Source organism: Caloenas nicobarica, chromosome 3 (genome assembly GCF_036013445.1).
Source record: "Caloenas nicobarica isolate bCalNic1 chromosome 3, bCalNic1.hap1, whole genome shotgun sequence".
Taxonomy (NCBI): domain Eukaryota; kingdom Metazoa; phylum Chordata; class Aves; order Columbiformes; family Columbidae; genus Caloenas; species Caloenas nicobarica.
The window spans coordinates 87,965,003-88,035,436 of NC_088247.1; the positions used below are offsets into that span (position 1 = coordinate 87,965,003).

Here is a 70,434-nt window from a genome sequence, read left to right on the forward strand (position 1 = left end):
AGAGTGTATTTTGCAGCTTTTGAAACTTTTGGGGAAGATGGAAAAAAATGGCATGTTGTTATTTCTAAAAGGTGAGGGAAGCTTTATTCCAACTCAGCCTGCTTCTCTTTTATTTGCAAACTGGTTGGCTCTGGACATGGGCTATCTAGATATGCATGCATTGCTGTAAGAGTTGTTTTATGGCACACTTTCGGGGAAAACAAACTGCCAGGTGCTCATAGCAAGTTTTTTTGGAGCAAGGACTGTGTGTTTTCCTTTGTTAGGAAAGCGGCTTGTCCTTTCTGAGTGCTACTGCCTCACATCGTAATTCCTTTGTTAGGAAAGCGGCTTGCCCTTTTTGAGTGCTGCTGCCTCACATCATAATGGTAAGAGTGCACTGTCCTGTGCAGGTTTGGAGCTCTGCCCTGATGGTCCTGTGGTGCCCCGCAACATAATGCAGATGGATAAGATGTGAGTGGATAAGATGCTAGTTCACCCACAATGTAACTCTCGTGAAATGTCCAAGAAAGGGATGGAGCAAACCTGAACTATATTTTTTGCTACCAGGGTAGAGATAATATATTAGATTCATTGATGATCCACAAACTCACATCCCTTCCTCTGTCATCCTTTGGAGGAGTTAATATTGCCCCTTGGGGAGAAAAATAACATATATGGGAATACAGACAATATTGAAAAGCAACTTCTCTACCAAACTATCGATGTCAGAAGCTAAGCTCTTTGACCTATAGCTTAGTTCCAGAAAAAACCCCTTCTTTTTAGATGAGCAGAAAATAAGCTGGAAATGATGAAACTGATCATATGTTTGAACTTTAATTTTGTTGACAGATGGCGGTTGTGTGAGTAGCTGCCCCTACGGTTTTTGTTTTAAATCATCTGGGCTTTTAACACTGACCCTTCTGTGAACTGGTGACATCAGAAAACCTATTCCCCAATTCAGATTTTGCCAATTTTATTCAAAAGTAGGTTTATTTATGAATGTCGTATTTGTAAGAAAGGGGGCATTTCTGGAATCTCAAGTGTCTTAAGCCTTGGCTATGTTTTGTTCTGCTGGTGTAAATGAAGTTTTCCCAGAACTGACACTAGTGAAGTGTTGTCTCAAGCTGAAGCTGTTTGGACCAAAGTTCCTTCCTCTAAGATTTGCCCTAAGAACTTGGTTGCGAAATGCTGAAAGGAAACAGGAATTTGGGAAATTATAGTTAGCAATGAGGACGCTGATGAGCTTGGCCAAAGACGAGGAAGGTGCTCTCTCAAATTCTGTTCTTGAGAAATGTTGTTTGGGCTGCACTTCAGTTCCAGAGCTGAGAAGTACTCCCCCAGGAGTCTGAGAGGTGGAGAATATAGGAACCTCCTAACAGGCTACTTGCCCTTGTTTTGATCTTTTATTAGCTGGAGTATTGCCCAGCCTTTTTTTGGGTGTGAAGGTGTGGCTCTGGGCAGACAGCCACCAAGGTGTGTGGGCACTTGTAGTGTCCAGAGACAGAAGGAATTCAAGAAAACTCCCCTGCTTTGAGCAACCCAGTGTGCTCTCATGAAATTGCTCACTGAACTGTATACAATATGCTCTACTTAAGGTCCTGATGAAACTGAAATATTACCTTGTGTAAACTGTGAGTCAAAAGAGCTATCAAATTTCAATTTATCCAAAACAATTTGTTGAATTCTGTTATTTAAAAAATTGCATGTTTTTGGAGTGTACAGCCAGACAGTAATACACCACTGAGATGGAAGCTTTGCAATTGTATGTATAGTTTGTGGTTTACACATCAGATAACAATCCAGTTTCAGTATGGAAATATTTAACTGGCATCCAGCTGTAGATTTGACTGGACCATTCTTTGGTTAGGGTTTATAGCCTGCACGGTTGAGTGGGCAGAGTTTCCTGACGGGATCGGGCCCCAGGTCATTTGTGGAGACAAGCCTGGGACGATCACGAGTCACTTGTGGGAAAGGGGGTGGGAGGAGGAAATGGTGCAAGGAGAACTCGAGTCACCTGTGGGGAAGTGGTGTGTGGGGACGGGGAGGTTCCTTACCTCAGACCCTAATTGCCAGGGAAGAGGCAAGGGTGTCGCTTTGGTACGTATACATTTCACAACCCTGTGGTACCCTGAGATGAGGAACCACGAATGGCTGGCAGGTAGTTGCTCCCCAGATTTTCACTCTGAGGAAGTTATAACCCCCGAATCTGCCCCTTTCATTGTAGAGGGGCTTTTGAGTCTCACCAAACTGATTTGAGAGGAGGTTGGGTCAGTGCTTGTTGACACCGTGCCCGTGTGGCAATAATCCCACACTTCCTGAAGGGAGGTGGGAAGGGTTTCTCCTGTCTTGGAAGGAGAAGGAGGTATCAGGGTTTCTGCTGCAGCTTCTTCCTTCTAGGGGAGCACTGGCGAGTGACCGGCCAGAGAAAAGACATGACTTGCGACAAGATGTATCTGTGACCCTGTCCCTGTGTCCCCAGCATTTAATCCTACTGTCAGATCTGTGGGCAGGAGGGAGTTTTTCCTTGGTCAGATAGACACCACTGGTTTTGGTTTGCTACCTTCCTGTTTGGCACGGAGCACTGACAACTTCTGATGGTTGTGTGGGGTACTGGTGCAAACCACAGTCTGACACTGCCGGGGTTTGGAGGGAGCCTTGCACTCTTCTCTCTTTCTGTGGCACGTTACGTTTGTGGTATTTGGCCTTTGCACAGCTCTGAAGTGCGGTGTGAGGTGCTGGGAGGGACTTTGTGGCCCGTGGCACACAGAATAGATGCTTTGTGGGTTCCTCTGTACTGAAGACCTATTTGCTTGTCTTTGCAGAGGACTGCACATGCTGACTGTCCAACTTCTGTGGGCCTCTGTTATGAGATTCATTTGACACCTCATTGATGTGATTCTGATGTGATTGTTGTACAGCTTTATTTATTGTTCAAGTCAAGATTGCTAACGGCCACTTGATTTGCGGGGGAGGGAGAGATGCTTGAGTTTAGTTTTATTCTTGTTTGGTAGTTACCAAAACATTGAAATCTGAGACCAATTCCTACCTTCTTCAGCAAGCAACATGTGTCTAGCACCTGGGACAAACATCTAGTGATCAACCTCAAACAACAGAACAGCTTCTCTGAAATTAGGCTTTGGTTCTTAGACCCGTAGCCATGAATAACACCTGCTCCCTATGCTCAGAGTGTAAAATATGAGCTCTAGGACAAATGATAATAAATGAGCCCAAATGAATTCTTCCCTCCAGGAAATGATACATAAGGCTGCCCCATCAGACGCTTCTCCAGGGACTGTGATGTAAGTGTAAGGTGAAGTACTATCGCAATAACTGCCTGTGTATATTCCTACCAGCTCTGTTAGCTGGGGATGCATAAGTCAGGGTCGAGATGTCTGTACACTTAGGCTGACATTACATGTAGTTTCGGCAGGAAAAAAGCTGTTCCAGTCTCTTGATCTCTCTGTAGATATTAAAACAATCCTGCTGAGCGCTAGGAACCTGTCCTGTTACCTCCACTTGCTTGTCAGTTCCTCTGCTGCTTGCTGCAAAAGGATCACACAAACATCCAGTGAGAGACAGGAAAATACAGACGGAGAGAATGAAAGGGGAGCAACTCCTCATAACCTGCTGTAATTGTCGACTATGAGACAAGAACCTAAGGTACAAAATCAACCAGAAGGACAAAGTGAGTGATGGTGCTGTGTGTTCATGAACATTTTTCTCTCTTTTCAGGAGCTGAAAATCTTTGGAAAAACTCCTGAGTGACAGAGGCAAGTGAAACTGCCAGTGGGTGGTGCATGGGCATCTCTAATGCTTGCAAATACAAGCCTAGCGCGCTGCCCGTGCCCACTGTGTGTATTCTATTTATACCACAGCAGAGGGAGCGTTGGCAAAGCATCTCAGAGGAGCAACCTTTTGTTACATCTACAGCTGCTCCCTTCCCTGTTAGTGCAACAACACAAAAATAATCACAATAATAAGGATCGTGTGGTTAATAGATTTGCTGTCTTGTGACCATGCTGCAGCCGACTCGGCCATAGCCTGGTTATTGCATCTTGTGTCCCTGTGATTTCCTACAGGGGAGGAAGCACCTGAAATACCTCAGGACCTTTAGGAGCCATTCACCTGGCTGCTTTTTTCAACAACTCACTCCATTCTGGCCATTTTTCCATGTCTGTTAGAGGGCTGGATCAAGACGTTGATTTTCTTCGTGCTGTTCTCCCCACTCAGCGCTGAGGGACTATATTTGAAATCAGAGAGTGAGCCGTGTGTTAAGAAATAGCTCTGGCACTAAAATGTTTAAAATTACTCTTTGTTTTCCTGACTTCTCTCCTAATTTAGATTATCCAAATCCAGATTCCCCCCAGACCTGCCCACAAGATGGAATTCTAAGAATATATTGTTTTGTTTAATTTGTTTTTTAACATCCACATTTCTCACATTTCCTGTTCCAGTTTCAAAGTGGGCCTGAGCTCCTCTGCTAACATTGCTCTGGCTGTTAGTTTGGGGATCTGAGAAAGGGGAGGAAAAATAAACGAAGTGCGGGGAATGCATTTCTTGCATTTCCCCCTTGTCAGCCGCAGGTTCTTTTAGGCGAGTTGGCGAAGAGTTACTGACATTCCTCTCTTTTCAGGTCAAATAGAGGGATTAGACAAGGGTATTACTAACATGGGTCAAGGTATTAAAAAATTGATGCCTAAATTTAGGCTCCTAACTTTGTATTTTGAGACCCTAAATAAAGGCTTGATCTTGTGCCCTTTGAAGTCAATGCCAAAGCTTCCACTGAATTCAATCTGCAAGATGAAGTCCTAAATTATGGTCAGGTTCTCAAAAGTTCGCAGCGTCTCACAGCTCCAAATAAGTCATCACTCAGCCTCTTTGCAAATCACGCGTCTTCCCTTAAGTGCCTAAACATGGAGCTTGTGCTTTTAGGTATTCCATATTTAAAATCCTGCCTGTTGATGCTGTCTTTCTTTCTGTCTCGGGAGCCATTAATATGGGAAAGATAACGAGGCTAATAAAGAAACATAGCTGGGACACACATTGATTTGCTTTTCTCATGAGCAGCGCTTAGCACAAACACTGTGGGTTCTATAGCAATGTCAGTATTTATTATGGTGTAACGTTAACATGGAAGGCACATGAATGTCTCTGCTGGCACCAGAATTCAAGCAAGTACATGACCATTTGCACAAACTCCACATACACCCCTCTCCTGGTAACAGGATGTTGGCAGGTGGGAAGATCACAGGATCCCGATGAAACGTAAGATGAGATGAGCAATCCTGTAGTGGTAATTTTAGAAGCTGGGTTCTGTACATTATTTACAGTACATTGTAGATTTAAGATGAGGCTATCCCGTGCCTTACCTCGTGGGTTTAATCTTTTCTGTGAGATTTCTGTGTGTGACTTTGAGCAGTGCAGCAGCTGGAGGGATTTCGTCCATCCAGAGGAGTGTTGAAATTACAGGTTATTTGTGGTAGCACTACGGCCATTCATAAAATGCTCACCTAGCAGGAGGGGAAAAGGCATCTAGGACCCACTACCAAATAAAGAAAAAAAGTACCAAGTGAGCTATCTGCTTGCTGCAGATCTGAAGTGCAGAGGCCTGACATGAGGAGGGAGCTGCTCACAGCAAACTGCGACAGAATCAGAAGCGGTTCCTTCCTTTGGGAGCTTTAATTTGGCTTTACCTTGATTTAGTGAAATATTCCGTCTATTTCTCATGGTGAGGGTCTGTAGTCTCCCACTCTCTTGGAGGACATTTTTGGCAATTGCATTCTGAATACGGGACAGTCAGGTTATTTTGGATGGACATTTGTTACTTCAGAAACCCTCTGCAACAATTAGTTTAAAAACCAAACCACACCAAAACAAAAACAGACAAAGTAAAAAAATTCTTTTGCAATATTTGAACAACACTCACCACTCCTCTGTAGAAATGTGATCCCTGAGGGGAAAGGGATTATATTCTCCTCCAGGCTTTTGACTAGGTTGGATTTCTCCCCCTGCCCGGAAGGAAGGCCGTGGGCACCAGGGCGCGGGATGCGACCCCACAGCCAGGGCAGCCGAGAGGCCGGGCGGGAGCTGGCGTCGCTCCTTGCTCAGACAGATGATCCGTCACTCACCTCCCAGCCTTCCTCGGGATCAGTGTGACCTGGGTGACATCCCCGCAAACTGCACCACGGGGTGACACAAAAACTTTAAAGAAATAAACAAAGGGAAAGCCAGGTGTAAGATATATGGAAAGCGAAGATTTTGTTTGGTTTTGTTTAGTGTGTTTCCCTCAGCCAGCAGGTGCCTCTATAGAGCCAACGCTTTGCCTGTATCAGTAGGAGTCTGTGGCACAGCACTGGAATACCTGCTTTCTAATCATAATGTGGCCTTTTCTTTCTTCAGTGTCTATTTCCCCTTCCCCTTCCTCCAGCCCATGGCGATCCCCAGGAATCTGCCAGTGTGGACAACTACGCTGTCTGCCACCCGAGGTCCTTGGAGGACGGTTGTAGGAGAGAGATTTATATATGTTGACACACGCATATTGTTACTCTATATCCCGTACAAGGAAATTTTGCATGTGACACGAATGAAGGAGCTCAGCTGGGGAATGCCTGCGGTAACCCCAGTAAGACAAAGCTGCCTTTTTGCCCTTCGAATACCTTCCCAGAAAGCAGCGTGGGGTTTGTCTGGTAAAATCTTCACCCCTTCAGCACGACACCTTTCTGCACACTGGGGCAATGCTCAGCCAGTGCAGGCAGCCCCCCTGAACCAAGGGAGGTTGGCAATGGACCAAGAGAAATAAAACCCAACTGAGGATGACCCCCTACTCCACTCCTTTAGCACATAGGTGCTAAGAAATCACTGTGTCTGAAAAGCGAAGGCCTTGGGGGGGACGGATGACGAGTGTGATCACAATTTGTCCCCGCTGCCCCCTCCCCCCGAATGGCTCCGCTGGACTTTGGAGCAATTCCCACGGGCAAGGTGAATTTTGACCCGAACGTGCATCCATCGGCAGGGCAGAAAGGGTGGAGGAAGCGCGACCCTTGGGGCGCCCGAGGGGAAAGGCAGGGCAGGAAGGTTGGGGGGCGAAATGTTGCGAGCCATGGGGGGCTGCGGACCCGAGTGGAGCGGGCGCGGAAGGCGGCGGAGGGACCGCAGACCCCTCTACCTCCGTGGCCTTTCCCAGCGAGGAAAGGGAGGGGAGGAGGGAGGGGAATAGCTGGGGAGGGGTGGGACTTTGCCGGAGCGTCTCTCCCCGCGTCCGCGCCGAGCAGTTGCAGAGCGCCGGCGAGCGGGTGGCGGGGCGGGCGCTGCGCGGGGAGCGGGCGCTGCGCGGAGCCGCCGCTGGAGTGCGCGGAGTGCGGCTGCCGCCGCGCCGGGGGCGAGGAGCGCACGCCGCGCCGGCGGGGGACAGCGCGCCGCGGGAGCAGCCCTCCCCGGGCACCGGGACCTGCTGTTGGCTTGCCGCCTTGCTTTATCCTCTCGTTTAATTTATTTTTTCCCCACCTATACTCTGATCCGCTGGGATTTTTTTTTTTCCCTCCCTTTCCTGCAGAACCTCTCTCCGCCCCAGTTCCCTCCCTCTCTAGTCAGTTTGGATTTTTTTTTTTTATATTCTCATTTTTTTCTAAAGCGGTGGACTGAGAGAGGGAGAGACAGAGAGGGCAGGAGGAAAACGCTCTGTTCGTCCCCTCCGCCACCACCACCCCGACTTGCGGAGAGGGGTCGGGCCGAGCGGCGGCAGCGGGATTAGCCCCTTCCCGCCGGGGAGACGACCCCGGCTCGGGGAGCCGCCGGAGGCAGCTACTGCGAAGAGGGGACACAGGAAAAAAGATGCATTGAAACTTTCCGCGCAAACTTTGGCGTGAGTGCGTGAAACTGAGCGATCGCGGCGCGGGTGCCTGCCTGCCCCGGCGCGGAGAGAAGCGGCCGCGGACGAGCGCCGCTGTGGAGCTCGGACTGCCCGGCGGCGGGGGCCGGGCGGCGGCGGGGCGGCCGCGGAGCCTGCGCTCGGCCCGGTGGAGCGCCCACCGAAAGCAGCAGCAGGGGCCGGCGGAAAGCCGGGCTTATGGAGGGGTGAAACCGGAGACCCTGAAGAGGAACCTCTTTTCCCCGGGAGCCTCTCGCAGCGCTCGACCGGCGGCACCCCAGGAGGCGGCGGCGGGCACGGAGGAGGCGCGGGCAAGAGCGCGGCGGGGCGGCGGCGGCGGGGCGACGGCGGCGAGGCGGAGCGCGGCGGGCCCCGCTCCACGGCGTGTGCCGGCAACCATGAACTTTCTCCTGAGTTGGATCCACTGGGGGCTGGCGGCGCTGCTCTATCTGCAGAGCGCGGAGGTAAGCGGTAGGGACGGGGACGGCGGCGGGACGGGGGCTTTTGTACCCCACGTACGGTGGGGGCGGGGAGGCGGCAGAAAAGACTTTTTTTTCCCCCCTTTTTTTTGGCGCCCCCCCCTGCCTTGCCTCCCACCTGCTCGGTGCGGTGCCGTCGTGCTGCTGGCACCGGGTCCGGGTGGGTGCGTGCAGCGCACACACGTGTGTATGCGTGCGCGCAATGCTGCAAGCGGGGGATGCGGGGCGGGGGGGGAAGAGCTGCCCGGCGCTTCGCAGGCCCCCGGAGCAGCCGGCAGCGCCGTGCGGAGTGCCCGCGCACGTGTGCGCGCACTGCACGCCCCCGGCGTGGGGCTCCCGCGGCGGCGGGGCCGTGGGGTCCCGGCGGGGCCGGGCCCGGGGCGCTGCGCGGCGCGGGGCAGGAGGCAGCGCGCTGGCTTCTTGCATCAGCCTCGCCTCCCGTCCTCGGGTCTCCTGACATTGCAAAAGGGTGTTTCGGCGGTATTTGCCTTGGGTCCCAGCTCGGGTTTGTGCCGCCGAGTGGAGTTCAAAATACCTAGCTGGAAAAACAAATAGAGATCAAAGAGGACAAAATGGATCCTGAATTTCTTCCAGATTGATTTTTTTTTTTTCAAAATACATATCTCCTGCACCGAGATTACAAAACCGCGCATTTTTCTCCTCTCCTCCTCCTCAGTCACTTTTACTTTTGACTCATTGTCATTCCTGCGGGATTAAAAGCCAACTCTTTCTCCTTTTCTTTCTCTATTTTTTAAGAAAAAGGAAAGGCAGCTTTCTGTGCAAACGTGTCCTATAAATCTGCTTTCTAAAGAGTCAAGAGGGCTGTGTTGCCAAGAGATATTAAGGGGTTTAGACAGAGTGCCCACGTGAAAGTGGCTGTTCCCTGGGCGGACCTGGATTATGTTTTAAAGGCTATAACAGGTTAGTTCTCTCCTGCCATTTCTCCTCGGCACTTAGAGAGAATGCGGGGCCAGATCATCTCCCACAATTGTGAAAATAAGCGTCGCTTGCAAACTAATCAGTTATTCACATTGTTTGTTCAGCACCGATACTGGAAAGTAACTCCCCAATTAGGAGCCATTTCAGCTGTAACTGAAGTAATGCAGGCACTGCATGCTTTGTTTCTAGCCTGTTATATCTCTACTTTCTCCACTGACAGCCGCACATTAGGCTATGCTGGATGGGAACTGAGGCGCAGCTCTCTGTTGAGTGTGGCACAGAGCAGCTCCCTGCTGCCTGCCAGATTTGGCTCGTGGGACAATTCTTTCCGCTCTCCATGAGTTTTTCCACCGTCACGTAAAACGGGGATTTCTTTGCCTCGCAGGTCCTCGGTAAACTTCTACAGTAGTGTCAGTTCCCCAGCTGTAGGTTAGACAGCTCTGTATCGATGTCTAATGATAATACCCTTTAACCCTCCCCTTGCTTCTTCTCCCCTCCCCTTCCTATTCCCTGGAGGAAGAAACACGGATCAGGTACAGTCCAGGTCTGTCTGTCCTCAGGAGTCACGTAGAAGCCTCGTGTTGCCTTTTCTCCTAGGCAGGAGGATGGTGCCGATGAGAAAAGCGGATAACGATGGGAAGAAAAGTAGGGAGGAATCGCGGGATGTCGGTGGGGCTGGGGGGAAATGTCGCAGGCATAGATAAGTGAGAGATCGGGAGATGGTGAGATAGCCGGGTGATGCGGGCCATATAAGTGCTCTGGCAGATCAACGGTGAGGTCTGCCCTTCAGTTCTGTCCTTATTTGTCCGTTGATCGCCTGGGCACCACGGTGATGGGAACGTTAGAAATACCAGCAGATCTCACGTAGGCAGCTTGACAATGACTCTGGGCATGGCAGAAGGCACGACTCTTCACGCCGGGTCTAGGGTTTTGTGCTTTGATGATAATATTTATCTGTACTGTTAATCTGACTGTTGTGCTGAATAAAACCTATCTAGCTAGCCATGCACATTGGAGAGCATTAAATAAAAACCCTGGCAGAAGCTGAGTTGGGGAAGTGGGGTCCAGCACGTGTCGGGCTGCTTTCCCAAAGGCAAAGAAGGAGGGGCGCTGGAATCGTGGTGCTCCTCTGGCGAAGGTGGCAGGGGGATGCCTCCTTACTGAAGGAGTTGTTATGGTCGCTTCTGCAGCAGGGATGGTGGGAAATCGTGTCACGGTGAGGGCTGGGTGGTGCCGATGCCACAGGTGTCTGCCTTCACTGATGGCAATAGCCTTTCTGTGCAGGAAAGGGAGGAAAAGGTGGTTGTGCAGCTGTTTGCCCATGCTGAACAGTGGTGTACAGTCCTCAGGCCCAACAGGGTCAGAAGGGTTGTGTTGTTGTCCCCTTCTGGTCCCCCCCCCTTTCCTAAAGAATGGGGGACAGTCATCGTTCCCCATCTTCCTTTGTCTGCGGGTCTTGGCAGCAGCCTGGTGGCAGGTGACCCCTGATGAGGGTCTGGGAACTCTTCCCTTCCTGCCCTGAACTGCGGAGGGACCTGGATACACCAGCTGTATTGCCATAGGGAACAGGCAGCGATCAGACACCGAGGGAGGGAGAGCGAGCCTGTGACTAGACTGCTAATGACTGCACACCCACCAGGCTCCCTGCCTTTGGTGTGCCTCTGCGCCAGGCCACGATGGGGAGCCACCAGAACCTGCTTCCCCAGCCCGTAGGCAGCTGGGACACAGCGGGTCACCTTCCCAAAAGCCACTCCAGGCCCGTGCTCTGAGGACAGGCTGGGAGAGAGGAGGAGCGTTCCTTTGGGAGCAGGAGGGAGGGAGGCCTATACTGACATCTCAGAGGGGCTTGCTGGTTCCTGAGCAACCCCAAATCTGCTCTCCTGTCTGTCTCACTCCCTGTCAGAGGTGCCTCGGCTTTGCTGGCAGCTTGTGGGATTACTGACCTCTGTCTGCATGTACAATGGAGAAGGAGTGCAGTGAGTCCTGTTCCCCCCCATTAAGTAGAAACCGCTGAGAAGAATTTCTAGCACCTAAGACGAAAAGTGCCTTAACTCCTGTCCCAGAGTCCTTCTCAAAGGGGATGGATTGTTTGTTCCAGTCCTAAACAGTTACAAAGCTCTTTTAATGAGGCTGCACAGATTAGGGGGAGGGGAAGGGAAAGAAAGAGTGGTGGTGGTGGTGAGGGGGGTGATGGTTAGAGAGAAATGACTTGATTAACCTTTTCTCTCCCTTCAGAGAATAACTTGCTCTGGACAGGAGTGAGGGGATAAGGGAGACAGGGAAGGTGCAGACACATGGCTGGTGTGAGGCGGGTTTATTTATCAGAGAGGGTTTTATTCTGCTGCGGGATGTGCATTTGCTGTGACCTGCAAAGGGCACAGAAAGGATCTTCCCCTTGGTCAGCCCCATTCCCAGGTCATTTGTTCTGCTCTTGAGCCCCAGGCTTGCTTCCTTACCTCCATGAAATGTTGAAAATCAATTGGAAGGAAATAGTGTTACAGAGCTGTTGGGTAATGCCAAAAGCCAGCAGAGGAGAGGATGACCTTCAGGCTCCCACCGAAGGGCACACTGGGCCTACTTGTCCCTTGGAAGGCTTTCTGGCTCCCCGTTGCCCTGTCTGATATGTAGCAGCCTGGTTTAAAGTGAAGCAAAAGCCCCTGCCTTCCCACTGTTCCATTGAAGGGGCTTTGATGGCACTAGCCACCGGTGAAAGGCACTGTCGAAAGGGCAGAAAAGTTTCTTGGTATAGTGAGCGGAGAGCATGTTACTGGTAGTTCTGGGAAACCTGTCAAGTTTCTGCAGAGAACTCTGCTGGGAGTGCTCAGAAGCTCTCTGCAGGCTTCATACCAGTGTTGTTTCCCATCCTCTGGGTGGGATCGCAGCCCAGGTCTGGGTGAGCACTGGAAGAGCATTCTGGCTCCTGCTCCAGTACATCAGGGGCAGGGCGAGGTGCTGGCCAGGCGCAGGTGAGCAGTGAAAGTGTGTGTGTGACTTGCTTCTGCTTCCCATCGTGTACCGTGTGTGCTTGCATGTGAGGAGGCGGTGGGCTTGGCAGCCAGCTCCCAGCCTTGCACAGGGAATGGGCACAATGACCCTCAAGGCGTCTCTGAGCTAATTCTGCTCAGTCCGTCACAGTCATTCTGTGTGTGAACCAAAAATCCCCTGCAAAAGGTCTTAGAGGCATTGTAACTTGGATAGACTGACTTGGCTCGTGATCCTCTTCCTGTGCTACAACACAGATTGAGGCTTTTCTGCTCTTGATGCGGTTTTCTTTTGACCCATAGATCGTCAGGCGCTGAGTGGCTTTGCAAGGCCGCTGCAACCTCTGCTGCCTCCATTTTGTTTGTGCTGTTTCAGTGACCTTCACACTTCAGGAATGAAACTGTTTCTAGGAACCTGCTTTTTAAACTGTTGTCACAGCACTGAGGTTGGGCACACAGCCCTTTCCTCCCCAGAGAAGAAACAGATCCGTGCATGAGGTGGCTCTGGGCTGGTGTCTTATGCCCAGGTACAGAAAGACTTTGGTAGAAAGGAGAAGCAAGGACTTCGGTCAGGGGGACCTTAGACAAAGGGAACTGTGCACAGACACAAAGGCATGGCTGGGAGAGGGGCATCCAGGGCTTCACTGGCTCTCTTGTCCCCTCCTTTTAAAACCTGACACTTCGGGCTGCCTGGATGGTGCTGCTGCCCTGTGCATGGGGCTGACTAGAAGACCATAGGTGGCAGATTCCCGTTGTGAGCTTGAGGTGGACTCTGTTCGACTCAGTCCTGTCTCCAGCTACAAGATCAGAGGGCCTTTTTCTAAGCCTAAATGCAATGTATTGCTGATGAAACAGTATTTTGTGTGTATGTATTGCTATGTTCTTTTGAGGCCTCTGCTGAAAGGCAGGAGGTTCTGAGGTGGATGGCGTCACACAGGTGGCAACATACCTTGGAGAACCGAAGAAAGCCAGGAGTTTTTTGATTTCTGTTCAGAACAGAACAGCAGGGGGAAACCTGACTTGGCTGGAAAGTTACGTCAGAGCTAAAACCCTCACATAGAGCAGGAAGAGTGGAGTTTTTGTTTCACCTGGAATTAAAAAAGACTTCCTTAGTAAAGCGGTGTAATGCCTCTCCATGCTGGTCTGGGAGTGGGTTACCTGTCGCCACTCCTGCCTGTGTCACCGATTTGGGAATGCCCCTCGTCCCTAAAGGCAGCAGGAGCGAATACAGAGCTTGGGGCCTTTTCAGTTTTTGTCCCAGGGAAGCCACAGGGAGTGCAGCGATGGGAGCTGGGCTGCTGCTGGGCCACACAGGGGCTGGGGATCAGGCCTGTGTCACCCTCCCTGCCAGAGGACAGGAGGGACACCCCGGTGGTTTAGCGGCATTTGTCGGTGAAGCGGTGCTGTCACAGTTAATTGCCCTGACACCCGGCCAGATACCAACACCTCGGTAGCCACCACGGCTCCGTGACAGACATCCGTGACATTGAAAGGGGAGCAATGCCCTTTCGCGCCTGGTCTCCCTTCTCCCTTCTCTGCCCTCGTCACTCCGCTCCCTGCCCAAATTCACCTTCACGGAGGAGGGGGAATGGAGTTGCCCAGGCCAGCCGGTCATGTCAGCGGTACAAGGTCACCCCTGTCGTTTTTCTCCCCCGGGCCCAGATTTGCTCTCTGTTTTTTGGCCGTGATCACTGAAAGCTCAACCCGAGGGACGTGTTTCTCCCTTCGGGGCCTCTCTCGGGCGCACGGCGCTGGAGGCCCGGCTGCCTCCCTCCAGCCTGCCCCTTCCCTGGGCCCGGGGCCGTCCCGCCCGCTCCGCCCGTGTCCCTCTCGGCTCCCCGGGGGACGGGGGGGAACAAAAGGTCCCTCTGTGCCCGCCAGGCCGGCTGGAGGGTGACGGCTCCACCTCGGGGGCGCCCCCTCCCGCCGGAGTCTCCCTTCGCCTCCTGCCCAGCGGGGCGGCGGCGGGACCGGGATCCCTCCCGCGCCCCGGCCCCGCGTGGCCGCTCCGTGTTGTGACTGATTCTCTGTTATCTTTACAGTTGTCGAAGGCTGCTCCTGCCCTGGGGGATGGGGAGCGGAAACCCAATGAAGGTAAGCGCTGGGAGGCTTCCCGGCGGGCGGGGGTGGCCGGGGGGCTCGGGGGAAGGAGCCCCGAGAGCCGCCGCCGGCCGACACCGCCACCTCCCGGGGAGCGGCGGCGGGAGCGGGGGGCTGCCCGCGGGGGGCTGCCCGCGGGAGGCGCCGCCGCCATTAACCCCTGCGCGGGGGCGGCGCGGCCCCCCCCGCGCCCTCCCTCTGCGGTCCCGGGGCGGCCGCGGGGCCGGGACGGCCGCGGGGTCGGGCCCCGGGGCGGCCGCGGGGCTGGGGCGTGCGGCGGGGCCGGCCCAGCCCGCTCCTGGCTTCCCACAACTCTGAGGAAAACTGCGTGCGTGCGCTTGTGCACATACACGCGCTCATTTATATATATATATACACACACACACACACACACACACAAAGAGCTGAGCGGCGGTGAGCTGTTTGCTGGGGATTCGCCACAGAGCCGTAGGAAGGGATTTGTCATCTTTGTCACCTGGCTCTTCCCCAGCGGTGCTGGCGGTGCCCTGCTGGGTGGCCAGGGCTGGTCCCCGAACAAAGGCCGAAGCGGTGCCCCAGCTCTCCCCCGAAGGCCAGGCGGCAGGTCTCTGGGGGGAAAGAAGGAAAAGCGAGTAGCCCAGGATGATTTTCTGCAGTCGTGTCTGCTGACAGTCCGGGGTACCCTCCCTGTTCAGGATTTTGCTAAGCACTGTACAGAGCTGGGCTCAAAAAATACACCCTTTTACTCTGGTTTGAGCTAGCAGGCTTAGCGGTTCAGGGGATGGTAGTGTGATCCGGTGGATTCTGCTTAATTTGTTGCTGTCAGTGCAGTATGGACAGGACTATTGCTTGGTGAGTGAACAAGGTGGTGCCTCTGCAGCCGTTGTGATTCTGTGTCTCTGGCTGCCCAAAGGCCAGGCTGTGGCAGTGTCCTCTGCCCCACTGGTTTGTGCCGGTAGATGTAGACCAGAGGAAGAGTCAACCCCCAGGTTGGAGCTGCCTCCTACAAGTGCCCTGTCTGGTGGAACGCTGTGTCTTGCAGGAGCTTGACTTTCTGTCTTCAGTCAAAAGCGGGGTCAGAGGGCTGTGGACTTCAAGCTTTCAGGCCGAGCTGATCATTAGCAGCTTTAAGACCATCGTGATCGTGTTTTTCCCCACACCTTCATAGCAGAGCAGACCACTCACTGCGTGGCAGGGTCTGGCGAAGGTCTTGCAGGATCCCCGTGGGTTGTGACCTCCAGCGTTATTCCAGCGGGAAGTCAGCAGAGGGCTCTAGCACTGTGGGTCCAGAATGGCCTTTTGTCGCACTCGATTTCAATTTCTGTAACTTTATTGGTGTGACAGACTGCGTGTGCGTTGCCAGAGGTTTGTGGCAGCCTCTGTTTGGGATAGGTGTCCATTTTGCATGGGCAAGATTTCTGACTTGCTGGCGGGCTCCCGCCTGTTTTGCTTGACCCTTGCTCTTGCTGAAGTCAACAGAAGAAGGTTCAGTGACTCTGGAGGAATCAAGATGGAGCTTGCTGTGAGGCTTATTTTGGTAACCAGTCCCTTGCTGTTGGTAGAAAAAAGCTAGTGTCCTCATCTGTGCCATTTGTTGTGTCCAACTACTTTCCTGGGAAGGGGAAGAATCAAACAATTGAATTCCCTGTCACAAGAAAGCTGATGGGATTGCAGGAGAAAGTTGGTCTGGCAATGTGAGCAGTGAGACTTTGGTGCTGCTGCCTTCATGCTATTTCTGGTTCTGCAATGCAGATATATCTGTGAGCTAGAAATGAGGACTCTTGGCATTACCTTCCTGCTCTACTTTTGGCCTGTTGTCTGACCTTGGATGTCCTTTCTCAGTGCCTCAGTTTCTCCTCTTTGATAAGGAGACAATGATGTGCTTCTGTTCCACAATGACAGTCCTGAAGTTCCTTCCACTGAAGCTCTTGGGGTCTTTGGGGTTGGGTTGAAAGGTGATTTTGTGTCTTTGGCCATTTTTTGCTTGCTCCGAGATGTCAAGCTGTGACAGGTTTTTATTTGGGATGGACTTACTCTAGTTGGAGACTGTAATTTTAGCTTCAGCCCCAACCCTTTTGTGCTCAAGAGAGCCTTCCACATGTTTTGTGGCATGGGAAGTTGTAGAGGAGTCAGACAAACACTCTTTTGTTTGTTTCACGAGAAAAGATTTTCTGGTATAAATAAAGGAAACCACCGGCACTTGTGGCTGCACTTTTATTTCTAAAAGAACAGTGTGTCTGTATTGCTGCTACGCCATTGATGGAAAGGGAGGCAAAATGATCATAGACTTGCTCCTTTTCTAGTCTAGCATGTTCCCACTCGACTGCTCTAAATTTGGACTTAATCCTGCCTGCTGTGGCTGCCCTGAAGAGTTAATGTGGGCCCTGACTGGGTTTTAACCTTACTTCCCCTTCCATTCACAAAGAAGAACCTCTGACTCAAATCTGGAAGTGTTTTGCAGGATAGGGGTGTGGGTTAAATGCGGGATTAACTTTTCACGTGGGCCGAAGCCCAAATTGCAGGAAGGGAGCAGGCCAAGCAGTGTTAGTCCTTCAGTGACCTTCTTCTGTTTCCCCATGAAAGACAGACCTTCTTCCCGGCCCGACACAACCAATGGAAAGGAAGCGCAGGCTGAATCAGCCAAGCAAAGTCTGGAATATGACTCCCGGTACATAGGAGTAAGCGTAGGTACGGTAGCAGGGGCAGGGCTTTGCTGTGAGGATGACTGTGCCTCAGTCACGCGCTCAGGTTTGGGTGCTCACTCTGCCAATGACCTATGGAGCGTTGCACCGTCTCCGTGTGGATGCTCTGTGTCCAGCAACATCAAGGCAAAGTGTCTTTCGTGGCAGGATCTTCCGACTGGCAGCTGGAGAAAGATTCCCTGCTTCCTTTTCAGAGGCTGATTCAGACTTTGGAAAATCATCATATGTTAAAGGCAAAAAATCCCAGATTCTTTACGGGAAGGATTTGGTCCTGTCACATCTCCCAGATCTCAAGTCTAGTCATCAGAGTGCAGCCGTGAAAGTAAACCTGCAAAAGAGGTTGAATGTGCTATTCTGTTGCTTGTGTGTAGTCCATATTCTCTGGTGTAATCCAGATGCGTGCACAGCGCAAACATTTAGAAAAGCGTGGCAGACGTGAATCAGTTTCACTTCAGTTTTCTACTCTGTTTCCGTTTCTGCCTCCTTTATGACCCAGACTACTGCAGTGAGCAGCTTTTGATCTGAACAGGTAACTGCTGCTTTCCTTCCCTCTTCCTTCCCTCCTTCTTCTCTTCCCTCCCTCCCCTCGACATAAATCTGCAAGCATTTTTATCCAGAACTGTGCCTTTACTGCCAGAGTTCCCAGATCCCTTCTGCTGGCACAGCGTGAATAATCAACAGTGGAGTTCTGCAGGCTGTCATTGTGCCTGCAGAATTTCCCACATATTAAATTGTTCAAGTTGTTAGAACATAGGTGGTGACTAAGGTCATTCCAAAGTGGAATGGGAGGAAGGAGGTAGCCGCAGACAAGATAGGAGAACAGACAGGAAGCATACTGCAGTTAGGGGAGGAGGGAAGAGGAAGGGAAGGGACAGGGAACAGAAACATGCAGCCTTCTAGACAAGGAATATCAACAAGCAGTCCATGCCTGGCAGGCTACATTTCCTTTTCACAAGCCACTTTCTCTTTTAATAGCTGCTCACGCTCTCCGACACTTCAAACTCCCTGGGTGGAAGCTCCTCCCCTCTTGTACCCGCTCTCAGCGCTGTGGTACTGTCAGCTCTGCATGACCTAGAATTAACTTTCAACAATTAACTGTGGGCTGTGAGCTCCAAGCCCTGCAGCTTTTGCATTTTTGTGGCAAAGTAACCTTTATGCCAGTTTGTCACAAGTTCAGGGCACTTCAGAAACGCTTACTGGAGACCATTTTTTCCATGATGCAAGCAGTTTGCGCTTATCACTCAGAGTTATCAACCTTGGTGCTGTAGGACTCTGCATGCTGTACAGGTGGATCATTATAGTGCGTAACAACGTGGGGCAGGTACTATCTCTTTGTGCATACTCATATCCTCTGCTTCATTTGAGACATCTTCCTTTGCATGCCTGGTGGTAGACCTGGGAGTCCTGGAGGGCTCTAGGCGCTCGCTGTTTGCAGAACTGTACTAGCAGCTGCGTTTTGTGCATGTGTACTTATCTATCCTATCTCTCATCTCTTTAAATCTCTCCAACCCTTGACCAAACAGCAAAACGAAGCTTTGGCAAGAGACTGGGAAACATTGAGAAACACTTGTGAAATCGATGCAGATCGCAAGCAGTTCGTGTTTGCTCCATTCAGAGGGAAGGCAGGGGATAATGGCAGATCCACCCTGTCCCTCCTCCCACGCTGCCTCGCTGTGGTTCAGCAGCCAAATATATGGTCTACTTAATCCTGGGGGTGCTGTGGGCTTGCTTTGAATCTTTCAGTGGGTGGCTTGATTCCTTGGTTTGGGAAAGTGGTCACTGTGGAGACGTGGAGGCTGTGACTTGTAGCAGGTGCTGTCGTGGTTCCGAGGTGGCCTGTTGAGGTGCATGTTCTGCATGGGAAGAAGAGGTAGCTGACAGGAGGAGTGAAGATATGTTGATGGATGGTTCAGAACCCTCTACTTGTTTTCAGAAGTGTCTGCACTGAGGTCTGTAGAAAGGGTGCTTCTGGCTTATCCCCTTGCCTTCTAAGACCCACTGAGGCATCTACTGGCTGTTTTGAAAGAGGGTAAAAGGCAAGCTGGTGAAGGGCCTTAATCCAGAGTGCAGATTATCTGCAGCAGGCTTAGGTGCTTTTTGGCCCAGCTAATATGCTTAGTGGCAGCATATCTGAGAGTATGGGGGAAAGCAGGGAAGGGGCTTGGGGAGGAGACGCCTGTGGGATGCATTATGGTGCCAGGGAAGCAAATAGTGAGGCTCTCTTGTCTATCTTGTCTCTGCCCTGAAGCAACAGTAGGAAGAGATTGTCTCTTTTGCTTCCCAACTCGATTTATGTGTATAGGACAGAGCCACAGGACATAGACCTGCAAGACTGTTAGTGAAGAGCATAAGGTAGATGTGTTGCAACTGTCTGTCTCATTTTAAGGGGTGAAGCAGTAGACGTTCTTGAGCTAAGTTTGCATTAACTTATTCCATCCGTTCCTCCTTTTAGTTATCAAATTCCTGGAAGTCTACGAGCGCAGCTTCTGCAGGACAATTGAGACCCTGGTGGACATTTTCCAGGAGTACCCTGATGAGGTGGAGTACATATTCAAGCCATCCTGTGTGCCTCTGATGAGATGTGCGGGTTGCTGCGGCGATGAGGGCCTAGAATGTGTCCCTGTGGATGTGTACAACGTCACGATGGAGGTGAGGGCTCAGTTCGCAAGCTAGCATGCTTGGCTGGAGAAAGCAAGTCAACCGTCACAGCCACTCTTAAGTCCCAGCTACTTCAGAGGAATGGCAGCCTACCCCTGGGAACTGGAGACTGTTGGATCAGGAGGGCTCACCTTCCTCCTGACCCTTGTGCCCAATATTACACTATGCAGGGTTAAAAGATGAGTTGTCCAACTCTGTTCAAGGCTAAGAGGAGGATCTGGTGTTTGGTTCTGATCTCACTAGTGCCCAAATACAGTAACTATGAGCGTGCAGAGGAACATTTCTGCAAAGGAGCACTTTGTGTTCAGACAATGCAGAGGAGCATTTCTGATGCTGTTATCTCTGAGGCCTCAGAGAAGATACTTCTTGGGCCCTCTCTCCACCTTAACTCTGTGTTTGGTCCACACAGCTGTTGCTCTGAGGGCAGCTGAGTAGTGCAAAAGGGGAAGGGCTGTCAGTACTCTTTCCTGGAGGGCATGTGAGGTCAGCCTTTACCAACAGAGCAGGGGATTTGGGTCATTAGCTACATTGGCACAGCAGGGGTGGAAAGGGGCTCTAAGAAACACGCGGCTTTGGTGTCAAGTGGAAAAGCGTTTCTGCCTCTGGGTGTCTTCCTCCTTTGTTTGGAGGCTGCTGAATTCATTCCTTGGAAGAGACAGAGATGGCTGTGACAGCCAAAGGCTGTGCACATGGGGAAGATGCAAACTCTGCTTTAGAGAGCTTTGTCACTGCCCTTGTCTGCTATTCTGGGTCCCAGCTTGTGTCCACGGTGGTGCTGGTGCCTATTACCCTTAACCCATAGCTCCCTCACCTATTTTTGTCCCTCAGCCTCTTGAATGGGCACTGTAAATATTGCCATCACTTTTTGATATGGATGAGAGACATGCAGGACTAAGTTATTACCAGCAAGCTCTTTTTACCTGTCATTTGAACTGTGGCTTAACTCTGACACAGAACCTGCCTGTGTCCTTCCATGGTTCCCCATACTACTTTTCTGCCAGCAGGCTCCAGCCTAGTGTAGCTAAGGATGATTTTCTTCCTATCATTCCTTGCTGAATGGCTGGTATGCCTGCATGTCTGTAAAGGGTCAGAGACACTAAAGCAGATCTGTGATGCAAATGCTAGAGCTGGTGGTCCAGCCGGGTTCTGGGTTGAAAGACTGTGACAATACACGTACAACTTCTAATAAAACTTGCCTGGAGGCACTTGGGGCTGGAGGCTGGGCAATGTCTGGCTCTGCAGGGCTGTTTTAAGCACAGATCCCCAGATTTACTTTGCGTGTTGAGTCACTGAGAAAGTAAGATGTCAGCGGGGAACGAGCGGTGCCTTAGGGAAAAGCAGTCTGAAATGGAATTGGTGCTTTGGGCCTTTGTGTTAGACTAAAGCATGCTTCTATGTGAGAGCAGGCTGGATGCTCCATTGCTGTCCCTCTGACATCGACCAGGGACAGTTCAGTGAGAACCTTGCTATGGTGTTACACCCTCTCCCATGCCTGTCTCCAAGGCAGTCCACCAGTGCTGGCACCTTGCATACATGAGCAAACAGAGCTTTGGCACGAGTCTGGTGTTGCCGCTTGCTTGTGATCAAAGGCCTTCCCTGACTGGGAGAATGGGGCCTCAAAGCCAGCTCAGACTCTGCCATGCTCTTCCCAGGAACACCTGGGGTGCAAATGCTTTGCCATGCAGCAAGCTGATTTGGAGCTGTGAATATAAATAGTGAATGGGCAGTGACCCTCTCTGTTTCTTTCATTCCAGATCATGAGAATTAAACCCCATCAGAGTCAGCACATAGCGCACATGAGCTTCTTACAGCACAGTAAATGTGACTGCAGGTGAGAATGGAGCAGAACTGGTTCCTCTTGCAATAAACTTACTCTGAGCCTTTCCTTTTTTCTGCCATTGGGTTGGGACTGTTGTCCAGAGGCTTCTGCGGTCTCCTCAGTTTGCAGTGGGATGGCTGAGCCTGGGAAAAGAAGTCTTCTGCTGGCAAGGCTTCTCCATCTCTAGATGTCACAGGTGGACAATGTTAGCCTGCAGCCTGGGTTCTTTTGGCACTGGCTGCCAGCAAGGTGAAACAGGAGAGCAAATATTTTGGGATGGACCACTTCACCTGTGCTGTGGGTGTCCTGCAATGTCAGCTCTACGTGTGCTTCCCTGGACTTCGTGGGAACTGGGGATAATAGTAGAAGTGTATGTGGTCAGCTCCCTTCTAATGAGGCCTTTGTTCTCTCTTCCCCCACAGACCAAAGAAAGATGTCAAAAACAAACAAGAAAAGTAAGTGACAAGCCTTTCCTCCTTTCTCTTTTGGTGGTTGGTGGCGTTTCCTCTCCCCACTGCCCCTTGCCCTTTTCTTCGGTTGGAGATACTCACTTTGAGGAGGTGTTTTTGGAAATGGCATCTGGTAGTGCATGGGGCGACACTCTGAATCCGTTCCAGGTGGGCACAGAAACCCAGATCTGACGGTCGTTCCTTCATACCCCAGACCTGGAGCTTGCATGACCCACAACCATGGCAGTCATTCGTAATGCTTTATCCCGAGTCAGGGAAGTCCCGTCATGTGTGTCCTACCAGAATGGATTCAAGGTGCAGCCCCCGTTCTCCCTTCCCTCTTTCTGGGGTGTTTCTGGTTACTGCAAATCGCTGCCTTTCTTTATTATTAATTTTTTTCTTGCTGCTTGAGCGAGTACTTGCTGGCTTCTTTCACAGCAGCTTGGGTAGGAACTCTGCTGGCTACAGGGAGAGGTGGCAATAGAGGCCTGGTGGAGGCAGGACTGATGCCATGCAGGGTGTGACGCGGGTTTTGGTTGGTTGCAGGCCCAGGAGGGTGTAAAGAGAGGAGGATGTCCTAAAGGGTTAGGATGTCCTAACCGAGTCCTGGTGGACACTTCCATAAGAGTTTTTTTCGATCTGATGGGTTTACTCTGGTAATCTGAAGGAGGTTAAGGTACAACCTTCCCTTTCCTTCTTCCCCAAAGTAAAAAGGTTGTGGAAAACAAAGAAATAAGCTCTCGTCCTGCAGTAGTTGCAGGGACGATCACAAAACATGGAACAACATAAAAGAACAAAACGAGTGACCTCTCTGGATGAGATGGTCAGCTGGACTGCGCATGGCTGGGATAGCGACTCTGCCATTTAGAGGTGCGGAGCTGGAGATGAAGGGGGTGAATGTTGGGAGATGAGGCTGAAACAGAGACAGATGAAGCGGGAGAGTGAGAGAACTTCTTTCACCCCTCTCCTGGTGGTTGTATATTTCTAGTTGCCTTCCAGCCTCTCCTTCTTCTCCTGGAGATCCACTCGTGGCTGCATCGGGCTGTGTGCAGCCAAGGCTCCTCTCTGTGCAGGACCGTGTCGGGGACGGTTGGTCTGCGTGGCTCTGTGGTTTGAAGGTGTGCGAGAGTTGGGTCTGTGTGAGCTCTGGTGAGGATGGGGTGTGGGTGAAGCAGCCAGCCCAGACTGCGTTGCATTCCCTTTCCTCTTCTAACAGCACCTTGCCTGCTCTTTGCTGGTTCTGCACTCCCTGGGGAAGGAAGGGAAGGGATGGGAGAGACTGGTGTGCTTTGATTTGTCCTGGATTGAAAGTCCTGTTATATTGGTGCCCCTCTCCTCCCTTCAGGTCGATTTTCCTCCCCTCACCGCCTCCCTGTGACTCCTGACACGTAGGGCAGAGGCTGGGAGCGAGCTGATGCTCTGACACTTGTTCCAGAGAGACAACTTGAACAGGGCCTAAGAAACACCTATGGTGCTTTCCCTTCTGTCCCCCCATGTCCCCTCAACAGCTCCCTCCCGAGGTGGCCTGTGCGAGGGAGCGATGGAGCCTTTGCTGAACTGCCACAGCTCTGGGGCTCACTTGCCTGACAAGCCCTGGTGCTTTGCATAGGGCCTTCTCCTTGCATGTCTCTCCCTTGGTCCTGTGCTAATGTAGCTCAAGGAGCAGTGCAGACTCCAGCCTCCCTCCCTCCCTGTGTTTTCACTGTCCTGCAGGGATCCATGGTTAGTGTCCAGGCCAGCATGTCCTACCCCCTGCCCATCCCGGCTCCTGCCCAAGAGTCAGGAGCAATGGGTGAATTTTTCAGAAGAGAGTCAGTGCCTTGGCTCTGTCCACTCATCATTCTGGCAGATCCATGTGGAAGGCAAGGGGAGGGAAAGTAGGGAAGACCTGAAAGCTGCTTACTGGTTATCTCCTGGGTGTCATAACTAGGTCAGGCCTCCCTCTTTCCTCTTCAGTACTCAGGATTGAGGCTGCCAGAGGGGATGTTAGTAGACATCCAGTGGGGTCTCCTGGAGTCCTCCAAACCACAGGCAGAAGGTGGGGTGGGTGAGCAGAGCCTTCAGGGTAGATAGCCCTCTCCCACACAGCACTGCTGTGTAGACCAAATCTCTCCCTTTATCTGTGGGGTGCTGAGGCTGGTCCCCCTTTACTCCCATCCCAAGGCAGGATTTACCACCAGCCCTGCTGTTAGAGCTTGGCTGCCCCCTCCTAGGCAGTGCGTCAGGTCAGCGTGTTTTGCCATTCCCTGGGAAGAGCCCCTCTGCTCAGGTTGCATCTTGTCAGCCAGCGTGCACCCGCACTTGTCGCCCGGAACGGTTGTCTGCACTCACCGCGGTTGCGTGATGCTTTCACGAAGCTTTCTGTTCCTTCCCCCTCACCCCTTGTCCCTTTCCCTCTGCCCCTCTCTGGAGGGGACAGGTGCCCCCTGAGGCTGCAGCAGATGCAGCTCTGCTGGCGGTGATCTCTGCTGGTGGTGGTCTCTGCCGAGTCCCCTAGTGCTGGCTTGGCTGTGGGCAGGCTGGTTGCGGTGCTGGCAGGAGCGCAGAAGGGCCAGTGAATGTGTGCGCGAGGTGGAGATCTGTGCTTCGGCCCTGGGACTTGCCCTCCAGTCCTGCCTCATGTGCTTCCCCCCTCCCAGCAAGGCACATGGCTGTATTTTTTTTTCTCCTCTTCCTTGCGTTTTCTTCCATTTTCTCTCTCTCCCCCTTTCTTTCCTTCTCTCTCTCTCTTTCTCTGTTTTTTTTTGTTTTTCTTCCAGAAAATCAAAGCGAGGAAAGGGGAAGGGTCAAAAGAGAAAGCGCAAGAAAGGCCGGTACAAACCACCCAGCTTGTACGTTTGTGTCCTCTGCTTGTAGACTCTCTTCCCTCCCTCTCCCCAAACCAAACCGCCTGCTTGCTGCTCACTCAAAATCTCACCTTCCCCTCCCAGTCACTGGTGGGCTGCAGGTCCTGCGGGGGCAGCGCTGGTGGTGGCACTGCTCTGGCACTAAGGGCATCTCAGGGAAGGTGGCTTTAGCTTGCTTGGCTCTCTAATCATCCGTGGTGACCATTTTCCCAAGGTGCAAGAGCGTGGGTGGGTGGGCGAGCGCCCTGCACCTCTTTTACACGCCTTCTGGTTGCCACTCTGTCCTCCGCTTTCCCCCACTCGTCTTGTGCCCTCACTGCTGCGGCGACGACTGGCGACAGGCAGGCTGGCGTCTGCCGTGCATGTGTGCGTGTGCGTGGTGCGCGCGTGTGCCTGCGTGTCTGGTGGAGTCACAGGCGGAGAGGAGAGGTGGGACGGTGGGAAGCCAGAGAGGGGGTGCTGGGGAACTGGGCAGGGGGGCTCTCTCTCTTTTTCGCTCTTTCTCTGCTGGATTTAGCGGCTTCTCTTTCCCTGTCTCTGTCTCTTTTGCTTTGCCTCTCTCACGGTGGTTCACAGAATTCTGCATTGTAAATTCATGGCCCCTCCGTAGGAGACTCCTAGGGGGCAAGTTTGGGATGGGGCTTACAGAAAGGAGGGCAGCGCTGGCTGCAGGGGTAAGCACGTGGTACTGGAGCCCAGCTGCTTTCCAGGGGAGGAGAGACCCTGTGTATTTAACTCATTTAGCCGCTGGCCTCTTTCTACTCGAATAGCCCACTTTAGAGAATGCCTTTCATTGATACGTCAACAGCTGGTTGGGACCTCTCACGTTCCCATCCTCACTTTCTCCTTCTTCATCCCTCTGGCCTGTGCCAATGGATCCAATGCAGCATTTGTGAATACTGTGCAGAGAGCCTGTTTTCTTTCTCTTTACGCTACTGCAAAGGGGTGCTGTCCTGGGGCTGACAGGGTGCTGCTGGAAAATCCATCAGCCCGTGACACTCCAGTGGGCAGCATGGGGGCTGTGGGAGGGGGCAAGGGGATTGCTTTGATGTTTAGGGTATTGCATGTGTATTTTCTTTCTGCTGAAGCGCTGTAGCTTAGACATCTTTCCTTTTGCCTTTTTGCAGTCACTGTGAGCCTTGCTCAGAGAGGAGAAAGCACTTGTTTGTACAAGATCCCCAGACCTGTAAATGTTCCTGCAAATTCACAGACTCACGTTGCAAGTCGAGGCAGCTTGAGTTAAACGAGCGCACTTGCAGGTTTGTGTCCTGAAGGATGAAAGAGATACACACAAAGTGAAAGAGAGAGAAAGAGAAAGAGGGGGGAGCTTGCTTCCTGCTGACTTCTGGCGCCAGTGCTATATGATTACTTCTTTGCCCTACGTGGGTCAGAGGCAGAGGGGCTAACTCATATGAGGACAGTGTTTTCCCTGTGTCAGAAGGCAGCTGTGTGTTTCAGATGTGCTGTCAGGACTTGGATGGGGATGGCTCCCAGAGACAGAGCGCTTGTATCTATGGGATCCTTTCCTGTAAAACAAGATAACTGAGTTCATGTTGCTGAGGTAGCCAGGGGAGGGTCTGTAGCCCTCTGTAGATTATTGGTATGCAACTCTGAGCGTACTGTTGGACAAAGACAAATCCTTAGCTGACTAGGATTTGACCACCCCTGTCTTCCAAGCCATTTTGATGTGGCTTGTGGACACTGCTGTGTGCAGAGTGAGGAAAGCCAAACCAGGAGCCTCCCTCAAGGCTGTTCCCACATTCTTCTTTGCCTCTTTGTTCTTAAGAGCCAGGGAGAGCACCTCGTCCTCTTGCACTGTGCTTACAGTTCCCTGTCAATGTCTCGTCCAGAGTGGCAGTTAGAGGGGCTGCACTCAGGGCTGTGACATAGGATACAGTGGGATTAAGTGTGTCTCTGGGTGAAGGTAGGCAGAGGTCTGTAATTCAGGTGTGAGGCAGGAGATGCGAAGACACTGTTTGGTTAGTGTTTGTTCAGACATCCATGCTGTGCATGTGTCATGCCAGTGCTCTCTGTCACGTACCATCTGCATCACAGATGTGCAGAAACTGATTCCTACTTCTCACCTGAGCGCTTTGGTGAATTCAGGGGGGGTCCCTTGACTCGCACGAGCTGCGTGTGCATCCCTGGTGCAGGATCATCCTACCCGTACAGAGAGAGGCATAGAACTGGGGTTGCTAATGAGCCCTCAGCTGTGACTCTGAACTCGGGCCCCTTTCATAGAGATCTAGGAGATTTCTTCTATCAAGAGGGTATTACAGTGGCAGTAGCTGGATGGGCGAGAATAAGGGAGAGAGGTCCAGGGTCCTCTGTGGTTGTATCCTGAAAGAGGAGGCATCCATTTGCCTCCACTTGCCTGCCTGGAATTGGCTAGGTGACTAAGTCTGCTACAAGTAGCAAGCATTTCCTTTGGGTGTGAAAATACTTTGTGCCCAAACCAGAGAGATGTTGGCACTGCCACCATGGTGGAAACAGCTCTATGTACAGAGGAAATTTCTGGGGTACTGTAATTTCAGTGAGAAAGGAATTGATGGGGGAGGCAGAATAGAGCAGCTTCTAGAGTTAAACTTCTCCCAGCAAGCATAACCCCTGAAGTGTGAGATCAGACCTAACTTTGGTCTTTACTATCTGCTCCTGTTCCCCAAACCCAGAATAACTGGAGATTACCCTACAGATTTTGAAGGGTCAGAAATAGTCACAAATACAAAGGAAAAACAAACAGTACCCCAAAGAAGTCATGGTGGCAGAAGGGGTGTACTAGTTTCTCTTACTAGTTCCCTCTCTGTGGTGGGATAATTGGCACTAAGAGAGGTTTCCAGAGCTGGTCTGTTGGCCAGAAAGATAGGAAGGAGTCATAGGAGTGGGTAACTTATCTATTTCCAGATAAAAAGCTGGTTAAGATGAAATTCCTCGTGCTCTTTCCTGTAGAATTAGAATTGGGCCCTACAGGGGAGGGTAAATTCTCATTTCTCCTGCTGCTTCCTCAGGCTGCTGTTGCTGTTGTCTGGTGCTAACTCCTGCTCGTGGCAGCTAGTGGAACGAGAGGCACTTTCTTTTTACCTTGCCTGCATGAGGCCTTGTTGTCTGCACTGCTTCCAACCCAAACAGCAGGCTAGGTGGGGAGCCGAGGGAGTGCGTCCTTCTGCATGCATTGCTTAGCCTTGTTTTTCTGTGTGTTTGTGTGTGTGTGTGTGTGCATGGTGTGAGAGCGTGCAAACAAGACACTTGGCTCATCTGTTAGGAGGCCTCTGATTCTGCTCCTAAATTTACCCCTGTACCTGCATCCCCCTCCTGCCCCGTCTAGGTGAGCCTGGGGAAATAGAATTCATCGACCCATTCACGGGTCAAGATTCTCAGCTCTTTTGCCCCATCTGCACAGCACTTCACCCCACCAGTGACGTCATGCCATGCCTTAACACCATGTGCTCTTAAACACATCAGCCACCTCCCTTCCTTCCCTTCCCTGTCCTACTTGCATCCCCATCACAAACATTAACCCCTCCTCTCTTTTTTTCCTTCCCTCTCCTCTCTGACAGATGTGAAAAACCGAGACGGTGAGCAGCGGAAAAGAAGGGGAAACAGCCCTGTTTCTGGAGCCTGATTTCTCGCCTGGACAGAAAAAAAACCGAAACAAAACACTAATCCAAATGAACCCTAAAAATGAAGGATCGGTAGAGCACAGCACTTTCAGTACGGACGATGGTCTCCGGAAGGAACATTCCCCAAGGCACCCGCCGCACAGAATTCACCTTTGGGTTTCGAACTGTTTTATTTTATTTTTCTTTTCATGCTGCTAAATAACAGAGCCAGGAAGACTATAGGGGTGTATTTGATGGATTTCCCCATGCATACATATATATGTGTGTATACATGCATATACATATATATATATGTATATATATTTTAACCACATCTATATATACATATATGTATATCTTAACCACACACACACATATATATATAATATATATATATATACTGATTATTTTTTTTAACATTGCTAATGTTATTGGTGTCTTCACTGGATAATACTCGACTGCTGTGGACACAAGCGGGCTACTTGGGGCATAAGAAACAAGCTAAGACTGGACTTGAGTAGAAGCGCTGGGTGTAAACTTCTTAACGCTTAACTGACTTGTGCGGCCTCCGCTGTTTCTCTGTAGAGTGTGCTGTACCACAAACCACCTTCTCCTTGCCTGGGACAGGGAGGAGAGGTGACAGAGAGGATGGGCAGGGAGTTCCAAAGAGCGGCATCCTAGGGTGCGATGGGTCAAAAGGCCAAGGAAATGGCCATCTGCGTGATCAAGGATTCTTCCTCCCCTCTCTTCCCCCAACCTTCGCCCTTACTCGTCTCATAACCTGCCTGCCTTGCTGGGACACGGGATGTCAGTGTACATTTTGCGTTGACTTTATTCGCTGTAGAAACTTTGCCAGAGAGACCTGCTGGCTTCTCTTAAGGATGGTGGGCAGCTGATGCGCAATAACTTTCCATTCGAGGAAGTATCACAGGAGTCTAGATTTCCTGCCCTTGGTGGCTGCAAAAGGACGCAAGGCCTACAGTGTGCTGAAGCAAGAATGGGGACCGGTGCATAGCCACGCAGTTGTTCAGCACTGTCTGCTTTCTTCATGCACAGAGCTGCCACTCAAGAGCATCCAAGATGCTTACGGAACATTTCTGGAAAGGGATATTAATCAAAAGTATATACACAGTAGAGAGGGGTGTATGTGTGTGTATGTGAATGTGTGCATTTGTGTCTGTGTGTATGTATGTGTTTTTCTCTCTTTTTTATATATATATATTTATTTTTATACATATATATATATAAAAAAATAATATATATGTGTGCCAAGATTGAAGGGGGGAAAAAGAAAGCAACTTCTGCTGCCTTCAGTTTGCATGCCCAGTGTGAACGACCCTTGAGAACATCAAGATTTTTTTTTTTTTTTAAGTGACGTACTGTAAATATCAGGCCCCTTTTCCACATCTTGGGCTGGGGAATGAAATGTGAAGGCAGCCGGAATCCCTAAGCCGTATCTGAGAATCTTGGCTCTGTGTGTATCTGCAATATACGCTGTGGTGTATGTGAAACCCATCTTACACACGCGCGCACACACACACACCCCCCTGAAAGCGTGTTTGTACATCTATGTGGATCTATATAATCTAGTTCTGTGATTAAAATTATTATTATTAATAATAATAATAATCAAAAAGGTACTCAGTCTGTGTCAGAATGCTGCCAAACATCATCTGCAATTGAATTTTCAACGCCTGATAATGTACAACGCGGAAAGCTTCCAAAAAGACAAAGTCTAAAAACAGACTCAGAACAAGCAACTACTAACCACTAGGAACTCCCCGTCTGGCTGGTGGCTTTCAGAAGGAGAGAAAACACACGGGTGGGTGCTTGCATCTGCAATGTATAATACTCATGCTGTATCGTGCGCAAGACAGAGGCTTCCAATGGGGGGGGAGGGAAGAGAAAGTGTTTTATATACTTATTTAATATCCCTTTTTAAATTAGAAATTAAACAGATAATTTAATTAAAGAGTAGGGATTTTTCAGTATTCTTTGTTAATATTTAATTTCAACTATTTATAAGCCGTACCTCCTTTTTTTTTTTTTTATTTTTTTTTTTTTATTTGTACTGGTTGTGTATAAATTTAACCTTCCTGTTGTCCCATCCCATCTCTCCCCAATTGTTGGCAGAGTCAGTAGCATGTTATGGGCAGTTATTTAATTAATTTCTCTAACACCTACCCCTACACATTCCTATTGAGACAAGGGTTAGATATACATCTACATACTATATATATATTTGGCTATGTGTTTGTATATATATATATATGTTTATGTATATGTGTGATTCGGATTAAATAGACGCTACGATTTTTTTATATATGTAAAAAAAAGAAGCAGGAAAAATAGAAAATTCTACATCTTGAATCTCTCTCCTTTTTAATTTTAATATTTGTTATCATTTTATTTATTGGTGCTACTGTTTATCTGTAATAATTGCGGGGAAAAAAGATATTAACACTACATATTGTGTCTAGTGAATTTTTTCAAGATATTCCTTAGTACATATTTATTTTTAAGCAAAGAAATTACAGATATATCTTAAAAACGACGACGACGACGAACTTTTTTTTGTATTAAAGAATTTAATTCTGACCTTGATTTCCTTTGCCTTCTCCTTCTGCCTTGCATCCTGGTTGTTTCCCATTGTGTAACAGACCCTCCAGCGTTGCCTCTGGAGGCGACAGGTCACCAGCAACCTGCCAGTCGGACTCTCGGATTTGGGCCCAGAGCCTCCAAAACCATCTAGGTACCTAAAGCCTGTTGAGATGAATGGGAAGTAGGCACCAAAATATGTGTACGGAGCTCAGCCCGAGTTCCCCGCTCGGTGAGAAGAGGGTGGTCTGATGGGCAGGAACGAGGGGGCAGGATTCCTGGGTTCCTTCACAGCTTCTGATGCCAAGGAGCACTGTGGGGATCCCAACTCTGTCTTGTCAGGAGCCAAGGCCCGTGTGCTGGGCGCTGTACAGGCACGAGTAGATGTGATCCCAGTGGAGCTTACAATCCAAGTTGAAAGTAGTGCTCTGAGCCTGCGTGTCACTGGTAGCGGACTTGGTGTTTGCCATTGGAGCCGTGTGTATGTCACCTGCTGCCAGTCATGGCTCAGCAAGACCTCACCCTCCTGGATGACATTGAACAAAGGATGTTCAGCTCTGACCATGCTCATCACTTTGTGAGGGATCTTGACACCATTGCATCTTTTGTGATCTGCTTTGGGGTCTCTGGGAGGTAAAGCTTTTTGGATGCGTTATCTTTCCTCATCAGCCATGGAAGTCACTTGTCAGTCACCTGGCCATTCTGGAAAGGAGCACACAGGATATTCTTGGATGTCTGGGAGGAAACTCACCTGGGTTAATACAGACCGCTGAATTCTTGGCCGCCTTGGTCCTGCTCTTGTGAAGGTAAAGGATCCACCTTTTATTTAGGGTGGACCTGGGCACCTTAACAGGTGGATCTGCAGTCACAGCCTCTGCAGAGGGCAGAGTGAAGGAAAGAGGATGGGTACCTGACGCAGCTCTGGTTCATCTTGTTCAGTAACACCTTGTGGAGTGCAGCGGTGAGGTGAGAAGGTGAGTGGGGCTGCCTGTGGATGCTGCTATGTGAGGAACCCAAGGAGTTGCTTCCCTTGCGTGTTCACCACCGGCTTTTCGTTTGTGAGGATCTATGGGCTGTTTCACAGATGGCTGTGCAAGGTAACAAAGACAGCGAGCCAATCCTCGGCAGACCTGCATTTTCTCTGCATGAGCTGGGAAATGTTTACAACTCGGCAAATTCCAAAGGTTGAAACTGGCAGGTCAGTGTTGCTCCCCTGGGCTGAACTGGATGTGAAATCTCAGCATGGGGGAACCCAGGTCTCCCGGACAGATGAGGCAGCGGGTCCCTACTGTCAGTCAGAACACGTCGAACCCTGCCTGCCAGCGGTGAGCTGGGCTGGCTGCTCCCAGTGCCTGGAAGGGAAGAGCGTGCTGCACCCCTCTCTTTTCCTGCCGCTCAGGGCTCAGGAGTAGTAGGACATCTGCAGAGCCAGGTGACCTGGTAGCCACCTACTCAGTGAGGCAGTGGCTGTGCCTGGCTGGCTGGCACATTTCAGCTAGGACAACTCCGCCTGCTCAAAGGATTCACTTGTGTGTGGCTGCAGCAGAGCTGAGGCAGCTGCCTCAAACCACTGCAGCAAGAACCTGCCCAAGCCAGCCCTGAATGAGGTACCTGGGGCGCTGGGAACAGTCCAGCTTATCTGCTGTATCCTCCAGCATGGATATGGCCAGGCTGTCACCTCTTGGGAGGAGAGCGATTGCAGCTCCATGTTGGAGGGGCGCTCAGCCTCGCTGGGGAGGCTGCGTGTGGATGAAGACCCCGTTCCTGGAGAGGCTGGGGCAGAGGACCATGGCTGCCCCCCACCTGCCCAGCCTCAGCCCATGTCTCACACCTGGCCCACGTGTGCCGCGTCCCGAGGTGAGGCGGGGACATGTGGAGTGAGGCCAGGTTTGCAGCTCTGGCACTTTCATCTCAGCACGCAGCCTTTCACCCTGCACGTGAGAAGTCTCCCTCAAAGGCTTCTAGTCACGTCCACGTTTTGGTGGCTGGCTAATTAAAATCTATCTTCAGGCAGCCGGCTGGTGCTTTCCGCTTGCCTGCTTCATTTATTCTGTGAGACTGAAAGAGCGGAGGCACCTTAAGAGGGAGAAAAGGGTACCTTGGGCGGACACAACAGAAATCTCCACCAGCAATGGGAAAAGGGTGCTTTTGGTCAGAAACTGCTTCTGACTTTCCCATTCGGCACTTCTAAATGTTTTAACCCCTTGTTGCTAATGTGTTATGCTGCTGATTGGGTCTGTAAATCAGGCAGGCTCTGCTTGGGCTCTGTCAACACCTGCAGCACCTGTGTTAGAAATGCCTGTTAAGGTTGTGTTCTCCAGTGTGGTCCCATGGAGCACCTTGGAAACCCAAGAGAAATCTGTTCCACAGGCCATGTCCTCCACTGTCTGCCTGCAGGAGCTTTGGTAGTGAGAGATGTATATTTTCATCCCAGGCCACATGATGAGTGTGAGGGCAGCCTCTCTGTGCTTGGGATGCCTGAAATTTAAGGATAATCCTGATCATCCAGCACAAGATCTGCAATCCTGGTCCACGCAGGCACCATCTGTTCAGGGCTGGGGCAGGAGCACTGTGCCACCTCGCAGACAGCTGCTGGCCCCTGCCATGCCCCACAGCACAATGGGGCCTGCTGGCCATCCCAGAGGGACCAGGCACCCATGCCTGGACCTCCAGCCAAGTCCTCCCTGTCTTGTAGGAGGTGGTGAGTTGTAGATAAGAGCAGGGAGGTGATATTGCCCGCACCAGCAGTGGAAGTGGCAAGAGGAATGCGAAGAGCGCCTGACCACGGCTTTAGGAAAGGCTTTCCCTTTGGTTTGCGGAGCTGGGAGGACCCTGGGGGTTTTGCACCATGGAGGGGACAAGGGTCAAGTCTCCCCTCAAATGTCAGTGGCTTGTTGGCTGCACGCATCAGGGAGAGGGTCCCAAGGTGTCTCCCAGAGGTGCAGCTTGCCATCTCTGTGAGGAGGTTACAGGCTTATGGAGGCAAACTTGGCAAACGGCCTTCTTGGACACGTGCCACCCATTTACCTGCCCAAGGCTGGCCTCCTGACGCCAAAAACGCCTTCCCATTAGGATTTCTTTCTACGTGCTGCCTGAACCACCTCTACAGATCCAGGCTGAGGGATGCGTTAAGAAATGACTGCACTTCTGCGCTATATCTGTACATTGTGATACGTGGCTAATCTTGCTGGTTCACGCTCTTTATTTTTACCTCGCTCTTTCGGGTGCCTCGGATAATTTTTTCGGAGGGTAAAAGAAAAGCCAAATCCCTCTGTAACCTGTGAGTGTCCAAGCATCTCCTCAGGCATGGGGGCTGCCTGCTGTAGCCTGCTGCTGTAGGCTCCTACCTGCCTCTGGCACACAGGTACCTCTGCTGCCCACCCCACGCTGTCCATCTCCTGCCAAGCCTGGTGGTCACAGCAGGGGGAATGAGTTGTGCTACAAGCGCAATGACAGCGTGGCGAGGGTTCAGCTGCGGGGTTACTTTGACACCTCCTTTGCCGGCTATTCTGGGAGCTGTTGGTGCGCTCCGTACTTGGAGTGTGTCATGTGGTGGGACTCAGGCTGGGAAAGGTGTCTGGCTCTGCTGAGCGCCTTGCCAGGACCACCGATGAGTGGCAATTCCTGCTGAGCACTCCCCAGGGAGGCTCGTGTGATGCCTAAATAATCTAGGATTATTCTAGGTCAGGATGTCTTGCACCCAACCTGTATGGTGCCTTGGGGGTGAGAAGCTTTGGCTGCAGATGGCAATACCTCTGAATCTTGGTTGAACGGGCCTGTGGTGAAGGAAAGGTGTGTCCCATGCAAGCCCTTGGGCCTTTTGTGCGCAACTCTGTTCAATGGGAGCATCATCTAAGCGAAAGGGGGAGACACCTAACGCCTTAGCTGCAAGCCCTACAGACAGCTTGAGAGAGGTAGCACAAGATGAGTATAATGATCAGCTTAAGTAAATAATCCAGTCCCATCACCTCTTCAGAGATTTTAAGGCCAGAAGCATGACCTGCCTGAACCAGTCAGAGTCCTTCTCCTTCATCTTGCCCGTAACTCCTACCTAAGCCGTGGTGTATACTTTGGAAAGGCACCCATGCTGTCATCTCACTGCCTGGCCTTCCTCTCCTTCTCACCTAGAGAACCTGCTGCCACTGGAGGCACCCTGTGCCATGAGCATGTTGATACCCAGGGAGTCTGTGTTAGTGTCATCGGCCTCTTCTGCAGAAGCTGGGCTCTCACCCTGCCCTGCCTGCCTGTGCTCGGCTCAGTCCGTGAGCGCAGAAGCAAAAGCCTCAACAGAGCTTTACGATGGACTCTTTGTTTCCAAGGAAACCCCTCACCTGGCTAGTCAGAGGCCAACACAGGCACTAACTTCTGGAAAAGCAACTTGCTGTCAATCACCTCTACTTTTTTTTTTTTTTTTTTTTTTTCTGGCTTGAATTGGCTCATTCCTCCTCAAGTCCCCTTGCTTATTTTGGGCAGCTTGCCTGAATGTTCAAGCCTTCTTTTTTTGCACTGCAAAGACTTCACATCTGGGAGAAGCAGATCATGTTTCTTCTAAGGTGTTGTTGCTGCTGGTGAATAAGGAGCCAACTCCTATTTATTTTGATTTGTCTCACCATTGAAGTGTGGTAAATGGGGGGTCAACAGCACTGGATCTGATTGTTTCCAGTTTCCACAGGCACCATAAATTATGAGTCACAGGATCATCCTGAGTTATTTGGTGACTAATCTGAGGCTGTTCTTGAGGCTTCGGGCCAATTTCTTCCTTGCAGTATTGACTTGCCAGAGCTCCGTGTCCTGAATGTGCAGTGCAGACCCGGTCAATACAGGGCACCCAGGAGAACTGGCTGAGCTGCCGGAGAAGGTGCCGATGAGTCAGGGAGCGGCGCTGCCCTCTGCACCAGTACCCCACTGGGGTGGCTGGATGTACAGTGCGAGAGGCTGTGACGCTCGTGAGTCACTTTGTGGGACTGAGCGTGATCCACGCCCCTGCTGAATTGTGGGGACCAGTCACGGACTCAGAGACATCCCAAGAGGAACCATTTCTGTGTTTAAGCTGTCTTGTCAATGAGGTGCAAATGTGTTGCTGTTCTGAACGTGTCCATCGTTGCGTAGGTCGTACCCCATGTGTTGCACTGCCTGGACTCAGTCCTGCTCTTTAGCCTTTGTTTTCTCTGCCCTAATTTCACCCTGTTGCTCTAGGTTTGCAGGTGTATCCATAGACATGTTCCCTTCCTCTGACGTGGACCCCTCGGATGCTTGTGGAGTCTCATCACGTCTCCTCTGTGGACGTTTCTTGGCCAGTGGCATAAAAAGGAAGGTCTTCGAAGCCTCTGGCATCAGATCATTGAACTCTGCCCTTGATCATTCCTGTTCCTCATCTCTCAACACCTTTCATATATAACAATAATACTCCTTTTCCCTCAAAAGACATCTGCTGCTGAATACAGGCAAAGCTGGATCACTCTAGAACCACAGAAGAAGAAACAGACAGCCAGCTCTGAACATATACCCTTGTGTTCTTCTTTGGATACATCTCTCCATGGTTGCTCTTTCTCAAGCTGTTCTGATAGTTTTGCTTTCCAGGGTGTCCCCTTCCACCGCAAAGCAGATTTGCCCCAGATACATTAGCTTATCCTTTCCCAAGTTAAATCTGATTTTGTTTCCTGCCCATTTCTAATCTCTTGAAATCCTTTTGGAGGATTTCTGAGTTTGCACTGGAATTCACAATCACTTCTGCTGGAGGTGCCAGCTCAGGGAGTTCACGGGAGAACCTTCTCCTTGGTGCTGCTGAGTCAGGAGGCTCCCAGTGCCGGGGTGAGGGTGGTGGTGCCCCACAGTGTGGGTGCAGGTGCAGCCCTGCACGTAGCTGTGTTCAGTCATCTGGTGAGCTGTATTTCTCCCTCACCATCAGATAGGAATTGGCTGGCGCAGCTGGAGGAACCGTGGGAGTCAGTGGGTCCTGGTCTGTGGAGCAGAGGTGTGGGAAGTGAGTGAGATGGGTTCAGATCCCAGCTGGGCCACCGATGCTCCGCTTTCCCTCTCTGCCTTGATTTCTCCATGGATAAGACAAATCCCATTCTCCTTTTTTGGGACCCTTGACAGACAATCAAGCACCATTCACTGCTTATTATTTTATTGCCAGTTAGTAGAAGGCTTCCCATCTTGCTGACACTGTTAGAGAGGATCTCTGTGTACTTTCCCCAAAAGCAGGTAAGTCATTGTCCCCGCACCACCCAGTCCCAGCTGCTGCTGTGTCTCCCTGCTTCTCTCCATCATTTGAGAGAGAACCTCAACAGGCATTTTGGTACCAATAGCACCTCTTTCCACCTGCTCTTTTGGAAGGAGACAGGAACATAAGGGAGTGAAGGGGAGGGGAAACAGCAAGGCACAGCTCAGGAGGGGCTTTGCTGGCTGGGAGAGGTAGGGGACAGTGCAAGGGCAGTGAGGGCAGAAGGTAAGGGGTGCTCTGTGAGGTGGGAGGATGAGGAGGAATAGGCTGACTGTCTCAGGAGTGGGGTGGGGCAGGCCTGAGATTATCTGGCAGCCTCAGGCACAGGGAACCCTCCCAGTTGTGAAACCTCTTGCACTCCCATGGACACCTCTCGCTGGTGTGAATTGCTTTGAGTGCTGGGAAACTCGTGTTTAGGGTTTGCAGGAGTGCCCAGGCTGCCAGCTTCACCAGCACCTGGGGAGCCTTCTCTGGGCAGCCCCTGGGCCCCCCTGTGCCACAGGGAGCGTGGCTGCAGAAAGGGTGGTGGTGAGATGCTGCATGGCTGCCTCCGTGGCTATCGACTCCCCGGAGTCTGCCCTCTCTGTGGGGTGACCGTGCAGGGAAGGAGGCAGCCGCTAAAGCCCAGGGGGCGGCTAGCTCTGAGAATCCTGTGCTGCTTACACTAGGACAAGATCCGTGTGGTGTGCAAGACTACCTGCTTTTAGTCGAACCAAAAAGCTTTCCATCCTTCACACTTGTGAAAAAATAAAATCCAACATGACCCAAGCATACTCCAAAAGCTCGGAAGGCAAGCGTCCCTAGATTGCGTGAGTTTTCAAACCGCTGTAGGGTTCAGCTGGGCGGGTGATTTGCCAGCAATGACTTTCCTTCCTTGCCTTAAATCCTGCCAGTGAGTCCCTTTGGGCACGCTTCAGACTGCTCTCCAGGCTCTTGCCATATCCCTTTACATCCCGGTTCCACCCTGTTTTTAATCCACTCCCCATCTTTTGGTGTCGTCAATCTCAGACCTTTCCTAAGCCCGGAAGAGGATTGTATATATGTCCTTGTCTCGCTGTGAATAGTTTTTACAGTTTCTCTCTCATTTTTAAGTCGCTTGAGACCTGTTTGCCTTTTGGGTTGTAGATAGACACAAAGCCCAGGCATCCAATGAGAAGTATCCACAGCAACTGCTAAATATTTTTTCCAGAAGGGGACCTTCAGGGCCTGTTAGTGGAGAGGTAAAGTTTTGGCTGTTCTGTGCCAAGGTACGTCACCTTGCACCTATCCGGGGGCTGTTTCAGAGGGCTGTTGCCCTGCTTCACTCCAAAGTATCTTTACATCCCTTTCAGGCTCCTCAGATATCTGAGCTCCATGAGCCAAACCCATTAGCTCCTCATGCCTGGTATCCTGGGATCATTCAGCAGCCACCAGAGCACCGGCACCCTGCAGCTTCTTCATTGGAGCATTGAGTTTTCACTTTTTCTTTAATCACATCACCAAGTTTTAATGCTCAGCAAGAACTTTGACCTTTATCCAGGGATTAGTTGTTATCCTTAAGAGCTTTCTGCAGCAAGCCTTATAAAAGAACTCTAGCTTTTGGAGAATGTGGGCAAATCATGTCCACCGGGTTAATTTTCTTTATTAGCTGACTACCTCGTTTTTCCATCCACAGCCCTCAGATACTGTCTCCTTGCTCTGGGAGAAGGGCCATTCCCATCAGTTCACGGGAAGTTCACTGCCGGGATCCTTGTGACCACCAAGCCACCCTCAGCAAGAAGGGGAAATCTTGGCCTTCGTGAAATTAAGGGAAAAACGTTATGTTCCCTTGTCAGGCTGTTTTGCATCCCACCCCGGCAAAATTAGGTGCTGATGGAGGGCTGCCAGGCAGAGGCAAAATGTGTTAAACAGGGGGTGTAGAGGCAGCTGGGGTTAAGCAGAGGTAGCAAAATCTATTCAACTGTTTAGCAAGTTGTCTTCATGAAAAGAAATGCGGGCATCTGTGTGTCTTTCCTCGTATCTCTATCACAGCCTCTTTCAAGTATAATCCTGTTTACTGGGCAGGATTTTATTAAGGCAGAAAAGAGAATTTTTGTTCTGGTTATTGACTGTTATTTTTCGTGTGTGTGTGCGAGGTACTTGGATATGGGAAAACCGGGAGCACAGTGTTTTTTGCTGGAAGTAATTAGAGGCAGGATTCACAGGTATATTCTGGCTGCTTTCAGCCTTTCCCGTGACAGAAAGCAGCTGCACACCCAGCGTTAGCCAATCTGCTAATAGGCTGTGTCACAAGACACAGCATCACCACGTCTCACAAAGCAACTGCATTGTCCTCTCTAAGCTTATTGTGTGAAATATCACGGGAACACCACCAAATCGTGTCCTGCAGACTGTTCCAGACTAAACATCCATGGCCTGGATCCCTGACCCGGATTGGGGTCCTTGAGGGAGGAGAGGAGGTACCTCGCTTTTGCTGTGCTGGCAGCACAGGAGGTCCCTGCGCTCGTTCTGCACCTCCATGAAGACCTGCCTGGATGCACAGTCTCCGATGCATCCAGAGGCTCCTTTTCTTGTTCAGATGATAAATGCATGGAACATGTTAGCGACAAAAATTGGTCTGTGGGTACCTCTGAAGCAGGTCCTTGGCTTTCCCAAGCCCAGGCAGACCGAGCCCTGCACCAGAAAAGAGTGGATCCTTTGAATTCAGGATGCTCACTAGCGCTGGACGGCTGGTCTCTGGCTCACTGAGGGTGAGGGGTGTGGGTAAAGGTGGAAGGCAGGGTAATGACAGGAAACATGCTTGAAGGTTATTACAGAGAATGAAGGGGGTTTTCGATAGGATCTTTTAGCCAAGAAGAACCAAAATCGTGGCCTCTATGGAAGATTTTTTGGCCAAACCCTGTGCTTGGGCTTGATGTGAAAGAAACTGGCTAGAAGTCACAGGCTTGTGCAGCACAGGTGATCCTGTATCTTGGTGCTGTGCCGGAGCTGGAACTTCTGGGTCCTCTTCCCACACCTGTGCCTCGCTTGCTAATTAGGGCAGTGTCAATCACTACTCTGGTCTCTGCCTCAGTTTCCTCATCTATCAGTGACAATAACAGTACTGAGCTACCCTGGGGGATGATCTGTGAGTGAATTAATGGTGAGGAGCTAAAGATGGATTAATTGGTAGCCTCTGCTGGGTGCTCAGAGATTCCACGATAGCAGGCAGTGAGTGGTGAGCCAAAGTTTTATGCGCTGTGCAAAGCATGACTTTTGCTTACTTTGCAGCCTGTCTCTGAGTCTTTGCTCCTTTCTGCGTGACCCCGAAGGAAAGTCACACCTTGATTAAGACAAGCGCTCCTCAGTCACTTAACGTTATTCCAGGTGTGGAGCAGTCTGTGTTGGCAGGATGGAGTAGTTTCTCAGCTGCAACTGTCTTCCCCTGAAGCAATATGTAAAGAGATAATGCAGGGGTAACATCCTCTAGGAGACTCCCCACATATTGCATGTGATGATAGAGAAAAGGGAAAAAAAAAACCTAGGAGAAGAAGAGCAGAGTGGGATGTTGCTTGTAGCATACTAGTGTCGTGGTAATTTAACCATAAACTGCTAAAAGCTAGGGAGCACAGCTCTGGAGGAGAGGAACCTGGAGAGTGCAAAGCATCACACAAAGTCTGCTGGGAGGGTAAGTTCAAGGACTGGAGAAAAAAATGTCTGCTGAGAGGTGGATTTGGCCTCTGCCTCCACAGTATGAACTCTGAGTCTGGGCTGTGACAACTGCTTATTAGGTTTCAAGTTTTTTTCAGTCTCTGAACCCCTGCCTCTCTTTCAGGGATGTTTCAGAGCTCTTCAGAGAAGTCAGCTGAGTAGATCTCTGCAGAACACCAAGCAAAGTGCCCTTTTTCATTCCTTCTTCTGGATCATCAAGGAATAGTTGCCAGATCTGTGATTAGCTCTGGAACACAAGCAGAGGATGACCCTTGGTGGATCATTTCACCTCTCTGCACCTCAGTTTCCTTCTCGGTGGAACACGAATGTTAAAACCAATGTCCTCCTAAACAGCGGCTTGGTGCCCAGAGGCTGGCAGGGGCCATGGGGCAGGAGCGAGGGTCAAAGCTGAGGGGCCACATGTAGATTTGAGTGAGACCCTGGAGGACGAGGAGTCTTCTTGAACAGCGGATGGTGCCTCGAACGCAGCCAAGTGTAGGTGATAGGAAGAAAGCGGATGCTCAGCACCAGCACATCTGCTCTGTGCCCATTTGCACAAGTTGTGCTGTGTGTTACGCAGGTCACCCCAGAGAGCTGGGGTCCCCCAATGCACGGGGGCTGCTCTGCTTGTAACCCCCTCCCCTGTGCGCAGCTGGTCCCCAGGGCAACTAGGTGCCCACCTCACCGCCCCCCATCCCCACAGCTTCTGCCTCCAAAGATGGAGCCTCTTTCCCCTGAGAATGGAGCAATGTGGCAACGCGCTCAGACCTTGGCTTGTAACAGCGGTAACCTCTGAGCTGCTGACTGTTGCTCAGCAATAAACACCACTCATGCTATTAATAAACACTATCTGTCAGCCTTGGTATTTTTAATGCCGGGACACTGTGCCCTGGCATGCGAAGCCACTCAGAGACTGAAGGCCGGATTCAGAGACAAGTCTAAGCTGGTGTAAGGTGCTGCATTGTGCAGCCTTGCAGCCTGTGCCTGTTGCAAGGTGGAAGATCTCTGCTCTCCTTCATGTATTAGACAGGATCCAAGTTCCTTCCCACAAGGGATTTCCTCTCCCGCCTATTGCAAACCCAAGACAGAGACTCAGAGACAGGCTCTACCCGCTTTCATAGCCTGGGATAGATCTAACAGGATCTCTGGACCATGTGAGTCACTGAAAATACTTCAGCTTTTTCCCCATGATGTGCCGGTACATTTAGCTGAATCATCAAGGGAACGCTGCCTACTTACACAGTGTCTTTAGACTCGCAGTCCTGGTATAGGAGGTTTCAAGCACCAGCTTAAGACGTGCTCCCCTGTGCACAGAGGTTGTCAAGAAAGTCCTGATGGGATTGATGCCTCCGAACAGAGTGCCTGGATCCTGCCCGCTGGGTGCGACTCCTCTGATGACAGCCTGGGTGAAAAATAGGAAAGAAAAGGGAAAGGGAAAGGGAAAAGGAAAGGGGAAGGGAAAGGAAAGGGAAAGGGAAGAGGAAAGGGGAAGGGAAAGGAAAGGGAAAGGGAAGAGGAAAGGGAAAGGGAAAGGAAGGGGAAAAGGGAAAGGAAAGGGAAAGGAAAAGGGAAAGGGAGAGGAAAAGGAAAAGGGAAAAGGAAAAGGAAAAGGAAGCATATGTGGGAGCCAGTCATGTTGTACTGAATCTCATGGCTGCTTCCACCTGGCTGGGTGAGCCATCCCTGCATCGAGCTGGTGTGTTCTCTGCTGGGGTTAGTCTACGCCCAGATGATGCTGCAAGGGGCCTCTGTGTGGGAGAGGGTCCATGGCAGCTGGAAAGAGCCGGTTTCACATGCAGCCTCAGCGTTTGGCCCTGGCAGTGCAGCCGGGGTGGCGGGCGGGTGTCTCCTCCCGTGCTGTGGGGCAGGGAGTGGGGCAGTGGGCACTGGAGAGCCGGGGTGGGGTGCGGGTGATGTCAGAGGGGAGCAGTGCGGCCCCAGCACCGGCTGCTGCTGGGGTGCACGCCGGGCTGCCCCGCTGGATGGGGCTGGACCCTGGGGATGCTTCGCCCTTCGCTGCTGTGAGCGCAGCAAGGGCGGTTGCAGAGGGTTTTTGGAGGAACGGGGAGGGAGGAACGGCCGAGCAAACAGTGAGCTGGCCAAGCAAACAGCCACCAAAGTGAAACAATCAGGTCCCATCCTGGTAAAGCTCAGCAAATACTGCATAAAACCTGCTGCTGGCAGCGGTGCTTGCCCTAGTCATCAGGTGTAGCACTATCAGAGGGCAGATACAGAGCAGCCTAGGGAGGCAGGGAGAGGCTGTGTAAGACAAAGCTCTGGCCAGCATGACTCGACACTCATTAACAGTGGCACACCTATGAAAAGCCCATTAAAACTGAAAGGAAGATCAAGCACCTTATTTCTTCTCTTTGCTGTAAACCATCTCTTTTCCCATGTGCACATCTCAGTGTCTGCAGTGACGGCAGCAGAGAGAGAAGCACTGAGGATTGTAATCCCTGGTTCCTGGAGCTGCACAGCATTTCTGCAGAATTAGTCCTCGGTCTGAAGAGCTTCCAGCATCACTGGAAGCAAGTCATTATAACGGAGTGCACGTGGCCAGAGGAGAGGGGGCTGGGAGAACAAAGTAACAGAGATAATTCCTTACCCCATCATTTTAACCCCCTTTGAATTCCCCACAAGCTTCTGCCCCAGGCCCCCCAGCTCTGTCCCTGCCCCCTGTCTCCTGCCCCATGGCCCCTGCCAGACCAACCCTAGGCCCCTAAAGCTCTCTGCATGTGATCCAAAGCTCATTTTTTCAGCCACTGCCTTTGATTCCAGTTTCTTCAGAGTCATACACCCTCACATCTGCAACTTCCTATAAAGGCTGAAGTAGCCAAGGCATGGCACTGCCCTTATGCGCTGTGTACAGCCCAGTGCTGGGCTGACAGTATCCGTAGCACAGTTGTAGAACTGTGCCTGGGAGATGCCCTCAGCATTTAGGGTGAGGCTGTGCTCTCTGAACACCATCCACCTGCTAATTTCCCCTTGCCTGCTGCCTGGTTTCTTGGACATGCACTTGAAGAAAGCACCAAACTAGAGAGGGAGAGGACTTCTGTGTGTGTAGGTATAAATTCCCTGACCTGGGGTGTGCAGAGTAGAGACACAAGCAGAAAGCATGTCTACAGCACACCTCCCTGACAGTGGTATCCCTTGCTGGTGCATCACTGGGAAAATGGCTTCATTTTTGTGCCCTCATTAAAGACACAAAAATGTAGGTTTACCCTGAAATGCTTAGTATGTAGCTCTGGGACTGGCCCTGGAGTAAAACTCCCTTAAGTCACTTGTCCATTAGTATTTTACAAGGAGATAGCTAAATCCAGTCACCCCTTGGGTATGTCTGCATTGCATTCCAGAGGTGGGATGACAGCTTGGTAAACACACCCTAATGAGCTTGGGTTTTAGTCTGAGTTTTAACCTAGTTTTCTGCCTGTTAGTGTGAGTACCAGTAGCAGTGTGTCACTGAGATGTCTGGATTGTAGACCCTTCTTAGGCCAAGCTTGGCTGGCTGCTGCTGCTGCTCTCCCATTAGTCCCCAGCTAGTTTAAAGCTGGCTCAAGGATGTGTTCTCAAGCCATCTTCATGTTTTTGGACTGCTGTTTTTGCACTTTATGTCACTGTCAAACTCTCAACCACACCCTCCAGTCCGGAGCCACCACGAGTGCTCCCTTTCTCCCCTGCTGCTCCCCATACATGTCTGAGCTCTTGGGCTTGCTGGTGTGGACCAAGGTGTGCAGCCCTCTTGCAGTTTGTGAGAAGGGATCACTCTGTGAAGGCAGAAGCTGCTGGAGGTGTGCTGCATGCCGCAGAAGGGATGGATGGTACCAGTCCTCTGTGCCGAGGATGGCTTTGATGTTCTAGACAATCATCTGCTGCAAAGGCAACACGTCATCTTGCCCCATCCTTCTTCCCTGTGTCCCTCTCTCTCTGCCCCATGGTGCTCACAGCAAGTCTTTAGGAGGGGTCTTCTCTCTCAGAAACACCATCCTAGGCACACTGTCTTTTATCCCATTTGGATTAGGTCTCTTTCTGCTTTTCTTTTCCCTCTGTTGACACACAGAAGAGTGATACCCCCACAGGGGAGGGTCAGGATGTACTCCAAATGATGTCAGCTTTGATTTATTATTGTTTCATATCATGTTGCTTACTGTTGCCATTGTATGGAGTTAGCTCAGTTTGGGAAAGACTCTTCTGTGGACAGGAGACATGGTCTGAAAATTATTTTTTCCCTTGCCTACCTAAATTTCCAAACCAGACCTAAATATCCAATGCAGTCTGTTCTGTCATCAGAGCTCTGCTTAGGCAAGATCTTTCCTCAGCAGAAGTGGCAGGGGAGAAGGTGGGGTTGAGGGGGAGAACAAAAGGGGGAACGAGTGTGCTCTACCACGGTTGAGGTTTCTCAGTTTGTCTCCTCGTCTCCCCTCCGCAGAGCCTCCTTCCACTCCTGCCGGTTTCCCAGTGGTCTTAATTCAGAGCTGCGTCTGGGACAGGGCAAGTGCCAGACACTCCAGGGAAGAGGGGTGGGAAACGCGGCTGCAGGTAATTATGAACCGACCTGCTCAGATGTGTCGTTTTGTCTTAAGCCCTGTCAGGTGGGGCTGGCTTGTATCCTGGAGCAAGACAGCTTAGATTTCTTAGGTTTTTATTCTATCTCGTGTAGCTCTGGATGTTCTATTTTATCCATTGAAACATCTGATCCTTTCGTGCTTCCTGCAAAGCTCTTGGCCTCCCTGATGACAATGATTTCCATCTGTGCTCTCCCTCAGATCATTTCCAGGCTCCATTTGCTTAGTGTGTGGGTTCACAGGGATCTCAGCTCCCGTTTTGTGAATGAGCGCAAGGCCTTGCTGGGAAGGCTGCTTCAGCTCTCGCTGCTTCGCAAGCTCCACAAAGCTCAGCTCCCTGGTCCTGGCCAGTGTAGATAGGTCCTGTTACGCTTCTTGCCAGGGTCACAGGCCAAACTGTTGGGTTGTTCAGACCAGGGAGAAGACTTGAGGAAGGAGGAGAGGAAGAGAAGATGCCCAGAACCCACATATTCAAGCCAGCTCCAGTTTTAATCTTAGCAGGGGTGATACCTGACACACACTTCACTCCTTGTATGTATGCCAGACAGAAGAAGCACACTACATTTGTTGCCACTACTACTTTTTGTATGCAGCTGTCAAATGCATAGACCTATATTGTCTCAAAATGTTCGCTTATTTTGTTTGGCGTGAATCCTAGAGGACATAACTGTGGGTTTCCGAATATTTAAGGCCAATGTGTTATTTATAAGACATGTCGGAAACATCCTGAGCATGTGGATTTTTAGTGAGGAGAGTCTGGGTTTGGTATGTCCGCACACCTCGGGTTTGCCGTTCTGCAATGCTGTCTGTGGTGACTGCATTTGAGGTTAGCAATGTCTGTAGCTGTTGCTGGTCTCATGACATTCTCTTCTTAATGTCTTCGAGTCTACTGCCAAACAGCAATGAAGTAACAAGGTGGTCAGCGAAGGACTGAGGGAGACCTTGTCTGCTTTTGGATCCCTTGCATGGCTTCCGTTTAAACTCCTAGCAGCCGTCATACCCCTCCTCTCTACTCTTCTTTTCCCCCCTAACAGAGCCCTCACCCTTTTCTTCTGAGATGGCAACTGCCATCATTGACATAGCACCCCAACCTACCACCTCTTCCCCAGGGAGGAGCAGGAGATGGAGAAGTGAGCCTCCTCTTCTCAGTACTGCTCTGCATACCCATCCCTCAGGGAGTTTAAGTGGAGCTCATCTCCATGCTGGCTGCGCACGGCATCCCTCATCAGCAGCCTCTCCTCTGGGGTACATGATCCCTGCAGCACAACTGCCCGGCAACTAGCCGAGAGCCAGAGTGGTTCCTGGGGCCCAAGTTTTCCTTCTCCTGCAGCAGGAATTAGGCTGCTCTGAGGCCATCTTCATCAGGCTGATGTTATCTCCACCGTGACGCAGGCGAGCAGCCCTCAGCCCTTGTAATAACCATGCCAGGGTCACTCTCTCCCTGCTGCCTGTGTGCCTCTACCTGCGAGATAGGCTGAGCTCCAGGACTCTTCCAGCTATCTTCAGCCAATGAGCAAAGCTTTTCCTTTAGCAGCACTAGACCTTGAGAAAGCCTCTCTGCTCTGTGCTTGAAGCAAGCCTGTAAGACTTTTTGGAAGGGAGATGCATCCCACAGCTCCTGCAAAAGCCACACTTTGGTGTGTTGAGGCCAGGGAGCTGCTCCAGCTGGAGACTGGTTCTCCAGGGGAGAGCCTTGGCTTTCCAACCAAACCACAGAAGGTCTGAGATTTTGCTGCCTGCTAATTGAGACAAGATAAAAGTTTGTGTCAGGGATGCCTGCTCCTGCTGACACTGTCATATCCAGCAGGTCTGCTCTGCTGGGATGTTAATTGTGTCTAGGAGTGCTTCCAGCTGCCCCATGTCACTACCCAGGGAGAATTGATCTCTACCCTGGAAAGCTTTTACCTAATTAGACAAGACAGATAGGGAGAGAGACAGAAAGAAGGAAGTGGCAAAAAGGCTTGCCCAGGGCCACGTCTCGGGTGAGCTGTAGCAGCAGGACATGAAGTCAGGTTTGTGGCACTTGTACTATAGGTACTGGTTATCTCCATGCCAGGGCTCCGGCACAGTGTGGTACCAGACCTGTCCCGAACCCAGGCACCCTCCAGCCCACCCTTCCCAATGCCCGTGGGCTGCAGGAGGGCACTTTTCTCTCCTGGCATAGACCACAGCTCAGCAGAGAAAGCCTGGCCTGGCTGAAGGGGGTGGGAGGATGTGGAGGTGAGCACTGGGCAGCTGGCAGTCCCCGAGAGCAGACAGAGGTTTTGGGGCACTGTCTGCAAGTGGGTGGTAACACCTGGGGAAATGAGGGGTATGTGGCCCTGGAGCCAGGGGCAGACAGGTGTTGTGGCTGATGCTGGTGACAGACACGCAGCCATGAGAGTGAAGTAATGAGCCATTTCCAAGTACCTGCGGGTGGGTTCGCCTTGCCCAGAGAGATGGCAGCATCAATCACTAAGCCTGGGGGCACCTCTCCGAGGACTGTGGCGTCTGATACTGCACCAGTCACCAGAGAGAGAAGACCACCGGCCGGGCTCTGCGTGGGGCACTGGTCCCATTGTACTCCGTCCCTCACTAATGCGGAGTTTGCCTTTGGGCAAAGTGGTGGGAATGTCACCAAAATCACCCCCCTAATACCTGCCTTGCCTTGAGTGTGGCTCCTAAGTAAAATTAAACCAGACTACTGACACTTCTCTGTGGTGCAGGACACACTTTCCCAGGCCAGTGAGACCCCTCAGCCCTGCCCTGATCTCATGCTGGCCGACACTCTACCCTGTATCATCCAGTTTTCCTGCAGAGCTGAGGGGTTTGAGTGACAGGATATGAAAAGAGACCAGTCCAGGCGAGGGCCCTTCTTGCTGAGCTGTTTTATTCTGCTGTCCAGGAATATTTGGGGTACATCAAGATCTTTAGTTATAGATCCTGGCAGAACACTTTATGTCTTATGGTGATTGCACGTTCTTTAAACAGCAAGCCAAGGTCTTGCAAAGGAGGGGAAGGGCAGGGGTGAAAGAAAATGGCCATGAACTGTGAGACACAGAGTGGAAGAAAGATCCTTACTTCAGCTGTTTCAGCAGCCAGAGTTTCCTCTAAGTTCCAACAATCACTTGGGAGCTCCTTGCTGCTCCCCAGAGCGCTGAAGCATGGATGGGAGAGGAGGTAAGTCAGGAACAACGTTTTTCCAGCAAGCTCGGACAACTATCGCTACTGGGCTTCAGGTTTGGCCTGGTCTGCAAGCCATTTCCATGTGTGCATGCTTGCATGTTTTTGCCCACAGGATTACATTAGTGGGACTCTTTTTGCCTTTGACTCTTACATTTCTGATGCTGGGGATCTCCTGGCATTTTGCTCATCAGCTTTGTTCGTTGAGGAAAGTCAGCTGGGGCAAGCAACAAGGTGTTTCACCTTTCTCCCTGATTAGATGAGCTGGTCCCATGCAATTACGCAGCTTACCTCAAGGCAACAGAAGCCATTATCTCTGGGCTCCTCTGTTCTACTTGAACTCTGTTATCCACACTAAAAATGTCAGAGAAAGAAAACATTTCCTCTTCTCCCCGGCGTCTCCCTGGCGCTGGCTGAGCGGCAGGTGCATATCTGAGATACCTGTATGTGCATCTATCTGATCACCCTCTCTCCCCACTTCAGGCTTTCTCATTTGGGGTGGGGTGGGAGTCAGTCTCATGAGAGAGCAAGAACACCTGGCCAGGTGTGACTCTCAGTCCTCTTTGGGGAAAATCTCTTTGGTTTGGCAACCTTCCTTCTTCTCAAGAAGAGAGCTCGTCTCCCCTTCTTCTCCACTGCATCTGTGCTGGGCCTGCACCAGAGGAGAGGGAATGCATGGGGAAGGTACGTAAAACACCTCACTTTTGGTTAAAGAGTAATCCCCTGGCTTTTTATCTGGTAGGTGAAGAGCCTGAGCCTGGCATGTACTGCAGGGCCAGGCTTTTTCAGACAGATATAAATACTGCAAGAATTATTCTGTTCTGGTTACAAATGTTCATGCTGCAGTCCCGCTCTCCCTTATGTGGGCAAAAATGTGTAACATTCAAAGAAAAACACACGCAGACAGAAAACGCACATGTATGTACATACATACATACACGTGCAACGCACAGAACTGATGGCTGTACTTAGCCTCAAATACAACTGATGCTTGAGGGCTGGGTGTATTCCCTCCTGTCCAAAAACCACAGACCCTCTCTTCCTTCACAGCTGGTCCCTGTTGATTTCCTAACTATTTACCCAGATGTCACTAAGCATTGTTCTGTTACTCAGCTGTGTTTCCTGGTCATAACTCGATGCGGGTTTTCATATTCAGGTGCTATTAGCATCTATTCATGCATTAATAAAGACAATTAAAGGCCTGTTTTTAGAAAGAAACCTCTTTCCAGTGAAGATGCCTCTAATCCATCTTGCTGGTTAGAAGGTCCTCAGTGTCCACTGGCTCAACAATAGCTGTGTTATGGTGGTTGCTTCTAGCCAAATAGCCTAAGAAGGTGTCCCAAGCTCTCTGGGTAGCTCTGAAAGGGATGGAGGCACTTCCATAGCACTTCAAACACCACTTTTTCTACTGACTGTGAAGTGGCCCTGCAGCAGATGTTGGTGTGTATCATAGCAGCTGGAACAGGTGCTGCTTAGAACAGGACTGCAGAGCTCAGGAGTCAGGGCATGGAAGTCAAAGTTCAAACCCAAGCAGGAAAGAGTAGGGAGATCTGTGGAGGGAAACTAATCCAACTTGTACTGGATACTGAAGCACGTAACCTCCAACAACACAGACTACCATGGACGTAACTGGACTGTAGAGAGAGACCTCTCTTTTAGAAGACACAAACCTCATACTATCACCGTGACTGAGAGAAGATCAGGATGAACTTGTTTGGCTCCAAGATGGGCAGCCACGCAAGATTAGGTAGGAATAGGAGCATTTATCCTTGTGAAAGACCTCTGATTAGAATTGAAAGTCTCAGCCCCTTTTCTTGAAGAGATTGCATGGGATTTAAGAGCAAAGCTGCAGTAATGAGCAATAGAATTTGCTGCCAAATGGGGAAAGCTTGTCAGGGCAGGGAGGAGAGCTTTCTGGTGGGCTAGATAACTGTCTGCAGGAGCAAAGGACCATTATAAGCCTTCCCACCTTCTGCCTTACACATGAGGGCACTTCTTCAAAGGTGCTTTCTCTGGATGTGATATCTGGTGAGCAAAATAAACCACTTGCATTACATGTGTACTTCTGCCTGTGGGAGAGGAGTGAGGAAAGGAGTTGTCCCATAGGGCAGGTGTTAGTCAGACTGCCTCAGGTGCTACTAAGGGTCTTCAGATACAATCACAAAACATTCGTGTAAGGAAGGGAGCAATTCCAAGTTTGCGTTACTGTGGGCTGGGGGCCACGGCTGCTGGCATGGAGTGTGACATTTGGGTAAGAGTCAGCAAAGCATTTGAAGTGGGAGAAATATCTAGTCCTATAAAAATGATGCATGGACTGGAGTAGAGAAAGGAGGGCCTCTTCTTGTGAAGTGGTATTAGGGGAGGGCTTTGTTTTTCACTTTAGCAGGTGGTACGTCACCCTGGGATGGGCAATGATGGACTCATTTCTGAAGCTGCACATCCCTGTGTTCCTGCAGACACAAATATTCCCCCCAATGCTTTTACAACACAGAGAGGAAAGTGACTTCATGGCATTCCTTTTCTGACTGTTTCTCTGGCGTGTGCTTTCTAAACATAGATCTAAAAATCAGAAAGCACCAGGAGAATTACGGGTTTCTACACCCTATTGTGCTTTATAATAATTATAATTATTGTAAATAGGGCCCAGACACTGTAATTTTCTGCTCTCCATTGGGTCTTTCTTTTTCATTTTCTTCTTCTTTTTATGACTGTTTTCTAAGAAAGTTTTCATATGTCACCTTATAGATGGGAAATGGCAGAGTCAGCTCTTAAAATAAAAGGAGAGGAGTGGCTTGGGAAGGGGGGAAGGATGGAGCGAGGCATGAGAAGGGGTTGAGGAGAGAGAAATGTCATATAGTCTGTGGTGAGGGCGCTAGTGAGGACAATCAGGAGGCCTGGTGCTGCACCTTATCTAATGCTGACCTGCTGTGTGAGTATAGGCTCCATCTTTGTACCTATTTTTGGTTGTGGGGTCCTTCTCTTGTGTCTTACATCTTACCTCTTACCCTTTATCTCATTGCTTGGTTCAGCATCTATTGGATCTTAAGTTTAGAGGTGCTGAGCACCTCTCACATACAATTTCTGGTTATTGTCAGAAGATACAGTATAGATATTTGAATAGATGGTGTTTTTGCAGCATTGTTCAAGTACAGTCAGGAAAACACAGTTTACACTATGGATAGATGTGCATTATGGTATAGACTCTGGTTCTGTGCGCTATGAGTGTCAAGAACAGAGTTGTGGCTGAGATGTGTCTTCCTGCCCAGGCAACTTGGTCTTATTCCTGGAAACATTAAAGCATGGGGTAGAGTGGAAAGAGACTGAGAATCAAGTATATCCATGTTTTGTCCCTCCCAGGAAATCAGAATGTGGCCAGGATGTGGACTTAGACAGGTAGAGTAGGAAATACTCCTATATCTCAGAGAACAGATACAACTAATGCCATGTGGGGCTTTGCACAGAAGTTGGCAAGGAAAGGAAAAATGCAGTAAACAGCATTGGGAGAAACAAAAGACAAAATATCCAGATATCCTGAAGTCAAGCAAGAGAGCTTGCATTGAATTCAGGCTGAACTTAAAGAAAGAATTAGAAAGAAAATGGAAAAAGATAGGATAAGGGTGGATAAGGCCTAGTAAAAGATGTGGGAGATACAGTGTGGTGGATAGTAGAAAAAAAGCAAAAATATCTGTGATGGAGAGAACAGGAAAGCAGAAGACAGGCAAAGGAAATGTCACCTGGAATGAGAATCACTATTGTTAAAAAAGGAACTGAGTCAAAACATCATCACCATAAACCCAGCAGAGATGCAGATTGAACTGCAATTAATCTATCCAGCTTTTGCCCAAACAGGATAGTTGAGTAGTCTCTCACTGAGAACTCAGGCTTTATGTAACTTTAGAGCAAAGGGAAGAGTCTGGGTGACTTTCTACAAAGACTGTTGTGTTTACAGTGTGTACTAGGGGCTTGAGAGATGTAAGTATTATTCTGCCAATGAAAAAAGAAGCAGTTCAGAGACTGCAGCTGGTGATGGGACTCAGGATTTTGGCTTCTAGTTCAAGGCTTAGGACTGTAGCCTGGAAATGAAAAGTTGGTTAGTGGAGTTTAATTCCTGCCTTTCCCACCATCCTACAGCAGCCTACTGAATCACTCTCTTAGTACCACAACACCAATTAATTGCCTCGCAGAGGGTTTCCCTGATGCTGAATATCCTGTTCACAAAGTGCCCAGAAGTCTGTTGGTGAAAGGTGATTCGGCGGAACAATGATTATCCTTTTAACTTATGGGGCAAGAACTTCATATGAGAAGGTTTGTGTATTTGCCTTCAGCTATCCATAAATACATTGCTGTTGCAGGCAGTGAAATAGGCTGAGCAGAGCCCTGTGCATCAAAAAGAACAGTTGCTTTAGTATTTGGAAATAAGTCAAATCTTCTGCTATCTGCGTTTCTTACAAATACCACGGATTCCTTACGTTTGTGCCTCCACCATTCCAGGCCATTGCTTTGACTTGCTAATAGGTCTCTGTTGTAAAAAACCCATGTGTGCTACTTTTTTTTTTTTTTTTAATGGGGCTAACACTCAGATGTTACTTTGTGCTCAGAAAGACAGAAAGAACATGGAGTCTGCCGGATTCCAGGAGGAAAGATCTGCAGGGATCCTGGAGGGAAAACTGACAGCCAGGTATTTATGAAAAGGAGGTGATCTGGTTGGGTTCAAGAATGTACTACAAGCTAGATGCTAATCTGGTGTCAATTGACAGTTTCATTGAATTAATTGGAGCTACGCTGATTTATAACTACTAAGGATTTGGCCAAGTCTACATAAACAACTCTAATAAAGCCCCTTTCAAGACAGCAAGAATTAGTACCAACAGATAAATCTTGATGAGCTACAGTTCTTTGCCAATTGTCTTCCAAACTCTGCTCTTTCTTGTCACTGTAAAGAGTGTATGGAGCTTCTGTGATCCAGGTTCAGCCAGCTCACTCTTCAGCTTTCTCAGCTTTGCTGATGCAACTCCTCCAGCCTGTGCTGAGTCACTGATCACAATTTAAAAAAACCCAGCAAACCTAAAGAAATGGGCAGCCCCACAAGCAACTGCATCAGGTGAGAGCCAGTGTATAGAGCTAGACTCATGTGGCAAAGTCTAGCTTGACCCATGGAGAAATATATAGCAGTGGAGTAGGATCACCAAGACTTGCACTCTCAAGTTAAACTTGACTGACTTTCCAAGAGATACGCTTTATCTCACTTGGCAATCACTAAGTCTCATGGAAGAGAGGACTGGCAGGAACGTCATGGCTGGTACCAGGCAGGTGTTAAGCAGGAAGCTGGACTAAAGGTTGGGCATGCAGAGGTAAGGATTTAGCCACTCAGATAGCAATCATTGCTTGGTGGGCTCACATCACCTTCCTGCAGACCTGCTCGTGTGGCAGCAATGCTCAGATGCTGTTTCCCTGGTGGTGGATGGCCGATACGTTATCCACTGCACCTAATTGCAAGCTTGCTGGAGAGCTGTGCGGCACCTGCTGCTCTGCTCTGGGCCCTGGGTATTTGTTTTGCAAGGCTCGACATGGACCCAGGGCCCCAGGGCTGCATATGTTGCTTAGAAGATTCAAAAAGGGGAGAGCGTGAGGATCTCCAGAGTAGGCAGATGGCAGTTTAATTTCAACACGGGTAGGTACAAGGTAATAGAACATGAAAGACCAATTTAAACTACTTATGTAACATGACAGGCCCTAAATTAATTATTTCTTACTCAGGAAAACATCGAGGTCCTTTTCAGGCTCCTTGAGCAATAGGAATCACAATAGCTAGCTAGTACTGAAAAGGTCGTATTATAATATCTTCCTATGAATCAAAATTATGTCTGCATTTGAAACAATGTGCCCAGATTTTGTCAGTTTTCTGAAAGACATATCAGAAAAGAAGGTATCTAAAGATAGATGATGCAAATTATTAGAAGACCTAGAAGGATTTCACAAAGAAAAGATTAGGACCATTAATTTAGTGAAAGGGATGTGACACAGGAATGAAAAGAACAATAGCAGGGAAGAGGCGCATGAGACCCTGCTATTTATCCTTTATTAAAATACCAGAATGAGAAAGAAAAAGCTCATGACTTAAAATACTGCACTTGAAGTACTAATAAAGTAACACACTGCGTTACGCCGTATGTAACCTGTGGAATTCACTGTTTGAAAATACGACTGGGGCCAAGAGCTTGGGAAGATATTACGCTCGCATTTTCCATACAGGAGCAATAAAAATATCATCCACCCCTACACCAGCTGGGATAAAAACCTACATGGGATATAAATCTTCATCTTGCATGACAATAATTGCTGTGAGCTAGACAAGGAAGCCTATTGCATTACTGTCCACTACAGGGGTTTTACTACCTCCCGTGAAGGATGTGGTGCTGGCTAGCGGTGGAGCTGGGCTGCTGGCAGGGACACCAACCTTTTTGCTGCCATCCCTCCCCTCTCCACACACACCCTTTCGTAGAGCAGGTCCCGTAGCATACACGGGTTGGACCAACCTCCTCGTGCCCCTCAGCAGCGAGGGCTGTATTTGAGGTGCGCGGCATTGTTCTGGCGAGCTGGCTGATGTGAGACGTGCCACTGGCCTGGAGAGATGTGAAAGCTGGTGGTTACTCACCCGGCTCCCTGCAGGAGCAAACTCCGGGGGTGGGAACCAGCAGCAGGTAAGACACACGTCTGCTGCAGAGAGCGGCGTTCCCCTCGAGACAGAGGTTTTTGGGTGAATCACGGCTGCTGTGAGCGGCAGCGAGCAGAAAGCATGAAACAGTTCCCTCAGGCAGCCAGCGCCCAGACCACGAGCTGGTTTGAAAAGGAGGGCTGAAAGTCTGGATTTGGCCCAAAATTTGGTATGAAACTGGTGCAGAGAACAAAAGGGTCTGGTGTTTGAAGTCAGTGCCCAACCCAGAGTCAGGGAGAATAAACTTGGGGGTAGTCATCTCTGGAAAGGCTGCATCAAAAAGTGTACCCAACAGGAAAGAGGTGTTGCCTTCTTGCCAAAAGATGCTTTATTACTGTTCATCTGCAGTATGGTTAGGTGCCAGCCAAGAATGGGACTCTGCAGCTCGAGGCAATGTTCATACAGAGCAGCAGATACAAATCTAACAGATGTGGCTATTTCAATGTCTAGAAGCAATGAGGAGCCAGGGGAACACCGAGGTTGTTCTAACATGCCAAAAAATGGAGCTGATGATGTAAGTTCTTTTTAACCCTTGCTTGCTGATTTTTGGGGCAAGACCCTCAACTTTTTCATGGGAAGAGAAATTCTGAAAGGTAATTGCAAGCCAAATTGATTACTTTTATAATTTTCTTACGAAATGGCTTCTCACAGAGTTTCAAGTTCGGGATGTTGGGTTTTGCATTTTGTATTCACATCCTGAAATTTCAAAGCATCACTTAGAAATCCAAATTCATGTCTTTTTCATGCTTTACAATGATTACTGACTGTTTTAGGATAAAAATTTAAAGCATAACATGGCAAGAGATTTGAAGCCTTCCATTCTTTAATTTTAAATGCAATTAAAGGCAGCTGCTATATAGTACTAATTAAAAAATCTTGTCTTTCTCTACAGATCAAAGTGACTTTTGTTTATTTTGTAATGAAACAGTCTGACAAAAAGTCAAACACAAAAAGTGTCAAACTGCTTCATTACAAAACAAACAGGAGACACTTTGATCTGTGAAAAAAGATAAGGTGTTTTAATTAGTACCAAATAACAGCTGTCCATCATGACTTAAGAAAGGAAATAAAACTCCAATATTTCAAGTCTTTCGTATGGCATGTGCATGCTGAGGAGCTCTCATAAAGTTAAAATACATTACAATGGAAATTTGGCTAAAATTTTGAAATTTCTAAATTTATGAAAATGTATTTCTCAACCCAGAACAAAGAAGATGCCCATACTGACATATTTTGCCAGGGGAGATTTCCATTGACATCAATATCTGGTTATTAAAAACAAAGCATTTAAGCAAAATGGAACGAGGACGAAAAGCTGTGTTTAAAAACATTCCAGCCTGCTCTGCCTGCAGGCACTGGTTTCGTCTGTGGCTCTGCTGAGTGGGATATGGAGGTAAATACCAATATAATGCAGAAGCAGCTTTGCCAATGTGTTGCTGGCATATCTACAGCCGGCTGAGATGCAAATGCAGCACTCCAAGCACTTATCACCTGGTTAAGTCATTCTGCAGCTAAGGCTGGGCCCTTGACACCTCTCTTCACTGCACCATGAAGGCATATGTGTGTTGGGGAGAAGGCAGGTGAGCTCGGGTCTTGCAGATGGCGCTGGTTATTGGGAGGCAGCAACTGATCCCAGCCTTCTCTGAAAGGAATGAGGCACCCTCCCGGTGCGGTCCTGCTGAGCTTTTCCACGTTCCTGGGCCAGGGAAAGTGTTTTGAAGCTGGCTGTGTCAAATATTGCCAAGAGCAATGCAAGTCTGCTCTTAGAAAAAGAACAGTTATCTATTAATAAGTATTTCCACTGATTCTCCCCAGGTGTCCGTGCTGTGCAAACCCAGTGAAGGGAAACTCCTGTCTCAGGGAGTTATACTGGTGGATAAACCACAGGACAACCCCATTCCTGATAGTGGGGTCAGGGTGATGGATGACCAGGCGGTGGGTGAGCATGTCAGAGGGTCAATCAATGTTCTGAATTTGTTTCACTCTTCCCTTGCACCTTGCTGTTAACAGCCAGTGAATTTCCTACAGGAACCCCATGGAAAGGGTCCTCGAAACAGCGTCCTGTGATCTCAGGGGCAAGCAAACATCAGTCTCAGTCCAATTCCTGGACGTTAACTCTGCCCCTTGTTCCCGGATCATTGAGAGCTGCTGGGCTATGCTGCTTGCTTTTCACGGCCTCCTGTTTACCTCACCTTTGGTCCTGCTCTGTGTTTACAGTTAAGCTGCTCATTCAAGTGCCATATAGTTTGTCAGGATTTGCTGAGGGAGCAAAGGTCTTCAAGCAGAAGATGAGAGCAGAGGAAAAACAGCTTCTAGCTGCCACACTTGTCTACGACCTGCTTCAGAGACGTTGCTCAAGATGGGCTGGCAGCTAATATGTACCAAAAAAGATAGCAGTAGCAGTACGTGGGCAAAATTTTGAGGCCTCTGAGACTCCCCTTTGTTGTTGTTTTTCGTTGATTTCTCAGTGCCTTTATTATGATGATGATGCAGTCATTGTTGATTTTACTTCTAGTATTTTATCAGGAATGTTTTTTATGGTTGCACTAAATTCTGAAATATAGATGGGGTGACTGTTTCTGCTGCCTCACCTCAGCCCTTCCAATCTACAGTCTTCTACATTTGTGTTAGAGCTGCGGTAGCTAAAAGAATATAAATACATAAAGTGTCATGGGGAGAAAGCGTGACTTTTACCTGAACCAAATCACACGGTGAAAAACACATGTTTTCAGGCGCTTAAAGGCAGATTTCCCCTCACTCGCTCATATCCTACAGTAATACAAGACATCAAAATTCAGCATTTTAGTTCTTCAAAGAAGAGAACCTTGGCAGACTGGGCCTTTTTGTCAGGATCCTTGATACCTATGCGAAGTAGGCACAGGCTTCCTCCAGCACTGTAAGAATCCCTCAGTCATTTCTGTGGCTGGAATACCAAGAAATTATTTGGGATGCCAGAAATTCAAGGCTGTGAGTGAAAGGCAATAACCTGTTGCTTAAGAAGTAAACAGAAATGGGAGCCACTGGAGGAGAATGCTAACTTAGGCAGGGACTAAGAAGAACCATCTGCATATTAAAGGACAGCAAAAATATTGTCTGAAGGTGGAAAACAGGTGATTGTTTACACAATTTCAAAGGAACTCTTGAAATAATATTTACAAAGGGTGAGGAGAGGAAAATCCAGCTATTTGTCCAGGAAACCATACTGAATAAAACTGGAAACGGCAACAATGCCGGGGTCAAGACCAGGCATGGGAGTCCCATTTCAACCACTTCCCTCAGGCTGGAGGTGTTTTTAGGGAAGGGTGGCCACGCAGGTGGCTTGGGCCTTGGGTTATGACTCCCATGGCAGAGCAGGTCTGAAGAAGCAAGCTTCTGTGCAGGATAAGAGCTAGCCCTCTTGGTAGGCAGTGTGGTGTGAATGTGGAGGATTAGAGCCAAGAGGCTGAGGTGAGGAGGTGGCTGGGGGGAACTGAAGGAGTTAACATGTTGGAGGTAGAATTATGCATTTTACTGTATTTTCCAGCTTGAGAGTCTGAGGAATCACAGCTGGGGTTGCAGGACTGGCCCTTAGCGAAAGATATCCCTGTCCAGAAGGACCACCTCCATACCACATACACCTAAGGAGTACGTGCCACAGGGACTGTCCTCCCTGTGTCTCTTCTGGATGGATCTGTCATTTTGGTCATCCAAGGATTCCCTTATTTCCCATAGCCCATATTTATGTCCCAAAATCTCAGGCGCTTTCTCTGGTAACCACTCCCTCCCCAGGCTCACCAGAGAAGGTCAATCACCTCTCCAGGCATTAATCAGTTTCCTTGTCAGACTTTCTCAGGGAGGGGACCCGATATCCTCATGCAGCCCATGTGCTCCGTGGCTGTGCCAGCCCTGCCCTCACCTCCTGAGGCTGCCCCTGAGCCGCCCCATTGGTGGCAATCTATGTGACATTTCCACAAAGACCCTTCTTTGCTTTTCCTCTTGAGATGGTCCCCAAGACAAAATAATCCAACACACACACACACTGTGTTGTGATGGAGTAGGCCTTGCTGGGGTTGTGGGGAGAGGGCGGAATTGCTTTCACAAAGGTCACTTTGGCCAGTTTTCCTGTCTGCTTACCATGGGTAGAAACCCTTCCTTTTTCAAGCACACATCAAGAGGTGAGCTAGGCCTGGTGAGCCAGTCGTCACCAATGTCTGTGAAGGATCCATGACATCATGCCATGTAACTCAGGTTGGCAGTACTATTACATGGATGTGCAAGCGCTGCCCTCAAATTCCAAAGAAACCCTTCAGCCCCATGCTCTGGAAGCATCACAGCACTGGGTATGCCCTAAACCTTATGCTTTTCCTCAAGGATGCTAAGCTGCCTGTCCCTGTAGAGACATGTCTCTGGAGATGTCCTCATTCTCCATGCTGCAATCACAAAGCGAGGAGACCACAGGGTGCACATATATCGCATAGCCAGACAAGGACTATGGCCTGGTCCTGTGCTCCACCATGGCAGCCTGCATTCTGTGTTGCTCTGTTTTACACATCTGGTAGGAGATCCACGCATGTTCTGGTCGCTGGATCTCCAAATAGGTGCATCAGGCCTCTGTGGGAGAGGAGAACAAGTTTTCAGGGGTTATGACCTCCTCCAGGGCACACCGGGAAATTTGGGGACAGGACGTCTCAAACCCTTTTTTTTCTTAACACAAGGTCATCTCTAGACAAGATTATGGACCTTTGGCCTGAGCAGAATTTCCCACCTACTGGTTCCCCAACTTAATTGAGAATTAGTTTTCAGTCACTTCCCCTCAACAGCCACTCTGAGAAGCTCTGGTCCATGAAAACAAAGCACTTGCCTTGGCCCCATACTAGAGCTGAACATGCCAAGCAGATAGCCAGTCGGCCGTTTCTTCCCATCACTCTGCTGGAAGTGCTTTGATCATGTCCTCTAAGTGAGGGCAACTGGGCTGTAAATCAGGCTCCCTGCTGCTCTGAACTCTTTCTTTCACCCAGCACCATAGAGAGAAGAGACATGTTTTTCCACTCCATGCAGGGGTGAGCCAGGGTGAAACCTAGACCTGGCAACTGGGCCAGTAGACCTCCCTGTGTCATTCACTTGTTGCTTTTGCAGGAATTTTCCACCTTAAAGACCCATCTCTCTTCTTCCAGGTAAACAACAGAGGTCAGCCTCTTTCCCATTTAAAGAACAGCCACATTACACTTAGATGATAAGCTGAAAAAGTGCCAAATATATTTTTATAGATTCTTTATTGCTCCCTGTCTGTGTATATAGAATGAGGAGAGCTGTGATTTACATGGCAACTTTAAGGCTGCTCTGTGAAGGAGTCAGGGAATCGCAGAATAGACACAGATCACCTTAAGGCAAACAGATAATAAAAAAAATAAACGAACAGTGGATAGCTACTGAAGCATGCATGCTGCCTCTTCCATCTTAAAAGGCACCAAGGCAATTCATGTGAGGGCAAGGACAGAGAATTAGGAGGGAAATTTGAAGGAGGCTCCATACTGCTTCTAATGGTTACCTGACCTCTAGCCAAAGCTCCACTTCTGCCATCACTTTTCCAGTGAGCTCATGACCTCTGTTAAGCATGCTATGATCCTGGAGGGGTTTTGTTCAGTAACTGGGCTCTGAAACAGTCTTCTACTCCAGGCAAATACTTATCCACTTTTAAGATGGAATTCAATATATTTCTGAAATGTAGTGCCTGTGAGAACAGAAGACCAGGCTAGGTGAGCCAGGCGACCCATACAATCTCACATTCCTTGTTTGGAGACAGGTAGGGGATGTGTACAATTCTTGTACAAACCAGGACTGAGGTCTACATTATGCTGGACTTTTCTCTCCCCCTCTCTGGTTATCACTCTGTATCACCCTCCTCATTTGAAGTTCCCAAGTCTCTCTTTTCAGTTCCAGAGGGGCTTTGTCCGGCAGACAAAACATTAATTAGAGGCTATGTTGATACTATCACACTAATTTTGTGTCCTTGCAGATGCCAAGCAAGTGAAACAAACTCCCTGGCTGTGCAGTCCCCAGAGGGCTGCCGATCCCCTCTCTACATTCCACCTGGTGCAAGAAAACACCAGGGCATTAGAAAGACACCCATAACCTTTGTGTGCATTTGTGTGTCCTTGTTTCTACAAAAGCACCATGCTTCACAACTTCTCTACTGGGGTGTGCAGACCATGCACTTGTACCCAGGCCCAGAGAAGCTCAGGATCCAGGCTAGGAGGACAAGGCTTCCCTGGGGGTTGTGGAGGGGCTTTTCACCTCTTGCACCATGCTTTCTGGCATCAGCATTAAATCCTGATGGCGGGCCTCAAGCAAATGAGGCTGGCTTTTGGACTGGAGTAATTTCATTTACCACTATGTATTTGACAGCAGGCTAACTGGCTCATTGCTTTGCTCATGGTGCTGCCCCTGTAGTGTGTTCATCAGCTGACTCTGGTGAGCAGAGGCTCAAGTTGCCATGAAACCTACCTACCTGCCTTTTTTGGGCTCTCACTTCCAAGTTCAGTGATGGACAAGGGAAGGACCAGGTCTAGTGAGCACTTAGCGTTGAGGTTTATTTGACCGGGCTGCACATATGCATTAGGAATTTTTCTTCTTGGGACCTGCCTTGCTGAAAGTTGGGTGAAAGAACCAATTTTCTGAGTCCTTCCTTCTGCAAACACTGGCTCCTCTGGTCAGTGCTGTCAGTTGTAATCCCCATTCAGGATGCTCTGAAAGGTGCTTTGAAACAACTGAGGGTTGAGCATTTTAGCTTGTGGTTCTTGCATGAAGGTGCTGGTGATGTGGATTTCAAAGCTTTTGAGGCACTTAGAAAATCTCAGTCCTGAGATTCAGAGCAAAGATGGAATGAAAAGGTAAAATTCAGGATGTACAAGGAAGTCATTGCTTCCTCCCAGGCAGCAGTTTCCCACAGACAAACAGGACACGTCTGCCATGCGGAAAAATGACAGGGGTAAACACTGCTCATGCCCATTGGCCAGAGCTGTGTTTTGAAGAGGCAGAAAAACCCGTCACGCTGGTGCAGCTGCCCGATGAAAGCAGGTGATTAAAGAACAACAGGCAGCCCTGTAAAACCACCAGGCCGATGCCAGAATCCTGCAGTTGCTGCGGACCATGGTTGAGTCATGTGCAGGGTCCAGAGACTTCCCTTGTGGTGCAGAAAATGAGCAAGGCTTTCCTCTAAATGTTTCATTCTTCCTGGTGCAAATTGCTGTTGTGACCTCCAGGTGCAGGTACATTAATTATAAAACCACACAAATTAATGTCTGACCCTTCTTACAAAGTACCAGCAGAGGGAACACACAGGAAACATCCTGAGCCATGGAAGAAACTCCAAGTCACTCAATTAAGCAAAACCCAGGCAGGGTAGGTAGACCTAACAGCATGAACCAGGGGTGGCAACTGTGCTGCACCATGCCCCAAGGTAAGCATGTCCAAAAGTGCGCGCAATTCTTAGGGCACCTGTGGGGCTTGCACTCCCTTTGAAGATAGTGCACCTCTATTTCTGCAACTACTCAATGTTATGTCATCACTTGATCTCAAGGAGTTGCTAATGAGATCTGGGCATGCTCTGTTCCTGAAAAGGCCCAATGGGACATCCCAGCTACAACATGTGGTGCTTGGGCCAGAGGTGAAAGGCTAGAGCTCAGAACCAGAATCTAGGGTGCAAGTGCAGCATCGAGTACACCAACAGATCTGCCAGTTTGTAGCACTGGTGACATGCAGCCACATAAATACAACATAGCTCAGTGCAAAGACTAGACTTTGCTTTCCTCTCCACTGACATGAAACAAATGCCTACTCCAGAGTTTTATGGAAGTGACTCCTGGTCTTGCCTAAAGAAAAATTATAATTAGTTTTGTTCTGAAAGATATACTTGGTCAGGAATAAGCTGTGCTTAGGACTCATCTCCGGAGATTTTTATTTCACCCATAACAACATCACTCTTGAGAACGTTCCAACAGGACATGAATTGTTGTGAATGGAGTAAAATCCAGTTGGCGGCTGGTCACGAGTGGTGTTCCCCAGGGCTCAATATTGGGGCCAGTTCTGTTTAATCTCTTTATCAATTATGTGGATGAGGGGACTGAGTGAATCCTCAGTAAGTTTACAGACAACACCAAGTTGGGTGGGAATGTTGATCTGCTGGAGGGTAGGAAGGCCATACAGAGGGAGCTGGACCAGCTGGATCGTTGGGCTGAGGCCAGTTGTATGAGGTTCAACAAGGCCAAGTGCCGGGTCCTGCACTTGGGTCATAACAACCCCAGGCAGAGCTACAGGCTCGGAGAAGAGTGGCTGGGAAGCTGCCTGGAGGAAAAGGACCTGGCGGTGTTGATTGACAGCCAGCTGAACAGGAGCCAGCAGTGTGCCCAGGTGGCCAAAAAGACCAAGAGCATCCTGGTGTGCATCAGGAATAGTGTGGCCAACAGGACTAGGGAAGTGATTGCGCCACTGTACTCAGCACTGGTGAGGCCCCTCCTTGAATCCTGTGTTCAGTTTTGGGCCCCTCACTACAGGAAAGACATTGAAGTACTAAAGAGAGTGCAGAGGAGGGCGATGAAGCTAGTGAGGGCCCTGGAGCACAAGTCTTCTGATGAGCGGTTGAGGGAACTGGGGCTGTTGAGTCTGGAGAAAAGGAGGCTGAGAGGAGACCTTATTGCTGTCTGCAACTACCTGAAAGGAAGGTGTTGGTCTCTTCTCCCAGGTAGCAAGTGATAGGACAAGAGGAAATGGCCACAAGTTGCACCAGGGAAGATTCAGATTGGATATTAGGAAACATTTCTTCACGGAAGGGGTTGTCAGGCATTGGAACAGGGTGCTCAGGGAAGTGGTGGAGTCACCATCCCTGAAGGTGTTTAGAAGGCACATAGATGAGGTTCTTAGGGACATGGTTTAGTGCCAGAGTTAGGTTATGGTTGGACTCGATGATCTTAAGTGTCTCTTCCAACCGAAATGATTCCATGATTCTATGACATTGGGCTATGCGGCTCTGTCTGAAGGCTGCAGGACAAGGGTATCACTGAGTCTCTCAGAGTCTGCAGATGCAAGCATTCCCCTTGTGTGTGGATTCATGTATTATACCAAACAAAAGCCACGTTGATACGTGGAGAGAATCCTCAAAAACTGTTTAAGTCCCAAATCCAACCCAGGGGTTTGGTTTTCCCTGAGAAGTATTTGGCACATTATGTGAGCCTCACAGCTTTGGCCATCTCAAGATGAAACCATGCTGAGCCAACTTCTTGCAGAGTGCAGACACAGTAAGCAGAGGTCCCTGTGCTGGACTGGACACCACCTGCAAGCAGCAGGTGGTCTTCAGTCTGGGCATGCAGGAGACCTGGGTACGTTTCTGAGAGGATCTGCATGCCATTTTGGAAGCTGCTGCCATACACGTTTTGCAGCCAGCTGCTGCTCACTGACACGGGGCACGCACATCACCTTGGCTGCTGACCCAGGCCTACTGGAAGTGATAAGCAAGGAGGATGGTGTGTCTTTCTAACCTGGTGTGATTCCTCCTGACAGCCAATACGACAGAGGGATGGCTCACCGCGACAGATATTTACTCCGCAGGCGTGGCTTCCTGAACGCCACCTCTGCCAAGGCAGGCAGGTCACAGGGCTGCACAGGGTTCCTGGGCAGAGTCCACAGGGCAGGGGTGCACACGCGTGGGGCTCCTCACACATTCTCACTGGTGACGTGGGCAAGCTGGTGAAAGCGGAGGTCACGCTGGTCTGCTCAGCTGCTGATGACATGCCAGCAGGAGTCAGGGTCCCCCAGTGCTGGTGGTGCTCGTGGGGTGCTGTGGGCACTTCGTTATCCCCCAAAATTAACAGACTGCCCTACCGCTTGGGGATATTCTTGACAATGAAGTCACAGGGTCATGTGTGATCTTGACAAACACGCAATCACTCCAGGGCCAGGCTGTGCAAGCATTTAGTGCATAAGGCATTTTCATCTTGGGAGATCTGTCATCGCTTGACAAGTGAGACGTATTTGAGTTTCTGGTGAACTTATATTCACATAAAATAATAGAAAAGACTTATTGGATCACACACAGTACATAAAAGCATCGCGATGGCCTCACTGGATGGACCTAAACACCTAGGGCTAGGTGTGAGGACTCAGGTGGTCAGGCAGGTTGGGATGGAGGGGGATGAGGTATGGGAAAGTTTGAGACAGAGGCACTGGGGGACATGTACCCTGGCTGCCAAGCATGAGGACACCTGGGATGCTCAGTCCGAGGCTGCCGTGTGCTGGTGGAGCATGGGTGAGGACACTGCCTGTGGCCAGGTGTCTTCTTCACGGGCTGCAGCCTCCGAGAATATGCACCAGTTTCAAAGCACTGCCTGGCCATAGGCACAGGTAGGGGAGAGTATCAGCTGCCAGGAGGCTGGGGAACCCCGGGGTAACTCAGAAGCACGCATGTTTCGTTATTGCTGGGCTGGTTTGGGACAGGCAAGAAATTTATTACTGACAGCAGGTTTTCCAGAGCAGTTAAACAGAGACGTGTAACAATAGGAATAAGCTTTTCAAATATTTGATTTTGCCTTGTAATTCCTTGCAGGCTGCTCCCAATTAACAAGGGGAATTTTGTTAAGCCTAAAGTGACTTTGGTATGGTAGACGAATTCTCAGCTCTTGATGGTCAAATGCTGACCCCCTGCCTCCCTCAGCAAAAAAAAAAACCTTTATTTTTTTTTTAAAGTGGCATGCGTGGATAGTAGAAAGCTTGAAAAAGGGAGTGGTTCTTGTCTCTTCTGCAAGTAGCACATGGGGCTAGGGCGTGAAAGGTTAACAAGGATAGATCGAGTTCCTCATGTTTTTAAAGCTACAGTTTTATAAACGCAATTTATCGATGGTACAATCAGTCCCAACGTGATGCTTCTGATATTTTATCTAGACACTTCTGAGGAACAGTGCTGATGTCCAGATCTCACAAATCCACCTTGGTTGCTGAATCTGACTGCAGTCTGCCTTGCCCTGCCACGGTGCTCATTGCTGCCAGCTAAGTGGCCTGCAGAGTTCCCACTCCAGCAGGGTATTTTGACTGCACCTGTCAGCCTGATTTACAAAGGTGCTTTTGAGCACATTCATGTGTTGTGGCTGTTTGCTGTGACAGAGGACTGTATGTGAAAGGTTCTTTCCACTGCTCTGCTCTCTTCTCTGATACCCAGACTGCCAGGTGAGCTTGTCATTGCTGATTCAATGCCCACCAGGGAGGCTGGCATCCCAGCTCATCTGGGCTTGTTTTGCCTTGTAGTGCAACCTTCTGGGAAGGTCCTTTTCTTCATGCAGGTAGATAGCCCTACAGCAATGCCTGAGGCCTTTTCCTGTAGGGCTTAGAATCCCTAAGCCCTAGTTACAAAAAGCCAAGAGCTTGTAGCATCTTACATAGGTGCAGAGCCTAAATGGCGATTCAGACATGCTTCCAGTCCTGCAGAAGTTCACTCCTGTTCTCTGCTGGCAGAAAAATCCATGCAGATGTCTATCAATTCAGGAAGACGCAAAGAGAAATGTTGCTTCTCAAAGCTGACAGGACTTCTCATGGCTGTGTAGCTAGCTGCTAGGATCTACTTTTGGAGACAAGTGATGTAGGGAGGAGGTGGCATTGACTTTGATGGCAGACCTACAGACAGAGGTAGCTGGCCTGGAGGCGCCAGAGGCCTGAAGAATCTGTTGGTGCTTGTCTCTGAGAAGATAGAGGTTGAGTAGTGTCTGTTCCCTCACCCCTACACACCAGAACTGCCCAGTCAACGGGCTGGTTACTAGTCTTCCACCCTGGTAGAGCCAGCAACGCTCACTGATGATGATAAATACGGCGCTGAGCTGCTATTTGGCATTTGCAGCTGCTGTTGTAGAACAGTAACTCAACTGAAAGCAAACTAGATACGGCTTCCATGAGTCCCCCCGACACATACAGAGAAGTAAGGCAAGAATACGTGTTGACAACTCTGCTTGAGACTTGTGTCAAGGGTAGCATTAGCAGCATATTCTATCTCAAGCAGGCAAAGACAAGTGGAAGAGTTGTCATAACGGATGGCTGGAGGACATGTCATTGCCTTCCTGTTCCCTGCTTCACTTTCCAGGCCAGTTGCATACACCAACACATTCCATCTTAGAGCAGACATCACAGAAACAAACCCATAACCTCCTCCATCTTTAGCCTGAGTCCCCATTCTGCCTAGGAGTCTGACCAACCTCCTTTTGGCAAGGCAGGTCCATGGAATAATAGTAAGAGTGGGAAGGAGAGTCTGCCTCCCTGGGACTCGTGGCTGAGGTGGTGAAAGGCAAAAGTCTGCCCTTCTCACTATTGCTGGAAAATGACAACCTTATTCTGCTTTCGCTGTTGTCATTTATACACAAGTATGATTCTCCTAACTTTAGTGGCACACTGGATGGAAACAGACTACTTGTCAGCAAGGCAAAAATCATTTAGCTTGAGAAAATACCAGTGGGAATGTGTTGTCATTTTACCAGCAAAATAGTCTGGAATGGTTTCCCTGTGTTATAGATGGTCTCCAGACACTATGTGGTCATGGTGGCCCCAGGCCTATTTGCTGAGTGGAAGGACATCCCCACCCCTCCTTTATTCCCATTCCCTGTAGGATTTCCCGGCTCATCTTCCTTGATTGGGACTCTGCCCTTGCTTTTATTGAGCTGCACAAAAGGGCAACCGGTCACCCGCACGGGAGAGCAAGGAGGAATCGGAACAAAGAAGCCTTCACAGCTGCTGTTTGAAATTCCCAGGATGCCAGCTGGGTCTCCTCCGTCTGCAACATGGCAAACATCAGTGCAACGCCTGAAGTGCGAGGTGTCACAGTCCACCTGGCAACCAGCCTGTCATCCTGGATGGAGTGATGGGAAATAGCAGGGTGTGCTCAGCTCTGAGCAGTGTTGTTGACAGGCTGGAATAAGCCCCAGGGAAAGGCTCTGGATCTCCACCGGTGACCTGAGAATTTGAATCAGCACAGCAGAAGGAGGAAACTGAGAGATGGGTTTCTAGCATAAGGGCTTCATTATGTGACAGGGACAACAAGTCATCACATCAAAACCTGTCTCAGATCTGCTAGTGAATATTTCTAAAGAAAGGACTCACACAGAGGGAGAAGGTCTAGAAAACTTTCCCCCAGGTAATGCACTGCCTGGGTGCCCATGTAAGTTGTCAGGAAACAGCTCTCAGGAGGATGATGGTCATGACTTTTTATCAAGAGCACTGGGCACCATTAATTTGAGGGTCCCAGCAAATTCCCTGTTTCCTTTGCCACTGCAAAACGCATCTTTAATTAACTTGAGCCCTGTGCTGCTTTCCAGCCCTGCTGGGTTTTATTCTGCTGCTTCCAATACTGCCTGCCTCCTGGAGGCCAGGGCAGCCGAAGGAGTTAAAGAAACCAGCTGGCCAGGAGAATTCAGACATGCAAGAGCTGCCTAAACACACGTAGAGAGGCGGCTGGCTGGCACATGACCCACTGAACAGATCAAACAACACTGCCAGGAGCCAAGAACAATTTCCAGTACCTACTGCAGTGCCCATATCTTCCATGGGTCCCACCCCCCACCCTTCCTTTTATAGCCAAGTCAGGGTAATATCCTCCAATGTTAGCGAAGTGACACGCACCTGGTTCTGAGCACATGTGCCTCACAAGGTGACAGCTGTTCGTGATTAGGCAATGTTTGTGCTGCTTATGTCCACGATGGCATTTGAGTCAACAGATCGTTTGGTGTGAGCGCATGTGCATTAACTGAAACCAAAGTGCCAGGGCCACAGAGGTGTAAAACAGTGCTTCGTATTGTATTCGTTGTAGATCCCCTTCCCTTCCTTCTCTCCTAATTGAAGATAATGACTCACGTTAAACATTGATAAAGAAGACAAACACTTAGGACAGTCGGTTTGCAGAGGCAGCAGAATCACCATAAGCTATCACCTACCTTGCCAATGCCACAGCACAGAAAACCCCAAGATGTTTATTGTTGCTGAGGGCAGATTTGGAATGCTAAGGTGGGCAGCTATTAAGAAAAGTTGGAGAGTTTGTTCTTCCCCCACTCCAGATGCACAAAGAGAAGCAGCGTGGACCCCTCTCAACCATTAGTCCCAGCATTTTTTTCCAGGGAAACAAAATTCATTTTTCCCTACCATGTTGAGAAACTTTGAGCTAGTTCTGTGCAGAGATCCTTACAGGCCCTTCATCACGCAGTTTCTGAACAGCATGAGGATATGCATGGTTGTTGTCAGAGGAAAGGTAGAATGCCTTGGTGTGCTGAATTTTGGGGCTGGGGGATATTTTTCCTTTCACTTTTGGTTTGTATCTTTGAAGGATGAAAAAGGTTCTTTGAAGAAATGCCCTCACACTTGCAGTAGAAAGACATGTGCTGTCTTGCAGAAGCTCAATCTATGCGTGAGCCTGCGTCTGTTCCAGCCAGCTGGAGGAAAGTTTATCTTGCTGTTGAGATGTCCCGAATGCTGGAGAAGTCGATCTGTCAGCCACGATGTTCATCTCAAGTGGTAGCTGGTCCTTTAGTTATCCTGGCCCTTGCAGCAGGATACCTTGAAGTTAATGACTCTGACCTTGAATTTAGCTGGGTATAGTGTGGGAAGCCAGGCAAGAAAGGCAGAGATCTCAGCTGCCCTGGGGACAGCCTTGCTGTGGTGGCTTTGCACTGCAAGGAGTTTTTAACAGTTGTAAGGTTTTATGCACAACCACATTGCACCGTGTGATCAAATCAGGGTGAGAAATAAGACAGAGCAAGCTCTTGCAGTCCACCCCGTCGTGGGAGCTGGCTCTGCTGGCTGCAGTGCCTCTGCCACTCTACATCAGTCCAATGTCACTGCACACTTCGCTCTCCAAAAGCAGTGGAAACCTTTTCAGTGATCTTGGACAAAGCTCTGAGCTAACCGGAACCTTATAGCTACCCTTTGTAGTTATTAGGAGTCGCTCCTTTTCCCTAGGCAGAAACAAGGTACAGTGACATTGAGAAGGAAATCCTGCTGAGGCTGAAGACTATTCTGAAGGGCGATGGGCTGCAGGGGCTAAATTCTGCCCTTAGCTGCCTGCCTTGTTTGGTGTCAAACAGGGGCGATGAGAAAAACACAAATTAGGTA

At 49.7% G+C, this 70,434-nt stretch overlaps 1 protein-coding gene across 7 annotated transcripts; it reads left to right on the forward strand.

Moving 5' to 3' along the window:
- The first annotated feature begins 7,236 nt into the window (after positions 1-7,236).
- On the forward strand, positions 7,237-30,955 carry VEGFA (vascular endothelial growth factor A). 7 transcript variants are annotated; one of them, XM_065631027.1, is made up of 8 exons: positions 7,237-8,310; positions 14,288-14,339; positions 19,479-19,675; positions 21,439-21,515; positions 21,926-21,958; positions 24,712-24,783; positions 25,926-26,057; positions 28,353-30,955. In XM_065631027.1, the coding sequence occupies exons 1-8, from the start codon at positions 8,245-8,247 to the stop codon at positions 28,372-28,374; spliced, it is 651 nt and encodes a 216-aa protein (XP_065487099.1). In that variant the 5' UTR covers positions 7,237-8,244; the 3' UTR covers positions 28,375-30,955. The 7 variants fall into 7 exon arrangements, with proteins under 7 accessions (XP_065487099.1, XP_065487100.1, XP_065487103.1 ...); XM_065631028.1 differs by having other exon boundaries at positions 24,712-24,761; XM_065631031.1 differs by lacking the exon at positions 25,926-26,057.
- Positions 30,956-70,434: the final 39,479 nt, after the last annotated feature.

Coding starts and splice junctions, on each gene's coding strand:
- VEGFA (XM_065631027.1), top strand. CDS start 8,245: ATGAACTTTCTCCTGAGTTGGATCCACTGGGGGCTGGCGGCGCTGCTC. Junction 21,516..21,925: donor CACAGTAAATGTGACTGCAG/GTGAGAATGGAG, acceptor CTTCCCCCACAG/ACCAAAGAAAGATGTCAAAA. Junction 24,784..25,925: donor CGGTACAAACCACCCAGCTT/GTACGTTTGTGT, acceptor GCCTTTTTGCAG/TCACTGTGAGCCTTGCTCAG.